This window comes from Dioscorea cayenensis, chromosome 19 (genome assembly GCF_009730915.1).
Source record: "Dioscorea cayenensis subsp. rotundata cultivar TDr96_F1 chromosome 19, TDr96_F1_v2_PseudoChromosome.rev07_lg8_w22 25.fasta, whole genome shotgun sequence".
NCBI lineage: Eukaryota > Viridiplantae > Streptophyta > Magnoliopsida > Dioscoreales > Dioscoreaceae > Dioscorea > Dioscorea cayenensis.
In genome coordinates this window covers 23,331,106-23,403,194 of record NC_052489.1, presented here as the reverse complement: position 1 = coordinate 23,403,194, position 72,089 = coordinate 23,331,106, and the positions used below count along the sequence as shown (strand labels likewise).

General features: G+C 32.6%; 2 protein-coding genes and 3 pseudogenes across 3 annotated transcripts; all 5 read right to left on the bottom strand.

Moving 5' to 3' along the window:
• Positions 1–1,650, bottom strand: part of LOC120284182 — a 2,313-nt pseudogene extending 663 nt beyond the window's left edge.
• Positions 1,651–34,597: 32,947 nt separating this feature from the next.
• LOC120249422 lies at positions 34,598–37,959 on the bottom strand (annotated as a pseudogene).
• Positions 37,960–39,294: 1,335 nt separating this feature from the next.
• Positions 39,295–43,493, bottom strand: LOC120249420 (beta-glucosidase 18-like). Of its 2 annotated transcripts, XM_039257917.1 has the most exons (12): positions 43,295–43,493; positions 42,928–42,994; positions 42,771–42,829; positions 42,550–42,625; positions 42,393–42,467; positions 42,115–42,202; positions 41,454–41,667; positions 41,235–41,350; positions 40,934–41,147; positions 40,755–40,857; positions 40,456–40,564; positions 39,295–39,692 (listed from the first exon to the last, which is right to left on the bottom strand). In XM_039257917.1, exons 1-12 carry the CDS (start codon positions 43,421–43,423, stop codon positions 39,482–39,484), a joined length of 1,461 nt encoding a protein of 486 aa, XP_039113851.1. In that variant the 5' UTR covers positions 43,424–43,493; the 3' UTR covers positions 39,295–39,481. The 2 variants fall into 2 exon arrangements, with proteins under 2 accessions (XP_039113851.1, XP_039113852.1); XM_039257918.1 differs by lacking the exon at positions 42,928–42,994 and having other exon boundaries at positions 43,295–43,429.
• A 2,000-nt stretch (positions 43,494–45,493) lies between these two features.
• On the bottom strand, positions 45,494–48,131 carry LOC120249423. The gene is made up of 5 exons (XM_039257921.1): positions 47,973–48,131; positions 47,198–47,445; positions 46,470–46,683; positions 46,148–46,302; positions 45,494–46,032 (listed from the first exon to the last, which is right to left on the bottom strand). Exons 1-4 carry the CDS (start codon positions 48,108–48,110, stop codon positions 46,180–46,182), a joined length of 723 nt encoding a protein of 240 aa, XP_039113855.1. The 5' UTR covers positions 48,111–48,131; the 3' UTR covers positions 45,494–46,032; positions 46,148–46,179.
• A 2,757-nt stretch (positions 48,132–50,888) lies between these two features.
• LOC120284181 lies at positions 50,889–62,794 on the bottom strand (annotated as a pseudogene).
• Between the last annotated feature and the right edge of the window lie 9,295 nt (positions 62,795–72,089).

Below are 72,089 nucleotides of genomic sequence, written 5' to 3'. Positions count from 1 at the left end.
AGACAAATGATAATATCAAATGACCTTCATCAATTTGAAGTATAAAACACACAAAGGGCATTGTTGTTTCCATTAATGCATTTGCAAATTTATATGGATAAGTTTTTTGCATATACATTCTTAATTCTAAGATAACTTCACCCCCAACAGTTAAGCAAGAATACAAAATTCTCAGACCTATATCCATTACTTGTCTAATAGCGGAAAAAAAAAATAGCAGGTAGAGTGGTGTTTTGTTATGTTAATTTTCTTATACAGACCATACCAATGGACAACTCCAGAGGTTTGGGATCTTGCAGTATTGTATCTAAGCCTCCCTCCCACAAAAAAGCCATCAATTTGATCTCACAAAATCCATACAAGAGCATGTATTACCTACTGAATTATGTGGGATGCATTGGGGTTGAAAGCATGTGCAACATCCCCACCACCGCCTTCATTAGCACAAAATACAAATAGCTTATATAGCTATAGTATGAAAAATTTAGATATGGTCATCACCTGTAAAATCTAATATTTGGATTCAGACCAACAGCTATCTTCCCCCTAAGTTCTATATCATCAAACATACTTTTCAAGCCTGATTCCCATATAGTTTTAGCAAGAACAGGATCACTGACAGAAATGCGATCATTATCCCTGTAGGCTTCACCTTTTGCAGGACCTTGACTTCCTTGGTGCGCAAAGCCAATGGCTTCTGCAACATCGACAAAAGCCTTGGCTTCAGCAGCAGTAAGGAAATTCGGTACCTGAGACTCTTATTTAGTAATCAAAATGACAAAGATGAATCACAAATATTTGAATAATAGTTAGTCTAAACATCATCATCTACAAGGAAAACTTAGTGATATGATATCAATTTCCCAAAATTCAATTAGATGAAACAACAATTCTCTTCAACAATTCGCTTCTAGCTAAACTTGCAAATTAAGCTCACAACCCACAAGATCCAACACCACAAAACATGAAATTGCATTGAAAAAATGAAAGGAGACAGATAATTGGGAGATCAGGGGTTAGAGCCTAGAGATCTAACCCTAGTACAGTCACAAAACATTAGAGAAAAAGAAAGGAAAACTAGAGATAACTCAGTTCGAATCTGCCTAGCTTTTCATAAAAGCCCCTACTTGTAACCCTGAGGGTAACTAATGACTTTTCCACTCACTAGTCATGGAATTACTCTTTTGCCCCATGCTCTTGTATTTCTAACTCTGCCATTCCTTACTGAACTGCAACATTTCTCCCTTGCTTCAAATAATCCTTATCCTCAAGGATTGGTGGCACAAAAACTAGAAATTTAGCTTGCACATCATCATAAAACTCCCATGTTGCTTCTTCAGACAAAGAATTAGATCACTGAATTAGTAACTTGATTGTAGCCTTATTAGCCTTTTTCACCAGTTTCCTGTCCAGAGTTGCCACTGGAGTCGATTCTACCCTGTCTATTACCTTGAGATAATCAGGCCAATCAGCAGTTACCTCCTTATCCCCAACCTTCTTCTTGAGTTGTGAAACACGAAAAACATCGTGGATTTTTGCCGAGTCAGGCAATTGAACTCGATATGCAACCTTCCCAATTTTTTCTATCACAAGATATGGACCAAAGTACTTAGCGGAAAGTTTGAAATTCTTCCTTTGAGAAACTGACATCTGCTTATAGGGTTGTAATTTGATGTAGACTGAATCTCCCACTACAAATTCTCAGTCAGATCTATGCTTATCCACCAACTGCTTCATTCTGTTTTTGGCTTTGGCAAGATTCTCCTTAGATCCTTCAAAATGGCATCCCTAGCCAAGAAACTCCAATCGAGCAACTCAAACTTGGAATTAGCTGCTTGATATGGCAAATGCATAGGTGCTCCCCGACCATACACAATTTCAAATGGACTTGCCTTAATAGAGGAATGATGACTGGTGTTGTACCACCATTCAGCTAGAGGCAACCACTTTAACCACTCCTTAGGTTTCTCCCCAGTCATGCATCGTAAGTATTGTTCCAAACACCTATTGACCACCTCCGTATGGCCATCGGACTGTGGGTGATAGGCGGTAGAAAAATTCAACTGCACTCCTTGTAGTTGAAACAATTCATGCCAGAATTTGCTTACAAAACTTGGATCGCGGTCACTTACTATAGACTTTGGCAGTCCATGTAACCGATAGATGTGATCAAGGAACAATTGAGCTACCTCTATTGTAGTATAAGGATGTGCTAGTGCTATAAAGTGGGCATACTTGCTCATGCGGTCAACCACAACTAATACCATGTCTTTTCCAGCAGATTTTGGTAATCCCCCAACAAAATCCATACTAATTTCCTCCCAGATGCCTTCTGGCAGAGGTAATGGTTGTATTAATCCAGCAAGGGCTGAATTCTCACTCTTGTTCTTCTAGCATATATCACATCGTTGAATAAAGGTTTTAACATCATTTTTCATGCCCTGCCAATAAAAATAGTCTCCAAGCCTCCGTTTAGTAATTTGAATACCGGAGTGCCCCCCCATGAAGCTTGCATGAAACTCTTTTATAAGCAACTATCTCAATTGGTGATTATTGCTCGCAACTAGCCTTTCTTTCTTCTTTAATTGATTCTGAATCCAAGTGTATCCTGATATGCTGTTTGAGTCCAGTTGTAGCTGAGATATTAATTTCTATAGTGATGGGTCTTCTTGCTAGCTTGCTTGTACCTGTTGCCATATCTCTGAAGTCACTACTGATAAAGTTGATAAAATTGTCCTGCATGACAGTGCATCGAAAGCCAAATTCTCACATCCCTTCTTATACAAGACCTTGAAGTCATAGCCAAGTAACTTAGCTAGACACTTTTGTTGACTGGGTGTTGTAATTCTCTATTCAAGCAGAAATTCCAAGCTATGGTGATCTGTTTTGATTTTGAAATGTCTTCCCAACAGATAGGGCCTCCACGTCTGTATAACCATCACAATAGCCAACATTTCCTTTTTATACACTAATAAAGCCTTGTGTTATTCTGATAATGCCTTACTTAGATAAGCAATAGGTCTCCCATTTTGCATCAATATAGCTCCCATGCCTTCATCACAAGCATCTGTCTCAACAATAAATTCTTCATTGAAGTTAGGCAGTGCTAGTAATGGTGTTGAACACATAACTTCTTTTAGTTTCTGAAAAGCATCTATACTATCTGTGGTCCAGGGGAAATTATTTTTCTTCAGTAAATTTGTTAGAGGCCTTGACAACACCCCAAACCCTTGTATAAACCTTCGGTAATATCCAGCAAGACCCAAGAATCCCCGTAACTCCTAAAGAGATTTGGGTATAGGCCAATTTGTAATGGCTTCCATTTTTTGATGATCCATCTCTACTCCCTTGCGGCTTATTATATGCCCCAGGTATTCAATGCTTCGGATAGTAATTTATTCATTTACTTCTCTTAGCATATAAGTGGTTGTTCTTCAATACTTCTAATAACAACTCCAATTGATTTAAATGGGTTTCCCATCTCTTACTGTACACCAAGATGTCATCAAAGAAAACCAACACAAATTTTCTCAAGTATGGCCAAAAAAATTTATTCATATGCCCTTGAAATGTAGAGGATGCATTTGTCAAACCAAAGGCATAACCAGGAATTCCTAGTGCCCTTCGTATGTTCGAAAGGCCGTTTTTTCCACATCTTCTATTCTCATTCTAATTTGATGGTAACCAGACCAAAGGTCTAGCTTAGAGAAATACTCATCTCCACTGAGTTCATCCAGCAGTTCTTCAATCAAAGGAATGGGGAACTTGTCTTTGACTATTCTATCATTAATTGCCCGATAGTCTACACACATTCGCCATGTATTGTCCTTCTTTATGACCAATACAACTGGTGCTGAGAATGGGCTTGAGCTTGGTCTGATGACTCCTTTGCTCAACATCTTAGCGATCAATTCTTCCATAATTGTCTTCTAAAATGCCTGGTAGCGGTAGGGTCTCACACTAATTAGATATGTACCTTCCTTCAAAGTGATTCGATGATCATGCTTCCTTTCGGGAGGTAAAACATTTATCTCCTAAAAGATAACAGTGTACTTCATCAAGAGTTGCTCCAAGTCATGCTGTTGTTGTGACTATAGCCCTTCTTCATTGCCTTCATTAATAACTTGCCAGTTATCATCTTTGGGTTCCACTACAAATGAACATAGGTGAATGGTGCACAATTCGGCAGGTAACTGCATGGCCTTTGCTAGTGATTTGCCCTGCATCATCTGCAACCTAGGAGCTGGAGATCCCTTAAGGACCACTTTTTTTACTGCTCACTGAGAACTCCATTCTTAATATTCTAAAATCCCATAAGATTGGACCTAATAATACCAACCATTGGATTTCTAGAACCATCTGGCAACCTTGTAACGGTAACACCATAAAGTATGCTTGAAATTCAAACCCTTGCATTCTCCATTTCATGCCCACACATGCTTTGTCACATTGGATCATATTTCCATCAGCCACCATAACTATGACTGGGGCGTTGTTCACCATTTCACAACTCAGGGTCCTTACAGTATAAGAGTCCAGGAAGTTATGTGTACTCTCAGAGTCAATAAGGATATTGACCTTCTATCTAGCCAAAGAGCCACTAACTCTCATCGTGTTATAATTGATCAGGGAAGGAACCCTTGCTAGAGCATGTAATGAAATAATAGGTGCAGTTCCTATGTCTTCACCTTCATCCAACTCCACTAATGCAGCACTAGTTGCTGGTGTCTCTGCTTCAATTTCTTCATCTACACACACTTCCAACCCAAAGATCTATTTCATTTTGCAACGATGCCCAGGTACAAACTTCTCATTGCACCAATAACATAGACCTTTACTCCTTTTCTCCTTCAACTCCTTCCTTGACAGCTGTTTAGATGGTTTTGCAGAATTATTTCAATTTCCAACTGCACCCTCTTTTTCCCAAGTAAGTCTATTATGTTCATGTTACAACACCGGTGTGGGTAATAATGGAGTAGAATTGACATTTCTGGCTACAAATTTCCCCTTCTTTTGTGCATTCTCCAAAGATAACTCCCTCAATCTGGCTAAACTAACAGCCTGTTGCAAGGTTAACCGGGCCCCGCAGGCCCTACCCATCGGGTCCGGTTCACTGGCCCACCGACCCGGACCCGACCCGGCTGGGTGCAGAACCCGCCGGGCCGGATTGGCCCATCGGACCCGGGAGGGTCCAGGTCGTGAGGCCGGGCCGGGCAGACCCGGCTTCTAAGTTGGCCCAGCGGGCCGGGCTAACCCGGAGGGTTGGGCCCGGGGTGGCCTGGTTGGCCCACCTCAAAAAAAAAATTAAAATAATTCAAAAAAAGACAGAAAACTCAAAAAATCAAAAAATTTGTGAAAATTCAGAAAAAAATTCAGAAAATTTTCTAGAAAAAAATAAATCAATTAAGACCCCAAAAATGAAGACCACAAGTTTCCAAATAATAAGAGATGTCCCATGTATTACACTAAATTTCACTAAAATTTTAAATTACACTAAATTTGAAAATAAATGGCTTGGACTTAATTCGATTACATGTCGAATCAAGTTGCTTACTTATCCTCCTGGGTGTGAGAGGAATCAAAGCCTACGTAGTTCTGTTACACAGTGTAATCGGTCACCCACTTACTTAATCGGTACCATCTAGGTCTTGGTCGGACTCAATGATTGTCGAGCCAGGTGTGCTCATCATGTTATCTGTGTAGAAGAAATCACTAGCATCTGGACTTCCTTGTTCTGTTTCTTGTTGCCGAACTTGAGCACGTTTCCAGTCATCCGTACAAACTTGAATTTCAATATTTTGTGGGGTCAATTGCGAACGTGTCGAATCCAACATGTTTCCACTTGCGCTAAAAGTCTGCTTGCAAGCTACTATAGACATAGGACACGCAAAAATGTCCTTTACCATTAGTGAAAGAATGGGGTACGGATTTTCATTACCTTACCACCAGTTGAGGATGTTGAAAGTCATGTCTGTGTTGATTTCTTCTGAGAACCGGAAGGTAGTGTTTAAGTACAAGTCGAGCTCTGTATATTGTGATCCCCTTGGTTTCTTCTTTGCTTGCCTCTGCCGGAATGATTCTCCTCCACCACTGCTAGATTGTCCTACTGCCTCCTGTGCAACCTGTGGAACTATATGACTATATCTAATACAATAACTATCATATAATTCAACAAGTTGACTCCTAGTATCAACAACAATTTCATTGACATCCACAATGCTGTCGGAGTCCAGTTCAGATTCTTGAGTATCCACGTCACTCATGGGCATGCTCATGGGAACCGGTTGGGAATCTTGTCCTCTATTGAATCCTAAGAATTTGTAATATGCGTCCAAATATTTATGCAAACCTTCTAGCTTCTGCCTTGGATCAAGAACAAATGCAACTAAAACAATTGTGGATCTAATCTAAACTTCCAAAATTGTTCAGCCACGTCAACAACACCATATAAAAATAAATGGGAAGTAGGAAAATAAACTTGCGAAAACAAATTAGTACATGTGTTAAAAACCGCAAGCAAATCAATAATATGAGCGGTAATTACCCAGTTATACTCATATAAACAAAAACCAACTAAGGAATCATTAACAAACTTAGTCAACAATGTCCTATAGGGAAATGTTGCACTAAGAAGCCGATAAGTTGAGTTCCATCTTGTTTTGACATCTTTAGGGAATTTTTTGACCCTCATGTTATGTGCTTTACAATAGCGAGCCCATTGTTTCATGAGGGTCATGCTTTTTCCCATATAAGCTTTGACCTCCCTAACGGGGAGTACAAATTCTTTAAGCTCTTCCAAACCACTTTGCACACATAAGTTCAAAACATGACAAACACATCTTATATGAAAATATTTGCCACCACATGAAGGCCTCAAAAAATCTTCTAGAGGTGTAATTGAGGCCGTATTAGCGGAGGCATTATAAAAAAAATCGAAAAAAATTTTGAACATTAAACCAAATTCTTCGATAACTCCACTCATAAGTCTATAAATATTATCGGCGTTATGCAACTCGTTGAACACCCTAAAAGCGAGAACGCGCTTTTGGATATTCCACTTGGCATCAACCCAATGTGCCGTAATACCCATAAAAGAATTTTCATGAAAAACATCGGTCCAAACATCAAAACATAAAGAAACAGAAGAGTTAAAAGTACGAAAATACTCACAAAGTTGTTCTCTACCATTCTTGTATTGTTTGAATATTGTTCTTTAAATTGTCCTCCTTGAAACCTTCTTGCATGCCGGTTGTAGTGTGTCATTGATGCATTCTTGAACTTGACACCGTTCAGCGAAGTTGAACGGTAAGCGCTCGACGGAAATTGTCTCAGCAATTTTATCCCTGTATTTTGCTTGCGAAAATGTAAATAGAGATGATCGAGCACCTGTACCTTCATCCACAGTGAATCAAATTTGTGACTGTGATCGAGCATGTCCAAGCTTGTCCGGGTGCTTCTTCTCCAAGTGTCTGTTGAATGTGTCATATCCTCCACCCTTACAATGTTTAAATTCGGAACCACAATAGTGACATTTACCATGTGTTACAATGCCATCATTATTATACAACTTTGTAAAATGAGTTTTAAAAATGTTAGATTTGAGGGCAAATTCTGTGGAGTTGGTTGCTTGTCCGGTTTGTGACGGTAGATCAACCGGTGTCGATTGTTCTATTGGGCTCTCAAAATCTTGAAATGGATTGCTTTCTTGAGTAGGTGGTGTGGGAGTGGAAGCCGATCCAACAACGTTTTTTCCTCGAGAGCATCCACCACGTGAAGCCATATTTTAATATCTAAGAATACAACAACTAATTTCATTCAAGTCTTCAACAAATAATTTCATACAAATATTTACAATACAACAACTTATTTCATTCAAGTGTACAACAAATAAATTTCATGCAAATATTTACACACACAAGTCTACAAATATTTGCAAATAACAAGTTCATGCAAATATTAAAAACCAAATGTCTACAACTAATAATGAAATAATTATCAACAATACAACAATTTATTTTCATTCAAGTGTACAACAAATAAATTTCATGCAAATATTTACAAAAAAAAACACAAGTCTACAAATATTTGCAAATAACAAGTTCATGCAAATATTAAAAAAAAAAAACAAATGTCTACAACTAATAATGAAATTAATATCAACAATACAACAATTTATTTCATTCAAGTGTACAACAAATAATTTTTCATGCAAATATTTACAAAAAAACACAAGTCTACAAATATTTGCAAATAACAAGTTCATGCAAATATTAAAAACCACATGTCTACAACTAATAATGAAATAATTTCATGCAAATATTTACAAAAAAAAAAACACAAGTCTACAAATATTTGCAAATAACAAGTTCATGCAAATAATAAAAAAAACCACTGTCTACAACTAATAATGAAATAATTTCATGCAAATATTCTGAAAAAAAGTCCACCAAAAAAATACACATAATAATTTCATGCAAATATTTACAAAAACAAGTATAAAAAAACTACACATAATAATTTCATGCAAATATAAAAAAATGCATACACAAGTATAAAAACTATTTAAGAATATTAAAAAAATAATTTCATGCAAATATTTAAAAAAACAAGTATACAAAAAACTACACATAATAATTTTCATGCAAATATCATAAAAATACAAACAAATAATTTCATACAAATATTAAAGATGCATTCATTCAACTCTACAAAAAAATAATTTCATGCAAATATTTAAGAAAACCAAATATACACAAACTAGAAATATTAATTTCATGTATTTTTTAAAACTCCCACAAGTTAAAAAAATAATTTCATACAAGTCCATAAAAAAATACATTCATGCATTTAAAAAAACCACAACTCTAAACTAATAATAAAAAAATAAATATCATAAATGCATCATTTAACTCTACAAAAATAATTTCATGCAAATATTAAAGAATAACAAGTTCATGCAAAAAAACTAGAAATATTAATTTCATGTACTTTTTAAAACTCCCACAAGTTAAAAATAATTTCATACAAGTCCATAAAAAATACATTCATGCATTTTTAAAAAAAAACCACAACTCTAAACTAATAATAAAAATAAATATCATAAATGCATCATTTAACTCTACAAAAAAATAATTTCATGCAAATATTAAAGAATAACAAGTTCATGCAAAAAAACTAGAAATATTAATTTCATGTATTTTTTAAAACTCCCACAAGTTAAAATAATTTCACACAAGTCCATAAAAAATACATTCATGCATTTTTTTAAAAAAACCACAACTCTAAACTAATAATAAAAATAAATATCATAAATGCAAAAAAAAAAAATCATTTAACTCTACAAAAATAATTTCATGCAAATATTAAAGAATAACAAGTTCATGCAAAAACTAGAAATATTAATTTCATGTATTTTTTAAAACTCCCACAAGTTAAAAATAATTTCATACAAGTCCATAAAAAATACATTCATGCATTTTAAAAAAAAACCACAACTCTAAACTAATAATAAAAATAAATATCATAAATGCAAAATCATTTAACTCTACAAAAAATAATTTCATGCAAATATTAAAGAATAACAAGTTCATGCAAAAAAACTAGAAATATTAATTTAATGTATTTTTTTAAAAACTCCCACAAGTTAAAATAATTTCATACAAATCCATAAAAAATACATTCATGCATTTTTTTTTAAAAAAACCACAACTCTAAACTAACAATGAAAAATAAATATCATAAATGCAAAATTCATTCAACTCTACAAAAATAATTTAATGCAAATATTAAAAAAAACCTAGTATATAAAAACTACAAATAATAATTTAATGTATTTTTTTAAAAAACCACATATCCATACTAATAATAAAAATAAATATGAAGAATATAACTAATAATTTCATGCAAATATTTAAAAATAAATTCATACAATTATTTAAAAAACAACTCTATGAAAACTACAAATAATAATTTCATGCATTTTTATATGTCCACAAGTCTAAAATAATAATTAAAATAAATATCAACAATTTCAACTAATACTTTTATTCATGTCTACAATAATAATTTCTTCTAAATATTTATAAAAAAAAGTCAACCAAAACTACAAATAATAATTTCATGCATTTCTTTTAAAAAAACCACAAGTCTAAACAAATAATTAAAATAAATATTTCAAGAATACAACTAATACTTGCATGATTAAAATAAGACAAGCCTAGAAAACTATAACTAAACATAAAAATTAAATCATCACCAACCTTATTAATTGGGGGCTTCGGAAATGTTAAAAATTAAGAGAAAATCCAAAATTTGCACCACTCCAAGTCTCCAAGAATTAAGCTTGATAATGTTGACTTCAAATAATTAAACTCAAAAAATCCAAATAATATGCCTTGAGAGAGTGAGATTAAGAGAGAATGAAATTAAGAGATTAAGAGAGTATGAGAGTAGAGAATTGGGAAAGAGTAAGAATTGGTAAAAAGTAAATAATAGGGGGGGTGGGAGTATATATAGAAATTTATAAGAATTTAAAAAAAAAAGAATTTCTAAAAATTCAAAATTTGAAAATTTAAAAAAAATATATTAAATAATGGCCAACGGCTATGATTTTTGAAAAAATCATAGCCGTTGGCTTCATGCCCGTTGAAGCCCAACTACCCGGCGGGTTGGGAACCGGGTTGCAACCCGTTTCTTATACGGGCCACGGGTTGGGAGAAGCCCAACCCGTAACCGGCCCGTCTACAGTACGGGCCGGTTATGGGTCAGTGACCCGGCGAGCCGGGCCGGGTTGCCGGACAACCCGTGCCCACCTCTAGTTACAGGCTTCTAAATCTCATTTACCTTCATAGTTTGAATTTTTTACTTCAACATCATATTTTTCAAATAAAAAAAAACATACTGTAGTTTGAATTTTTTTACTTCAACATCATATTTTTCAAATAAAAAAAAAACATACTGTATTTCAGCATTCAACCATGCTCCATACCGATCTTCAAGTTCTTGTGGAACATCGTAATGACTTAACGTCACAAATGGTTGTATTCCTGTTTGAAAATACTAATACTAATGATAATAATATAAAAAAATGATAATAATGATAATAATATAAATAAGGGTTTCTGCCTACATACATACTATTGAAAATTCACCTAATGGTGTATATTATATTTAATAAAAGCAAATATCATATATACCCCTTAAATTTTGATTTATTTATATATACATCCCTATCCCATGTGCTTTATTAAAAAATATTTTTACATGTTAATTAAGAATATTTATATATATATGTACAATATCCCTAAAATTTATAATTGTTATTAAATTAACATGTTTGTATATACATATTCCAATAATTTTATCATTACATTTAAGTCCTAAAAATTTTCAATGGTGATTAAATTAATATTTTTACATTTATAATCATAAAAAAAATTTAAGCTAATTTAATTCATTACATCTAAACAAAAATTAACATTATCAAAAGCAGTTTTAGGAGTTTAAATAAAATTCTAGTTTTATTATTATAAAATCTCAATACTTATTTTAGCTTATATTATATTAAAAAGTTGTATAATGTGCTCCAACAGATCTCTAAAGCATAGTTATCAGACCCGGCCCGGACATCGACCCGGTCTAGGCTCCGGGTCTCGGGTCAATTGGTTCAACCGCCGGGTCATTTGGGTCAATGCTGGGTTAATAAAATTATTTTTATATATTATTTTTTAAATTATAAATTAGTTTTTAATTCTATAATAATATATAATATTCATTTATTATTTGTTATCAAATAAATAATATGAAGGGAAAAAATAAATTGTAAAAATACATGACAAACATAAAATCAATACATAACAAAATTTCAAAATTCAAGCTTCACATGACTGACTATTCCACAACACAAATTTAAATTTAACACCAAATCAATCTACAATACATGTTTAAACTTAACATCAAACCATTTTAATCCAATACATAACAAAACTAAAGGATGAAAGGGTCATTTTTACCCTCCAACATATAAAAAATATACAAAAACTAAAAAATAAAAAGGTTATTTTATAAACAAGCATTAACCCGCTCGGGTCATTGAAACCCGGCCGGGTCACCGGGTTTGGCCGGGTCACACCGGGTCACATCGGGTTACACCGGGTTGATTGCATGTCCGGTCTAATTAGAGACCCGAACCGGTTTAGTCACCGGGTCACCGGGTCGACCGGTCGAACCGCCGGGCCGGTCCGGGTTTGATAACAATGCTCTAAAGTACAAATTTAAATTAAAAAAATTTTCAATCCAGTGATTTATAAGTTAGTACCTCTCATCAGGAGCTCATTAATGAGATTGTCATAGAATTCAATCCCGGAAGGGTTTATTCCTCCAAATCTGCCTCCTGTTCCATAGAAAACATTTATTATTTATTTAAAATACTATTTTTATGCATTTAGATATGAAGTATAAATTATGAAAACTCACTTGGCAAAACCCTTGACCATGAAATTGAGAATATATATGCATTCACTCCAAGGGTATGCATCAACTCAATGTCTCTCAATCACTCTTTTTTTTTTGGTAATTTAAAAAAATAGGAAGACATTGAGTTGATGCAGGTACATATATTCATTAAAATCCAAAACAAATAGCTTCTTGTACAAACCTTATACTTGTGATAATGGTCACAAGCAATATCACCATTACTTCCATCTTCAATTTTTCCTGAAAAACAACTTACACTATAAGTTTTAATACACTTCAATTCAATAAAAAAATGTAAATATATCTTAAAAAACAAAACATAAAAATTACCTTGTAAGTGAGTGAACACATCCCAATTGCTCAAACTTTTGTTATCTTCTAAATATGCATCTTCAATCTAAAATCAAAAGAAAAAAATCACAAAATTTTTTTATAAAAAATCAAATTTTAATTAAAATGTTATTATTATTATTATTTTTTTTATTTTTATCATTATACAAAAGGCACATACACATGAAATTTTGCAAAGAATAAGGATGCCCACAGATTAATATAATTACTGACCTGATAAGATGAGGTGGCTGTCCCAAAGAGGAAAGAGGAAGGGAATTGAGAAACATCAAGCTTGAGAGCAGAGAAACTAATGAAGTTGAGAAACAGAATTTACCCAACAATTTACCCAAGATTTATTTTTATAGTGATTAATTTGAAAATAATACTTCAAATGTTCTCTTACTATATTATTTTAAATTTTATTTAATTTTTATATTTATATTTAATAATGTATAATTTTATCAAAATTGAATTTTGGATATATATATTAAGAATCATAATTAAATTAAAAAATAAACATTATAAATAAATATAAAAAAAATAATATTATAATATAACTTATGAGAATTACTTATAATATTTTTTATATTCAAAATCTTACTAGACATTTATAAAATTTGAAGTTATATAAAATATAAATCGTAGATATATGAAAAATTTAAAACAAAATCAAGATAATTAAGCATAAACAAAAAAAAAGATAGAGTTACCATTGAGTTCTAAATAGACGTCATTTTTATGCAATTATATAATTTAAGATAAACAAATATATATCAACTTGTAATTTTGAATTTATCGACATGTGTTAAAAGATTGTAATGTAATGTATAATTAATTTATTATTATTATTATTATTATTTAAATTATTATTTAAATTTAATTTGATAATTTGAACAACGGGTATGCGGGTACCCTGCTAGTATACCCGTACCCTGCGGGTAAGGGTAAGGGTATGATTTTTTTCACTCTGAAGGGTCCGGGTAAGGGTACGGGTATGGAATAGGGGTTACTGGTACTGGTAAGGGTTTTGGCATACCATGCTCATACCCTACCCGTTGCCATCCCTATTTACCTATGATTTAAATTATTAGCACATTTTTTAAGTGCAACAAAAATTAAATATCAAGTAGTATTCTTATTTTAAATTGAAGTTATTATCAACTTATTTATGTATTATAATTAGGGTTAGCTCTCAAATTTCACTTTGGATTATTGCGCTCATCATGTTGTCATTGAAAAAAGTTACTAATCAAAATAATATGGTGTTAACCATTATTCAAAAATATTCCTTTTTTATTAATATATTATTTTATAAATTGATATACATAATTTAAGAACAATTTTTTTAATTTAATTTTTTATTTTATAAATTGAAACAAAATAATTTAATATATACGTGACTAATAAGAGTGCCCTTATTTAAGAGAATTTAAGAGTGTGCATGTGTAGGGACTTAGTGCTTCTGAGCGAAAAGGCGATTAACAAAATAATTATTTTTAAAAAAAATTATTTATGAAAATTTATTGTTTGGTGCTTTGATATTTTACAAATTGATTTATATAGTTTTTTTTTAAATTTATTATATGGTCTCTTAATTTTTTATAAATTAAATATATATGATAGTATAAAAAATAATTTTAAAAAAATATTTGTGAAAATGTAATCCCATAGTTTTAGTTGTCTCCCAATAAAATATTTTGATCCATATCCTACATCTATGTATATAAAGTCTTTTCTAATAGGTATTCCTTCCACCTATAGATAATTTTAGAGAAGTTTCTTTTGCAGTGGATACCTGAATGCCGAGTATGGCTCGTAATAATCTATCTTCTGGAGAATACGACGATTCGGTCGCTGTTTGAGGCGTTAATTTACCCGGTTGACCCGGCGGGTCAACCCTCTAGGTCACGGTTTCAAAACCTACTGACCCGTAACTGGGCTCACTACAGTGAGGGCCCATTACGGGTTACCGGTCAGGCGGGTTTTCCCAGGTCGGTTACGGGGCGGGCCGAGCCAAATGTTGGCAGGCATAGGAGTGAGAGAGGATTGTGTGAGGATTAAGATGAGGGGAGAACCTTGATTGGGATTCATCCAAAAAAACTTGAGGATTGCCCAATCCGGAATAGTAAATAACCATTTTACTCTTTCTATCAATTGTTTAATAGTTGTCCATTCAATTGTTATCAAATATAAGTTATGTAACAACACATATGACAAGATTTTTTTTTCCTCCCAAGTGCCAGCTTGCACTTTAAATTGAGGATTAATTTTTTATTATTTAAATTATGTTAATAATAATAAACATTATTTTATAATAATAATAGTAGTAGTAATAATAATAATAATAATAATAATAATAATAATAATAATAATAAGCATTTATTTTTTTTATTGCAAGAAAAACTGAATAATAATAATAATAACAATAATTAATTGATTGTAAAATTAATTATAAAATTTAAAAATATTTAAATTCTAAAAATATTGATAACATATTACAAATAAAATAATATTATTGGCTAATATATTTATTTATTTAATATTTATTCTATAAGGGCATAAAAGACATTTATCACATATTTCTTCTATTTACTTTTCCCATTTCCAATGAATTACTCTCCCATACCCTCCACCCAAACACAGTTTTTCTTCCATTCCTGAATCCTAATCCACTCCCCCTTATTCTCATTTATATCTCATTTATATCTCATTCCTCCTCAACTCAATTCCTTGCAAACAAACAATCCCTTATATACTCTAAATGATTCTGAAGCAAATGGTGGATTTGTTACTTTTTTTTTTAATTTTATTTTGAATATAATTTCTAAGTCGATTTAGTTTATTTTAGTTGGATCTATAAAACCTAAAGTTAAATCAAATAAATATAGACTTTAATATTAAATTAAACTGACTAATCCGAATGCCAAACTAACTAAATAATTGAATTAATTTAATTTATTGTAGAAACATTTTTTCAGATATTCCTCGGAGGTGTGATTTTTTTTTTAGGCTTAATCTAAAACATGTTTTAAAGGCAGAAGAAATATTTTGAAATATTTAATTGGAAAGATTTAACTGTATCTTCAATTGCAATTCTTTCTAACTTATTTGATTATAATAAAAATCAATCTCATTTTTTGAATATCTATGGCTCTAGACTTAGAAAGAATCGAGCTTAAAGACTCCATAATTATGATTAAATAAAGTTTTGACTTTAGATCATTCATAATTGACCCTAGTAAAATGATGACTCTTAATTTTAAAACCAATGAAAACGTATATTAATTCGTACTCTCCCACTATCATCCATGACAACTGATTCACTATTGACGATTATTTTCTAGGTGTCACTAGTATTTTTTACCTATCTTATATCTATCTTATTGAGCATTACTTTCATTATCAATAAAATTCGAGACCACATGTTTTATTTTAATTTAATTTGTATGTTATATTTTTTTTATTAGTTTGTCTATGATCTCTTTGTGGATTAAATTTTTGATAGGTTACTAAGGTTTTGACTTGTTTTTTTAAAGTTACCAAGTTTCAATTTGGATCAAAACGGTTACTAAAATTTAATTTCATTTCTCGGGCAGGTGACCCGTGAGTAACCACATTCATCCAGCTGACGTGTCTACCAGAAAAAACACAGTCAGCCTGATGATGACACGTCACCAGGCTGCCAGAGAGTCCACATCAGCATAACAAAACCCTAACCCTAACTCCTTGAATCTCCCAAACGCGAGGGCCGCCGCCACCACCATTTCTTCTCTTCTCCCACCGTTTCATTTCTGAAATACCTTTAATGTTCATCATGAAGTTCTATTCTAATGGTCATTTTCTGTGAACATCTCATGGTCATATATATATATATATATAACTTCTCTCTCATTGTAAAGAACTTTTATTTCTGAAATGTAAATTTAATGTTCATCCCGAATTCCAAAAAGGGAGATTTCTAGTCTCAAGCAGGAATATTTTTACAGATTGAGCTGTAAATATCTGCAGAAAACGCATAGACAAATCATAAATTAACTTTTTGACCTGCAACAATGAATGATTTGGCAATCTTTAAACAGCTTGGATTCCTCATATGATGTGGCAACCTGGTGATGTATCATCATCAGGCTGACTGTGTTTTTTCTGGTAGACACGTCAGCTGGATGAGTGTGGTTACTCGCGGGTCACCTGCCGAAGAAATGAAATGAAATTTTAGTAACCATTTTGATCCAAATTGAAACTTGTTAACCTTAAAGAAACAAGTCAAAACCTTAGTAACCTATCAAAAATTTAATCCATCTCTTTTTGTCTTGTTTAACAAAATTATTATTTATCTATTTTTATATAAATAATATATTCTATTGTCTAATATAATTTCTATTGTCTTATTTCAATGATAAATGTAGTTGGAGTGTCTTTCTTAAATTAAATTTATAGTGAACATCAAAATCAAAGAAGATAATCTATTTACATTTCAATATTGTTAGTTCCACAAATGTGGTTTGTATTTTAGAGAATACTCAAGCACTCATAGAAAAGCTCACACAAACAAACAAGAAGGAGACACACAAGATTGGTAACCCAGTTTGGCGTCCACTCGCCTACGTCTGGGGGGCCAAACCCGGAGATAAACAATCCACTAAAAGAGGTGAAAATAGATGAGTACAAGCACTTGTCATTCACTCTCTCAACAATAAAGATCACTACCCTCTCTAGATTGTCTAGTGCTCTCACACTCTCCTCCACAAGAGACACACCCAATCTTAGAGCAAGGTAGCTTATATAGACGCCTCAACGTTCTAAATATAGGACATACCTCTTTTAGAATATCCGTGGCTACTAATTTAAAAACCTTCCAAAATTAGCTGTTGCAACTCCTGTTGTAACATGAATTGCAACATGACCCTGACTGCTGACTTGACTGAGTTCTGGTTACATTGCGAACAACCACAAGACCCATCAATCTCCCGGTCATGCTTAGCTCGAGTCGGTGCAGCCCGATCTCCCGATCCCGACTACTGGTAATTAGCCTACCTCCTCAGTTCTTCATCACTCAGCCCCCTCACAAGGGCGAACGTCCTTGTGCGTCTTCACGAAATTTGCCAAACTTAATCTTCAATTCACCCAAGTTTGGTCTTCAAATCTTCCCAAGAAAGATCTTCAATCAATCATCTCAATCATGCCAACAATAGGCATGCCTTCAAATCTCACCCTTAATAGTCTTCCATCATACCTATTAAGGTTTTTTCAAATCATACTTTCAATAGCCTTCAATCTTACCATTAATAGGTATTTTCTCAATTAAGCTCCATCCATATTTAGTCTTCAATCAAATCACCTAAATATGGTCTTGATATGATCTTGTCTTCAAGTTGTAACATATTGCCAAAAATAGCTCCACCAAGATCTTTAAGATATTTGCCTCCAAGTCAAGATTCCTTGCCATGTCACAATGCTATGTCATGTCATCAATTATGCCACATCACATAGGTTGCCACATCATCTTAACTTGGTGTTAAATCATGCCAATAATAATGTAATTGCACTAACAATCTCCCCCTTTGGCATAATTTGACACAACTGCTAGCACACAACTGCTTCTGCTCCCAGAACGACTCTTGATTCAACTTCGAGGTACAATATTGCTTGGGACATGACTTTAAAAAGTAAAAATCATCCAGTTTCTTACAAAATATATGATTATACTACAACTAATGATGTACAAATTAAGCACAAAAGATGTAAACAAATACACCCATGTAGAGCAGACGGTGTTGAAGCTCTTAAACTTATCAACTTCTCCCCCTTTGTGTCTGAATTGATGCCAAAGTCTTCACTGGTTGTTGCAAGTCTTGTTATAACTTCTTCTACAACTCCCCCTATCTTCAGGATTTCTGGTCATCAGCTCCCCCTATTTTTAAAACTCCTCTTGCTATTGCTGCAAACGATATAGATAAAGTGTAGCAGATGTAGGTCTTTTGTAGTCTACGATATGGATTAAAGTTGGCAAAGACCAATCTCACCCCTTAACTTTTCGTATCTTGCAAAATCAAGTTGTTTGGTAAAAATATCCACCAATTGTTTTTCAGTTGCAACATAATTAATAACAACTGTTTCGTTCTCTACCAAATCTTGCATAAAGTGGTGTTGAAGATCAATATGTTTGGTACGAGAATGTTGGACTGGATTCTTGGAGATATCAATAGCACTTTTGTTGTCACAAAATATAGTCAACAACCCTTGTTGTAGGCCATAATCTTCAAGCATTTGCTTTATCCATAATAATTGCATGCAACAACTTCCTGCTGCTATGTATTCAGCCTCTTCAGTAGAGAGGGAAATAGATTTTTACTTCTTGCTATACCATGTGACCAAGTTATTAACAAGATAAAAAACATCCTCCTGAGGTGCTCTTTCTATCATCAATATTTCCTGCCTAATCTGCATCACTATAACCTGCAAGATGTGAGTTGGAGTCTTTTGAATACCAAATTCCATATTCTGCAGTATCATGAACATATCTGATGATACGCTTAACAGCTTTCAAATGAGATTCCTTTGGTGTTGCTTGATATCTTGCACAAACGCCAACACTGAAAGATATGTCTGGCCTGCTAGCTGTGAGATAGAGCAAACTTCCAATCATGCTTCCATAGAGACTTGGGTCTACATTTTTTCCATGCTCATCTTTTGTCAACTTCTGATTCACACTCATGTATGTTCTCATATATCTAGCCTTTTTCAAACCAAATCTTTTTACCAAGTTCTGTGCATACTTGGTTTGAGAAATGAAAATTCCTTCTTTACATTGTTTGATTTGGAAACCCAAAAAGTAGTTCAGTTCACCTACTATGCTCATCTCAAACTCTTCTTGCATTGGATGAACAAACTCATCCACTTGCTTTTGTGATGTTGAACCAAATATGATATCATCAACATAGATTTTTGCCACCATAAGATCTGATTTGGAGTTCTTTATGAACAAAGTTATGTCTGCTCCCACTCATTGGTAGCCCTTCTCAAGTAAAAATTTTGTAAGCCTTTTATACCAAGCCTGAGGAGCTTGCTTCAAGCCATAGAGAGCCTTTTTTAATTTGAACACATGATCTGAATATTGAGGATCTTCAAACCTTTTTGGTTGCTCCACAAAAACTTCTTCACTTAGAACTCCATTTAGAAAAGCACTCTTGACATTCATTTGATGTAGCATGAACCCCATACAATATGCTACTGCTAACAATAATCTGATGGATTCCAGGCGTGCAACTGGTGCAAATGTTTCATCAAAGTCAACTCCTTCAACTTGAGTATATCCTTGAGCCACTAGTCTTGCTTTATTTCTAGTGATGTTGCCTTTGTCATCAGTCTTGTTCTTGAAAATCCACTTGGTTTCAATAACATTCACATCCTTTGGCCTTGGGACCAATGTCCACACATCATTTCGAACAAACTGATTCAATTCTTCTTGTATTGTAGCCATCAAGTATTCATCAACTAAAGCTTCTTTTCCATTCTTTGGTTCAATAAGAGAGATGTAACATGTGTATCTAGTCAATTCTCGATAATCAATTCTTTGAGTGCTTCTGGTTCTTCTTCCTTTAGTCATATTTCCAATCACATTATGAATAAGATGATTCTTCTTTATTCTTGAGGATAGTTCATGACTGTTGTCTTCATTATCTTCTTCATCGGCAATTTCTTCTTTATCAGATCCTGAGATGATTTTTCCTGTTGTAACTTCAGTTGCAACATCAGTTATAACCTGCTGTCTGTCTGAATCCTGAGCAGTTTCTGTTGTTACAGTTGGTGTTGTAACCTATGTTACAACTTCTTGTTCTGCCTGTAACTCTTCATCTACTGATTCACAATTCTGAGTGATAAGCTTGTTTGGCTCACTTGATGCACCTTGAGTCTCCTTATCAAGAAATCATCAACAACAACATTAATGGTCTCCATCATCTGTTTGGTTCTTGAATTGAACACCCGAAATGCTGTACTAGTAGTATAATATCCTATGAATAATCCTTCATCACTTTTCTTTTCAAACTTTCCCAGCTGATCTCTATCATTCAAAATGTAACATTTGTTTCCAATGATGTGAAAGTATTTGAGATTTGGTCTTTTACCTTTCCAAATTTCATATGGTGTCATATTGGTTGAAGGCCGAATGTACACTCTATTGATGATGTAGCATGTTGTATTGATTGCTTCCGCCCAAAATCTTGTAGAGAGTTTCTTTGAATTCAACATAACTCTAGCCATCTCTTAGAGAGTGCGATTCTTTCTTTCAACCACTGCATTTTGTTGAGGAGTTTTTGGAGCTAAAAATTCATGATGAATCCCATGTTTACTGCTAAATTCTGCAAATTGAACATTTTCAAATTCTCATGGTCACTTTTGATTCTGACAATCTTTCCTATTTGACACTTTTTCTCATTTTGGAGTTGCATACATAACTTCTTGAAAGCTTCAAAGATTTCTAATTTCTCCTTCAGGAAGTCTACCCAAGTATACCTAGAATAGTCATCAACACACACAAATACATATCTTTTACCTGAAAAGCTTTTTGTTTGTGTGGTTCTAATAAGATCCATGTGCAAGAGTTTTAGCACTCTTGTTGTACCAATGTCTTGCACCACTTTGTGAGAAACACGACTTTGCTTTCCCAGTTGACAAGGTCTGCATACAACATCTTCCTTTTTTGTAATCTTGGGCATTCCCTTAACAGCTTTCATTTCTCTAATCTTCATCAGGTTCCAGAAGTTCAGATGTCCAAACTTTTGATACCAAATCTCAGTGATGTTGCAAGATGCGTTGTAACATATTTCCAATTTCTCTAGCAAACAACAATTATTTGAAGATCTTGAACCAGTTAAAACACACTGGCTAGCCTCATCATAGACCACACATCTGTCCTGAGTATATTTTACCACCAGATTTCAATCACATAATTGACTTATACTCAGAAGATTTGCCTTCAGTCCTTCTACATGCAGAATGTTTTTCAGTCTTGGATACCCACGAATCATTAATGTTCTTTTTCCAACTACTTGACATTTCTGACCATCACCAAAAGTCACTTGCCCAATTGGACATTCTTTGTAATTCATCAAAAAGCCTTTGTCACCTGTCATGTGTCTTGAACAATCACTGTCATATAGTAATTGCCTTTTGAGGATTTTTTTCATTGAGGAGTATCCCACTAAATCTTCTTTTCTAACCCATATCTTCTTGGTTTCTTTCTTCTTTTCTCTAGTATATGGTGGCTGCCTCATATTTTTGCCTTCTTTTGTGTCTTTCTTAATCTTCTAACATCTTGGACGAATGTGCCCTTTGACACCACAGTAATGACATGTCGGAATCCACTTCTTTGTTTTTCCAAATACTCTACCATTCTTCATATCTTCCTTCAGTTGATAACACTCGGGTCTTATATCGCCTCTTCTTCCACAATAAAAGCATATAGGGACTTGTCTTTTATGTCGTCTCCTTTCCTTATTATACTTTCCTTGTTTATATTCTTGAGCATTTGATAGAACATAGCCTGCTTCAACTTTGTTTTTCTTACCTTCTGATATCTCTTTTATATAATGTTGTGCCACACTTGTTTGAAAAGGTACCTCCTCAATCTAGGCTTTTCCTTTGTTCATGTTGTTTATGGGCTTTTTAGCATTGTTCAGTTTTTCTTGACATTCTTTCAACTCTTTTGCAAGTTTTTTGTTTTGTACGAACATTTTATCAAGTTTATTTAACATGAGTTCATACCCATGCAGAAGATCATTTTCAGTAACCTTTTCACAAACAGTTTCTCTAGGTGTTGCAATTGATGTTGTAACTGGACTTACAAAAGCATTGAAATTTCTGAAAACTTTAACATTTTTTAGCACAGCTGGTAAAGAAGTATGATTGTTGTTGCATCTTCTGCTTAATTTTCTTCCTGAATTTTTCTGAAATACCTGCAAAATTCCTTGGTCAAAAGGGTAATTTCTTCTTCCTCTTTTTTGTCTTTAGTTTGTTGCAACCCTTTTGGCCTTCTTGCTTCAGCTTTCAAAGTTACATCTTCTTCTCTTCTGCCTGGATTCAGATTCATCTCATAGGCTTGTAAGGAACCCATCAACTCATCAAGTCTCATAGTTGTGATATCCCTTGTCTCTTCTATCGCAGCAATGTTAGCATCAAATCTTCTTGGAAGAGATCTGAGAGTTTTTTTAATAGGTTTTTTTATCAGAATACTTCTTACTAAGTTGAGATGCTTGATTTTCTATATCCATCAGTTTGTTGTTGAACACGGTGATAGTCTCTTCTTCTTTCATCTTAAGATTCTCAAATCTGGTTGACAACATCTGGAGCTTTGAAATTTTCACCAAATTTGTACCTTCATGAATTTTTTTGTAAAATATCCCAAGCGTTCTTGGCACAATCACATGTTGCAACATACTTGAATTGGTTTTCATCTACTCCTCCAAAAATAGCATTGAGTGCTTTCCCATTGCCATTCGCTTTGAGCATATCTCCAGGACTCTAGTCACTCTTCTTCTTCATGGTCTCATTCATGTTTTCATCAACTTCAATTGGGGGAGACCATCCTTCTTCTACGGCTGTCCATGCACTCTCATTAAGAGATTTGATGAAAGTCTTCATGCATGCCTTCCAATATGGATAATTTAATCCATCAAGTAACGATGGTCTTGTAACGGAAGCTCCTTCTTTTTCGGCCATCAATGGAACTTGTTAGGACCTCGCCGACTTTGAAACCAAAGAGAACACAATGACCAAGGCTCTGATATTACTTGTTAGTTCCGCCGATGTGGTTTGTGGTTTAGAGAATACTCAAGCACTCATAGAAAAGCTCACACAAACCAAACAAGAAGGAGACACACAAGATTGGTAACTCAGTTCGGTGTCCACTCACCTACCTCTGGGGGGCCAAGCCCGGAGATAAATAATCCACTAAAAGAGCTGAAAATAGATGAGTACAAACACTTGTCACTCATTCTCTCAACAATAAAGATCACTACCCTCTCTAGATTGTCTAGTGCTCTCACACTATCCTCCACAAGGGACACACCCAATCTCAGAGCAATGTAACTTATATAGACGCCTCAACGTTCTAAATATAGCACATACCTCTTTTAGAATATCCATGGTTACTAATTTAAAAACCTTCCAAAATTAGCTGTTGCAACTCCTGTTGTAACATGAATTACAACATGGCCCTGACTACTGACTTGACTGAGTTCTGGTTATGTTGCGAACAACCTCAAGACCCATCAACCTCCCGGTCATGCTTAGTTCGAGTCGGTGCAGCCCGATCTCCCGATCCCGACTACCGGTAATTAGCCTACCTCCTCAGTTCTTCGTCACACAGTCCCTCACAAGGGGCGAACATCCTTGTGCGTCTTCACGAAACTTGCCAAACTTGATCTTCAATTCACCCAAGTTTGGTTTTCAAATCTTCCCAAGAAAGATCTTCAATCAATCATCTCAATCATGCCAACAATAGGCATGCCTTCAAATCTCACCCTTAATAGTCTTCCATCATACCTATTAAGGTTTCTTCAAATCATACTTTCAATAGCCTTCAATCTTACCATTAATAGGTATTTTCTCAATTAAGCTCCATTCATATTTAGTCTTCAATCAAATCACCTAAATATGGTCTTGATATGATCTTGTCTTCAAGTTGTAACATATTGCCAAAAATAGCTCCACCAAAATCTTTAAGATATTTGCCTCCAAGTCAAAACTCCTTGCCATGTCACCATGCTATGTCATGTCATCAATTATGCCACATCACATAGGTTACCACATCATCTTGACTTGGTGTCAAATCATACCAATAATAGTGTATTGCACTAACAAATATATTATCAGCTTCACACATTTAATTATGGATAAACTAAATAAGAGACTGTACCAAAAAAAAAAAAAAAATCTCACAATTGCACCTTCCTTGTCTCCAATACATTATTATCATCTGTAAAAATAAGATTAACTCAAAAATTAATAAAATGAAAGTCAATGAGTGTTAATTATTGATTAAAAATTCATAAATAATTAACTTGTAAAAATTACTGTTTTCATAATAAAAACTATTGATGCAATGTTGTACGTTGTTATTTTTTTTTATAAATTATAACAACTGTATTATAAATTGTCAATATTGTTCATATATTATAAAAATATGTATTAACATAAACAATTAAAACATTAAATAAAATTAAGAGATAAATGTATGGTTACAGGTATATCCCTATAAAAACTAACATTCATGCATCCTCAAAAAGCAACAGTATTTACATAATTTTTTTTTTTTTAATACGGTCCATGTATGCAGATATCCCTATTATATATATATATATATATAACCCATTATCTAGAGACGCCTCTATAACTCAAATTTAAAAATATCTATACTAGTGATTGAATTTACATTCAATGACTACAGACAATCCATTTATACACAATATTAAATAATATACAACAGTGCCAACAATGATCATACACAGCATTTTTTGTACAATGTTTATATAAATAATAATTATTAAATGATGATTTAACGGTTATCAACAAACATTTTTGGTGAACAATGTATTTACGGACGTCCGCTGATAACGTATCTTCATATATATATATTTACACAAGCACGAATTTCCATTAACAAAACTCCAGAACATTTTTGTAAGAACAATCAGAGATCTATCTATAAAAATATTTTCTAATAAAATTTTAAGCCAGATAATTGATTTAAATACAAAATTTGATAATCATCCTACATAATTGAATTAATTCATTCTATTACTATTCAAATATGTATATAGATATATGTAAAGGATTTCTTTTTTTTTTTAGGTTTTTAATTGCCTACCTGCTAGTGACCTGTTGCCTGTTAATTTCTTAGTAGTTTAAGATAAGTACAGTTATAGAAAAACCCTATTTACAATGGTGTTTATATGACTCTTATTAATTTGGTACAGTTTAAGTTATGCCTAATTTTATCTGCCAGTATGAGTTTTAATGGGTGGGATATATATTTTTTGACAAAAGCGACAAACGTTATATACATCAGGGGCGTGTGCATAGATTGAAAATTAATCATCCAATCCGCAATAAAGCAAAGTACCGCTAGACGGTAAGTCCTTTAATAATGGGTGGAATATTGATTATAGTTTGCCATCTCTAGGCAAAGGTTAGAGAGGTTAATTACATGCTAGATTAATTTTCAAATCTAATTAATTACTACAAAGTTAGTACTTTGACTTTCAAAATCTTGGTCAATGCTTATATAGAAGGATACATATTGTATTTTGATATTCAACCTTACTCCATATTTATCTTCATGCTATTGAGAAATATCATAATGATTGAGTGTGATAATTGGTTGTTTTTTAAAAATATACAAGATAGAAATTTAAAGCCTCATCCAAATAGAATTTAGTAGTCATTACTTTTTTAAGAGTTCATTAATAAAACTATTATGGAATTCAATCCCCAAAGTGTTAACTCCATCATATCTCCCATTATTTATTTAAAATATTACTTATATTAATATAAAATGTAAAACTCACTACAAAGAATTGCATCAACTCAATATTTTTCTGTCTTTAAAATTATCAAAAGGAGAATAATTTAAGTTTCTCACAAATATTTTAATAAAAGGCATAAATTGGATGGCAAAAAAAAGTATTTATTGAAACCCAAAACAGTTTGCTTGCAGCAAATACCTTAAATTAAATGACACCAAAATGACCACAAAAAAAATTGTTCTGATCTCACAAGTATGACTAGAAAAACAACAAATAATGTGTTATATATCCAGTCAACTCCAAAGAATTTAGATTTTTTTATTTTAAAATATTAATTTTAATAAAATTATGAGTTGGTTTGTTTGTTCCAATATATTTGATAGTTTATAAGAGAAGGGGCTAAGGGAAGACTAAACTCAGATTTGATTTATTCAGTTTATCCTTCTTGGTTCATAACTTGAAATTTTCTAGACTATTAATTTATTTGGTTAGTTTAGTTGATAAAAATCAGCTAAATTGACTCATTTGAATACCAAACTAATTAGATTCATATTGATTTGCATGGAATTAGGGGTGAGCAAAACCGGGTACCCGACCCGGTTTTTAAAACCGGATCGGGTATCCGGTTTTTCGGATCGGCAAAAGCTTGACCCGTATCCGACCCGGTTTAAACCGGATACTAAAAATCGGGTACCCGGTTTAAACTGAATCGAATATCGGATATCCGGATCCAAATTAAGTTTCATTTACTCCATGGATTTTTTTTTTTATATAACAACATCAACATTCATAAAAAAAACAAATATGAGAAACTTGTAACTTATAAAGAGGATTAAAACCTTACATTATTCTCCCCACAAAAAAATTCAAAAAAATAATAAAGAGTTTCACCGATCTTAGACATAAAGATTTGAAATTTTTTTCCTTTTACTTAGAGTTTAAATTTATTAATATGTATATATATATATATATATAATAATGTAACTATATAAATAACTCTTTAAGTATTTAAACAAGGGATTTTAATTTTTTTTTTCTACTTACGTCCTTGTAAAATTTTAAATTTATTAATATATATATATATAATAAATTTAAATTTTATATGGTCTAAAAAGTAAAAAAATAAAAATAAAAAAATATCTTAGAGGGTTTAAATGAGGGATTTGGAAAATTTAAACTAAAGGGTTTAAATGAGGAATTTGGATTTTTTTTATTTTTTTTTTACTTTTTAAACCATATAAAATTTAAATTTATTATATCTAATTATATATATATATAAATGAATATATTAAAAATCGGATCGGATTCGGATACCCGGTTTTTAATTTCTCCCGACCCGTATCCGATCCGGTTTTCACCTTAAAAATTCGGACCGGGTACCCGACCCTCTTTTCGGATCGGGTACCCAAAAAATTCGGGTAAAAAAACAGGATATCGGATCGGATCATCGGATCCGGATTTTTTGCTCACCCCTACATGGAATAATACATAGGCCACACAAAAAATTAATCAGAGTGTATTTTTCAAATCTCAAAATCTATGAGAAAATCACTAACTTCACTTATTATTTTTGTTAGATTTTCAATGAGAATCAATAGCTATTAATGAAAAACTAATATATTATATATGATAACATCACTAAATTCATTCAATTGAAAATCATATGTAATATATTAAGATCAAGAACAAAGACGGATGTCCAGGTTCTTTAATTTTTTTTTATTTCTCTTCAACTTCTTCCATTCATGTACAAAAAAAAATAATAATAATAAATAAATAATAATAATAAAAAAAAATGCATATATCAATCAGGTAACAAAATGCAAGTTCTTTCACTGGCTTTCAAGCCCAATGGGCTGATTTAGGCATGTTTGGAGAATGAATCTAAGGGCCCAAATACAGTTAAAAATCCATCCCAAAATGTCACATCAAAATAATTGACAAACCAATTCATCAATTTATGATGAACCAAAAACTTTGGACTAATGAGAGGATGGAGATGGTTACCATTGGGAATGAACGGAGGATATGCTACTATTTTGCCGGTGTACCCCAAAGATGGACACATACATTGTTAGCCCTTCGGATGAGCTTGTGGCTAAAGAACATAACATCCTATGCAATTCAAGACATTCAATCACAGCGACTACTCCCATTTTCTCAGTGAAACTGATCTGAGAATTAGATCAGAGTTCTAAGCTTACCGTGTTAATTTCCATATTGCTGAAAATCCATTGGATGAAGCTTCAGCTTGATTGATTTTGTCTCTTGTTATGTCATCCCATATAAGCAACAAATAACATTGTCATGTTTGTTTGGCTTCAATGGACATTATCATCAAATAAATAATAATAATAACAATACACATGAATCGACTAACTCTTCCATTGGTCTTGCCATGGCAAGTGGGGGACAACCTCCGTCATCGCAGCTTTTTTGGGCGGATATTGCTACGACGGTTCACCGGCGTCCGTCTTCTTCTCCTCTGTAAAACAGTCCAATTCTAGAGAAATTGAGAGCCAACACTTCAGAATTTATTCGTATGAATTCTGAACTAGTTGCGAGAGCTCATATGCGTTTCCAATTTGCTCTTTATAGGAAATTCTTTGGGAAACCTCCTTCATTTGAACAAACCAAATTGATTCTTCAACCAAGTGGAGCGAGATTGGAGTCATACACATCTAAGATCTTCCTAATGGATATCTTCTTCGTTGTGAGTCACATGATGTTATGCAAAAAAATTCTATTTGATAGTCCTTGGGCCGTCAATGGAATTGTTTTGCAAATAGCACCATGGCAACCATTTTTTGAACTTGCTTTCAGGAGACTATCTACAACCGCCATCTGGATTTAGATGCATAACCTTCCGGTGGATTTCTGGGATGGGGATTCTCTGGAAACCATTACCTCACATCTAGGTCGGTTGCTTAAAATCGATGAACTTACTACTTCCCTTTCTCGATCTAAATTTGCGCGTGTTTGCATTGAAATAGATTTATTTAAACCGTTAAAGCAAGGTTTCTGGTTAGGAGATGAAGCTCATAGAGTTTTCGTAGTGGTCTTTTATGAGAAACTTCCTACGTTTTGTTATTGGTGTCGACTAGTTGGGCATGGTACGAACAACTGCAACCATGGCCCCATGGAGACTCAAGAGGAACCCCAACCATCCCCTTGTGCTCAACAAGGGATGGAGGTAAGGGTTTCTCTGGATTTTCCTCTGGGCAATGGGGAGGCAGTGGTCAGATCGGGCCAATCACACCAAACAGATTTAAAAGAAAGCAGGTGGTCTCCTTAGATAACTAATCAGACATGGACTTCGGTTCATAGATGTTGGTTGCTTATAGGAGAGGCCATCGTCAAGGAAGCACCGGAAGTCTGGGGGTGCCGGGGTTTCGCTGTCACGTGAGGAGATACAGAGATCATGCTATACGAAGGGTGAATCATCCAAGGCTAAAGTAGCTGACATTCTATTTCTTCTGTGACACGTGGAGAATCATCGATTCATGGTTGTGGAGGTCACCCTAGTTCCCAAAGCCTTTTTATTGTTCTGGATACTGTTGGGATGGCTGACATTAGCAACATAGGGACTCGTTACACTGTTATTGATGGCCTTGGTCCTCGCTCCACAGAACTTGATGGTTTGAGAGATGGGCTTGATGCTTCTGTTCCTATTCCCCATGAAACTCCTTTAATTAAAGATGCTTCTTCTGCTGGCAATGTGAGTTACAAGGCCTCTTCTGAGGTGACTTTGCATGCAGGAACAAATCCGGAAGCTTTGGAAAGGCAAAGATCTCCTTCTAGATCGAGTGATCCTCCTATTCTTCATTGCTCTCAATACTGAGAGATCAAGTTATGCCAGATGATCTTTCCAATGCTCATCTAATGATGGTGGATAAGGTCTCTGAAGCCCTACTCTACACCCGGTCTTCGGATGCAGATTTTCATTAAGATATGATTGGATCTGAGAGTAAAGATACTGAGATGAGCGATAATGAAGAAACAAATGATCTTATGACTTTGACCCAGTATTAGCATGGCTTACGAAAGGAATGACTCATTTGGAGAGTTTCTCAGTTTGTGCTCACTGCCCAAAAGAAAGGGAAGGTTGAAAAAGGACTTGAAAAGGATTAAGATCCTTTTTGTCTTCTCTCTTGTCTCCTTTAGAGCTGTTTCTTTGAGTTTCTCCTTTCATTTTTACTATGGTTTTTATGGAATTAATTAAAATAATCTGTTGGAATTGCAGGGGTTTCTAGGTGCGATACTACCTGTCGTGTCCTTGCTATGCTTAAAAAAGAAAATCCTCTCATCTTATGTATTGTTGAATAGAGAGCTAACTCTGATCGTTTGGACAGGTTTTGTTCAAAATTGAGTCGGTGATGGAGTTGGGCGGCTATTGAAGCGACTAGTTATTCTGGGGGGATTATCACATCTGGATAGTTAACTTTGGATAGTAACTCCGGTGGTAACCTTTTGCCATATTAATCATGTTATTTTTTCTTTTAGTGCTAGTGTCCGGATCCTTTCGGTAGTTTATAATCCAAACAGATTAAAGGATCAAATGTATACTTGGAAAGAGCTCTCAGGTTTGTCCTCTCTTGATCTTCCTTGGATCATTATAGGCGACTTTAATGCAATTGTAGATTTAGGTGAGCATAAGGGTGGGACTGACTATTACTGTTCCCCTCAAAGCTCGGTATTTTTCCAATTTCATTGCTTGCAATAATCTTCTGGATGTCAACTATATTGGATCAGACTTTACTTGGTGTAATAATCAAGCTGGTCTAGCTTGGTTGTGGGCGAGGCTAGATCGATGTTTGGTTAATTCGGTTTGGTCCTCTAACTTTGACTCTTACTTTGTTAAGAATCTCTCTCGCACTTGTTTTGATCATGCCCCAATTTTATTGAATGCTTATCCTCAAGCTTTCTCTAAGAATTGTATTTTTCGCTTCGATAATTATTGGCTTGATTATTTGAGTTGTCACAATGTGGTGAGAACTGTTTGGAAGTTTTCTCCTAGAACTACTCCTATGCATGCTTTTCTCACCTTGTTGTTCGTACTAGAATCCAGCTTATTCATTGGAGATCTCATGGAGCAAATAAACTTAAGTCAGAATTGGCCAAAGTGGATCAGGACATAAATGATCTAGAAATAGAAGATGTAGTGAATGAAGAGGTTGTTCCCTCCAGAGCAGTTTATGTGATCTCTATGGTAAGTATGCAATGCTTCAATGACAAATTTCCATTAAATGGGCTCAGCGAGCCAGACTCATGTCGGTGCAAAATGGTGATTATCATATAGGTTTTTTTCATAACTCTGTTCATTCTCATAACCATTTCAATTCTATCTCTAATATCTCTGATTCTAATGGCTCTGCGTTCACTAAGTGGGAGGATGTTATTACTGTATTAACTAGTTCTTATAATAATCTCTGGTCTATTTCTGGTGGTTTATGCTTTCTGGACACTGTTAATGCTCTTCCAAATGATTAACCTCTTCTTTCTAGCCAGGATGGTGAAATGCTTGTCCGGGGTATCACCAAAGATGAGGTTTATGAAGCGTTGATGTCTTTTCCCTCTGGTAAGAGTCCCGGCCCCGATGGGCTTAATGCTGAATTTTATAGGTTCTTCTGGGAAGACATTGGTGAGTTTCTTAATTTTTAATGATGTTAATTAATTTTTTACTACTTGTTCTATGCCTAGTTCTTGGGGGAAAACTTACATCACTTTGATTCCTAAAAAGAGCAATCCCAAGTTGGTCTTTGATTTCACCCAATTTCCCTCTGCAATGTTAGTTATAAAGTAATCTCCAAAATTCTAGCTAATTGTCTCAAAGTTGTTTTGCCTAGGCTTATTAGTAAAGAGCAATGTGGCTTTGTTGAGGGCAGAACTCCTTTTGATAATATTGTTACCCTCCAAGAGGTAGTGCACTCTATTAATACTGATTCTCTTCACCCTCCTACGATGATGGTCAAGATTGACATAGAGAAGGCCTACGACACCTTGAGTTGGAATGCTATTCTTGCCACCCTTTATAAAATGAATTTCCCTGGCTCCTGGATTAATTGGATTCATGCTTACATCAGTTCTGCTTCTTTTTCTTTTATTATCAACAAAAAACCTATTGATTGGATCAAGTCTTCCCATGGTCTTAGACAGGGGGTCCCATTTCTTCTTATTTGTTTATCTTAGCTTCTCAAAACTTGACTGCTATTCTAAATTTCGCCATGAGAAACAACATGATTCCTGGTTTTAATTCCAGTTTACACTATAACTTCAATTATCTTATGTATGCTGCTGATTTAATCATTATTACGCAAGCTTCTCAAAAATCCGCTCACTATATTAACCTCTATTTTTCCATATATGAAAAGTTGACTGTCAACGTGCAAACAGTAATAAATTTGAGATTTATTTTCCAGTCCATTTTAATAGTAGGATCAATAAGAGCATTTGTGCTATTCTCAATTTCAAAGCTGGCTCTTATCCTTTTACTTATCTGGTTGTCTTAATTTCTCACAAAAAGCTGGTTGGCTCTCAATTCTCCTCAATGGTTGATAAAATTAAAAAAAAAGTTTTGAACTGGAATCACTCCAAAATTTCCCCTGCTGGTAAAGCCACTCTCATTAACTCTTCTATTCTTTCCATTCCTATCTATTATCTCTCTGTCTATCCTATTCTAGATACGATTTTGGCAAAGATATCCAAGGTAGCCAGGGGTTTCTAATGGTCTAAGAGGAGCGATCGAAATGGCATTTGCTCGGTTAGTTGGAAAGATATTACAATTGATCAACCTGAGGGGGGTTTGTCCATTAGGAATTTAAATCTTACTAAAACTTCTTTGATATCTAATCATGGTCTTGCTTATCTTAATTATCAAGATCGCTTGTGGGTGGAAATTCTTTATTCCAAATATGGCTATATAAATATGTGGATTAGTTCCATCCCTCCTACATGCTCTTGGTTTTTTAGGGATTTAAGCCGTACTTCTCAAATTCTTAAACCTTATCTTTGGCTTAACTCCTTCAATCCAAACCGCTATTCTTTCCTCCATGAGTCTTGGTACTTTGAAATTTCTTTAGCTTTCAAACCAACTTATCTAAATATGGACTTGGAGATTTCTGATATTCACTTAAATGATCTTGTTGTGGACTTGCATTGGAACTTACATGCTTTACATCATATCTTTGGGAATTATTTGCATCTGCATAATTTAAATCATAGTATTATTGATAATGAGGGCTCTAATCTTTGGGTCTGGTATCCCAATTCTAAAGGCAGCAAAATCTCCACCAAGGTATACTCTCATCTCAATAGCCTTACTGTCCATAGAGATCAATCTGTTATTGTTGTCTCGATTTGGCTTATTTGGAAGGCTCGGTGCAATCAGATTTTTAAAAATGAGCCTTTGAATTGCTTTAACATTGCCAAAAGAGTTGCTGCTCATGTTAAGGAATACTTTTACAATTCTGCTTCGGCAGTTGGTGGACGTATTCTTGTCTCTAATTTCTCTTCTCATGATGGTCCTTTCCTCTTCATATCTGCAATATGGTTCAGGGATTCAGCAAGAGGAGGGACTGGTTTCTTAGTTTCCCATGCTAATTCCAATATTTTGGTTGCAGGTTGTTGCAATCTTCAAGCTAGCTCTGAATTGGATGCTCATCTTAAAGCTCTCATTTTGGTTATAAAGTATCTGATTGACTCAAGGATTCATGTTCGGCATCTCTTCACTTCAAGCCAAGACCTCTACACTTCTATGAAGAATTCAGGAAGACACGATGACTGGCGAATTAAGCACTTGATTCGCATTGGAGTTGACAGCCTCCCTCTCTTTGGAAGCCCTTATATTCATGTTATTCCACGTGGTTGGGATGCTATTTCGCTTCACCTTGCCAGGCATGGTGTTGGTCTTCATGAGCTCTCTTTCTTCCATCAAGGCCGGGAGCTCCCTCGTTGGTTAATGAAATGTGTTCTAGCTAATGGTTTCAGTTTGTAATTTTAGTTTCCTTTTTGTCTAGTTTTTCCTTTCTCTTCTTTTGTTTGCTTGTTCTGTAATTTCTCTGTTAAGTCTGTAAAACCTTTATTTTCGTTTGAATAAAATAGCTCTCCAGAGCTCCTTTTAACATAAAATAAAATAAAACAATACTCATGAATCCACATAAGAAACATTGTTTCTTTGTGATGGATTGGAGAGAAACAAAGACTTGATTAACATGCAAAATCCGATGACCAGATGGCATGTATATATATATATATATATCTTTTCATCTCTGCCAAAACTGTTTACATGGGTGGCAGCCATGTCAACACAACTGGGCTCCTAACCTTATGAACTCCATCACTCCAAACCAAACCTCCAAATTCTGGTTCCATTTGAGGTTTCCTAGTTTTGAAGATAATCTTGAAGGTCATCTTCTGGTTCTGGTAACTAAAATGCAGGGTATCAGGCTGAACAACTACATCAGCACCTTTGAATGGTGACACTTTCACATGGTACGTTGAAACTGCATGTCCTACATTGGTGACAGTCCAGTGAACCGTCAGCTCCGCCGCATTTTTCTCAGGAAAGACAACAGAGATGGCTGGATAATTCAGGTCCCCAGCGGTAACCAGAGTGCGCCGGCAAGTCCTTGTTGGGGGTTTGACTTGAAATGCAATAGTGAAAAACTGCGGAATTTACTGTAGCAATATTACTGTATTACTGTTCACATGCGACCGGTATACGGGCGCACACTTGCCCGTGAAGTTCACTGGCAAAACTATGCGGTTGGTATGCGGGCGCCGCCGTTTGCCCGTGAGGTTTTCTCGCTCTATCGATCGTAGCAATTTCATCGTAGCACAAACACCGTATCACGATTCATCGTAACAAAACATCTGCTCACCTCACGGGGTTCATGCGCCCGCATACACCCCGTGAAACTCATCAGCGATCTTAGTGCGGCCCGTGATGCAGACTGCATAAGTCGCAAAAAACCTTCAATGTCTTCCTTGAGGCTTCAATGTTCCTCCCAAGGGTTCTACAAGGCTTCAAAGCTTCAAAACAACTCATAAAATGCTATCAAACCCCTCATTCATGTTAGAATGAGATGAACAAACAAACAAAGATTCAAGACAACGATTTTTTTAGCGTGAAACCCTACAAATCGCCCAGGTGAGTGAAACTCATCAGGGCGATCTTAGCGTGCCCTGTGATGCACCTGCAAAAAGCTGCAAAAAAACCTTCAATGTCTTCCTTGAGGCTTCAATGTTCCTCCCAAGGGTTCTACAAGGCTTCAAAGCTTCAAAACAACTCATAAAATGCTATCAAACCCCTCATTCATGTTAGAATGAGATGAACAAACAAACAAAGATTCAAGACAACGATTTTTTAGCGTGGAAACCCTACAAATCGAGGGAAAAACCACGGGACTCCTTAGAGCCTCTTAAACATGTATCCACTAGGTCAATAAAGAATTACAATGGATCTTCTCTAGGTAACTAGAGGTTTACAAGCACAAGGACAAAGACATTCATGAGAGAAGAGTTCTCATTGACAAGCATCATCATCATCATCAAGATGGCTAACAAACAACAAGTAGAGAGAAAAAAGAAGGATCAAACCTAATCAATAGGTAGTGCTTCTTGCAAGGAGTCTTCTCCCGGAGTTTGAGTGAGATCCGGCGAGGTTTGGCCGTCCGATCTCCTTGCCCTAGCCTTCTCTCCTTCTTCTCCCTCTTTGTCTTCCCTCTCTCACTTCTTAAGGATTATTACCCTCATCACCAGCATAACCTATTCTCATTACCAAGGAATGAGAAAAGTTTCACCTTGTAAAGTTACCTCTTTGCCCTCCATCTTCTCCACTATTGACCTAGCTTCATTTTTCATCATGGGCTTGGAGCCCAATTATTCATCCAACCCAACAAATGGGCTGGACCCCAACAGTCATGTTCATGGTTTTGGTGAAGGCCTTGAGCTGCAATGGAGTTAGTTTCTGAGAACAGAGGAAGTCATAGTAGTCATCGGGTGATATCAAACACCAAACCGAGGGTCCATGGCTTTGGTCGGATGTATATGGTCGGCCCCATGGTCGTAGGGGGATGAAGCTTCGCGGTGGCAGCGTCTTTAAGAGGACGGTAGGTGTTGTCATGCACGTAGCGATGGTCATGAGAGCCGATTTAATGGCGGCCGGGCTCCACTCCGGGTGGCTAGCTTTGATGAGCTGCCGCACGCCTCGACGTCGCGGGCAAGACATGGAGATGCCGGAGAGGATCTTGAACCCCACCCGCCGGTGATCAGATGACAAACTCGACGGGCTGGCGAGGCCACTCCATGCAGCGAGGATGTTCACACCAGGAGCCACGATGTCCGGTTTCAAGACCTCCAAGGTAAGCAAGTTGGGTCCTCTGGACGAGAACGCCGCCACCACCGTGTTTGGTTTTAAAGAAAAGAGAGAGGATAAAAAATAATAAAAAAACATAAGGATTATTTTGCAAAAGAAATTAGATTACAAAATGACTCAAAATTAATACAACTCTTCTCTTTATTTATAAATAATAATAAAAATTTATCTAATAAACAAACATATCATAAGTAATATTTAAAAATAAAAAAATTCAAAAAAGCTAAATATGATCCGGTCTTAATTTTCTTCATGTGCTTAGCTTAGTAGTTTTTCTTATTCTTCACATGAGCAACTTTTCCACATCAGTAACTGCAACTTTGATTATGTCCAACACCGGCGATGGCCGGATCCCAACCTTAGTTCTTTTGAAAGTTAAGGTTGCGGTGGCGCGTGGGGGTGGTGGAGCTGTAGTGTTTGATGATTTTCCCGGATGTCTCACCAACGGCAACGGCTGGGAGGAGGTGAGCATCAGCAACAAGCTCTTCGCCGTCGGCGGCGGTGTTGGCGAGTATCATACTGACACCGCCGGCGTCCTTCACGACTTGTCCCTTTTGAACACGAGGGCTGACACCACAGTCACAGATCACGATCTTCCCGACGACGAGTTGAGGGTCTAGAGTTCCTTCAAGACAGAGAGATCTCGGATCAAGGGTGGTGAGGTTACTACCCATGAAAACAAGACGAAACTGTTTCCCGAAGACGATGTTCCGGCGACCACGGTAGAGAGAAACACCGGTGATGTTCATCCCATTGCAGAGCTTCACCACCACCGGGAAATCCCTGTCCATAGTAAAGGTCTGCCATTATAAAGGTTTCCAAAGGGATGTTGTTTCTGTGATAATCAACTGTTTGTACCGAAGGAAACAAGTCCAAGACGAGATTAGGCGGCAGAATGGCATTCCGTTGTTGTTACAACAGTGTGTTGTTGATGAAGACAATCCATTCTCGAGAGAGTGGGGGCTAATGGCAGTGAGGAATCTACCGGAAGGTAATACAGAAAACCAGCGTGAAGTAGCTGAACTTGAGCTTCAGGGAACTGTTAACACAACCGAAATTGCTGATTTAGGGCTAAGGGTGGAAGTAGACGAAAGAAATCGATGCCCAAAGCTGGTAAATATTTCGTAATGCAAGTTGCTTTTGTGAAATATTTCCAAAATAATCACTTAGAATTTTGTTTTATTTGACTGAAAAGATCATTTCTGAAGTTCTTGAGATGATATAACTTGTAAAGTTTTGTGCTTAATTCATTGTTGGTTGTGAATAATTGAATTACTGCAACACTTCGGTTGTTGAGTTTCTTCCTACAATTTTATAAACGTATTAGTTATTAGTAGTAAACATTGGTCTTTGTTATTTACTAATACAAGCTTCAAGAGATTGTCTCCAAACATCCACAATTACAAGAACTGATATATGTTCAAATGTAATTAGATTCATTGAATCATAGGGACCTTACAAGTTACAAGGCTCAGATCATAGAAAATCAGAAGGAATTAGCAAAGCTGCAAAGTATGCCTAACAGATGCTGAACTATCAATATCGAAGAATGCTTGCAAAGACAGGGACCTCAGGTTGTATTGGACAGTGTTTTTCATCTAAGAACTCTGCGTGATCTTTTCGCGGAGTAACCCTGCAAAAATATACATGCAAAAGTTTCACATTTTTCCATCATGTATACATGCAAAAGTTCAAGAAGTAGAGAAAATACAACTACATTTGGTTATCAAAGAAAAGAACCAATACCTTAAGAGTGTGTGACAAACACTAAAATCATCATCAAGCAAAAACCACAATTGAATGCAAAGCATACTTCACATTCTTAATAAAAGCACGGGCTTCATGCAGCATACATCTGTCTCCATGAATGTGAGAAGAAGGGCCATTCCCATCACAGGAGCATTGCCTCAGCCACAATCCCACTTCTTTCATCATTAAACAATCTCTTTTCCAACTAGAGACTGTGGATGAATCCTGGTGTTTGTCCAAGCCGTTGCTTGTTTTGAAGCATAAATCACAACTGACATAGATTAGGAGTGTATTGCGTCCCAAGGCTAACACTTTCATCAATATACCGACCTAACCTCTGTCCAACTTTATAGACACAAATGACAATATCACATGACCTTCATCAATTTGTTTCCATTAATGCATTTACAGATTTTGTCTTGTTGGGTTTTTTGTGCACATATTCTAAATTCTAAGGTATCCTTCACCCACAACAAGTTAAGCCAGAATACGAAACACTCAGACCTATGAAAAGAATATACATTAGATTTCTTGTCTAATAGCGGAACGAACAATAGCAGGTAGAGTGGTGTTTGGTTAATTTTATGATACAGACCCTACCAATGGACAACTCCAGATAGTTCCCAAGGTCTTTTAGTATTGTATCTAAGCTAAAAGCCATCAATTTCATCTCACAAAATCCACACAAGAGCATGTATTACCTATTGAATTATGTAGGATGCATCAGAAATGAAAGGATATGCAATAAAATACAAACAACATACATATCCATAGTACGAAATTAAGTAAGAAAATGGGTGTCGACAAGGTGTATGGAATAAAATTCAGAAACAGTCATTCACTTGTAAAATCTAATATTTGGATTCAAACTAACAGCTATCTTCCGCCAAAGTTCAATATCACCAAATATTCTTTTCAGGCCTGATTCCCATACATATATTTTCAGCAAGAACAAGCTATCTAACATAAAAAGAAAGCCAATAAGAGAATTGAATCCTCTGTTTTATTTATTTAAAAAAAGTAATCAAATGGCTTTTGATTTCTCATCTTCTCTTCCTTGTTGTAATCTTGGAACATTGAGGAAATCCTTGAACCATTTAGCAGATGATTTTGGAGTTCTCTTCTGTGTTTTATAGTCCACATGGTAGAGCCCAAATCTGAGAGTGTATCCATATGTCCACTCAAAGTTGTCAATAAAAGACCACACAAAATAACCTCTCACATCAGCACCTTTCCTGTCACCAAAACATCATCATCATCATAATCATCATCATCTATGTACATTGAAGGTCTGATTTATGTTATCCAATTTTTTTAGAATATATTTAATACTTAACCATAGATTAACAAGGTTTCATACATTAATCATTCTTGTTGGTTTTTTTAATTACATTTTGTGTGGGCTATAATTAGTTATCATTTGTGTTTGTCAAAAAAAATCAAACTATGTACAAAAACTTACCGAAAAAAGAAAACTATTTAGATATTAAGTTATAGTATTTGATTGTGATTCCTAATTTTTATCATTCTTATTAAGCTTTATGCATTTTGATCTAGTCTATTTTTTGACAATGTGGTGTTTTAGTATATTGCATGGCGACGGTGTAGCTCTATATACTCATGTAAGCCCTTAAACAGAAGTGCTCAGGTAGTATGAGATTCAAGTTTTAAATCAAAAGTGTGCAAATCAAAACAATAATGCTATATATCATGTACCCTACATACTGTTTATATCTTTGTGTTTAGAATTATCTCACGGAGATCTTGGAAATTTCTATCTATTAGATTTTCTTTTAAAAAATTTTTAGCTAAATTAAATGATTTATAAACGAGAAAATTAAATTTTGATACTTTGCATCATTTTTTAGTAGGGTCTTTTCCTTAGTTATTTTTGTTAATAAACTCTTCAATGGTTCCTATAACATGATCTATTTTCTAATATATTTGATTTTTTTTTCTCTAATTATACAGTTCTAAAAAAAAAAAGTCAAGAGATACCTCATGGCCCGTGTTAGAAAAGTTAAGTAACTATCCAAATAATCAATTCTATCCGTATCATCAAGCAATTCTTCTTTGGAGGTAGAATCATCACTCTTTTGTGAAAGCCCTGTCATAATATAAGATTATTATCATTATTTATTACATAAAACAATCATATCAACAAAATATATATGGGTATTTCAAATTTAATTAACTTAAAATATTCTATGATATATTTACCTATTTATTGAAAATTAGAGAGGAAAAGTTTTAATTATTGATTAGAAATTTAAAAATAAATAATTCATAAAACTTACCATTCTCTGTTATAAATATCGGTGTATTGTTGTATGTTTTTGATATATAGGTGACAATCTTTTCCATACCTTCGGGAACTACAAAAGAGTCTGGCATCGGTGTCTGCAATAAAACCCATTTTAATGATGATATTTATATGAATTTGAAACTAATCAAAAAAATTAAAATGATTGCACACCCTTTTCCCAATCGGAATTCCATCTCTTTCTGCCACTTTGCAATAAGAAACACCACAACGTCCCACATAAAGACTTTTATAGTGGTTAATTCCAATAAAATCCAATCCATATTGCAATTTTTCCTTTTCTTTTTCTGAGAATGTTGGTAATTTTGGACCTAAATACTTTTTCATTTCATTTGGATAGTCACCATAAATCGAAGGATCAAGGAACCTACAAAATTAAATAAATTGAAATACATGCAAACAATATTAAGGTAATGATATTTGTAAATATAAAAGAAGAGAGGGAGATTATTACCATCCAATTTCAAAATCAAAAGTTGACTGAACTAATGAATAATCTTCAGCAGTATCTTTTAAAGGCTCATACCATACCATAGACAAAACTATCCCAATGGACCCTCCTTGTTTTCCCTATAAAAATATAAATAAATAATTTATTAATATCTATATATTTATTTCCACAATATATATATATATATATATGTATGTATGTATGTATGTATCATTTTGTTACCTGATATTTTGTTTTATAAATGTGAAGAGCAGTAGCGTGTGATAAAATCATATTATGAGCAGCAACATATGGTTGAGAATGAAGGCCAGGAGGGTATTCTCCTGTTTCATATCCTTTCTTTGCCACTTCATTTGGTTCATTCAAAGTAACCCAATATTTCACTCTATCACCAAAGGCTTCAAAACACACCTCAGCAAAATATCCAAAATCTTCTCTGAAATTTATAACAATGAATGTTAAATGTCAACCAAATAAATATTATTTAAAATTTTATTAAATATAAAAATAGTGTTTGTAGAATTTATCATGCAAGACCACTAGTTACTCCGAATACAATTTTTTCATGTGGGATAGTTCAGTATATATAAGATACATTGCAAACAAAATATTAATGGCATAAGAGACTTACAGCACTAAATATGTTCATATCTATGTCAATTAACTTACCCAATTGTGTACGAATAGAATATTTTACAAAGGATATATATGTCATAATAATTCTTCATAAAGATAATATATCATGGAATAAATAATGTTGTTAGTCAGAGAGATTTACATGTCACGTGTTTTTGGATCTCATGCCTTCATAGTTGGAATTTTTTATTTTAATATTCTATTTTTCAAAAAAAAAAAAATTATAATGATTCATAGAAGAACATACTGAATTTCAGCATTCAACCATGCTCCATATTGATCGTCAAGTTCTTTGGGAACATCGTAATGATTTAATGTCACAAATGGTTGTATTCCTGTTGGGGAAAAAATAATAATAATAAAAATAAGGATTTTTGTCAATGTAAAACTCTAATTGTGTATATACCCTGTAATACATAAAAATTAGATGAATTTTCAAGATATACATACAAATATATATATATATATATATATACATAAAAAAATTTAATACTTGTGATTAATTTTAAATTTAGTAGGTAATACCTTTCACCAAGAGTTGATTAATGAGATTGTTATAGAATTCAATTCCCGAAGGGTTAATTCCTCCAAACTTGCCTCCTGTTCCATACAAAAACATTTATTACTTATTTGAAATACCATTTTTATGCATTTATATGGTGTATAAATTATCAAAACTCACTTGGTAGAACCCTTGACCATGAAATCGAGAATCTATATGCATTCACTCCTAGGGAATGCATCAACTCAATGTCTTCCTATTTTTTTTAATTACCAAAAAAAAGAGTGATTTTCTCATACATATTAAAATATATCAATAAACTAAATCAGTACATATTTGATAAGTATATAAATATTTCATTAAAAATCAAAACAAATAGCTTGTGGTACTGTAGCACATACCTCATACTTGTGATAATGGTCACAAGCAATATCTCCATTACTCCCATCTTCAATTTTTCCTGAAAAAAAAATGATCACAATTATAAACTTTAATAAATTTGAACTCATTTGATAAAAATAAGAAAACAGACAATAAAAATATATATTAAAGAAAAACCTTGTAAGTGAGTGAACACATCCCAATTGCTTAAACTTTTGTTGTCTTCTAAGTATGCACCTTCAATCTAAAACCAAAAGAAAAAGTTTGACCAATTCGAAAAATAAATGAATTTAAATTTTAATTAAAAAATCATTTTTTCATGATACAAAAGCCTCATACACAAGAAATTTTGCAAGGAACAGGAGGATGCCTAGAGATCAATATACTTTTTGCTTAATTCGCATTCATCTTTTTCTTTTTCTGGGAGTGAGTTTGGAAATGTATACTTCCTCATCCCAAGTTCCCAACCAGATATTGAATCTTGATTACACTCTAGATTTAAAATTATAATGAATTTTATATAAAAATATATAATATTACTAACCTGATAAGATGAGGTAGCTGTCCCAAAGAGGAAAGATGGAGGGAATTGGGTAACACCAAGCTTGGAAGCAGAGAAAGTAATGAAGTTGAGAAATAGCGTTATCAACAAGATCCCCTTTCGCTCTCCCATCCCTTTGCTACAAGCCTGCTACACCACCACAATAATAATTTGGAAATCTATTATTTACATATATTTATAGAATTCATAAACTCAAGCGTTGCAACTTGCAACAACAATATATATATATATATATAATATATGTTCAAGTGGTTGTTGAGATGTCCACTTCAACGCTTTATCAAGGGAAGTGCCAAATGACAAATATTAATTTTATTATCCACTTTAGTTTTGATTTAATTACCATACTAGTCCCTATAATTATATAATTTTTAATATTTTAATTTTTACAATATTTTTAAATATAATTAAATTTTTATATTTAGTTGAATTAGATTATCCCAGTATTCGGTATAGATGACCAAGTATTCTGCCAAAAAAATATTATAAAAATTTAATTTTATCTAAAAATATTGTTGTGGACTAGAACGACTCAACTTACCTAAATATAAAATATTAATTATACCCAAAAATACCTCAATGACTAAAAGGGCAAAAAATACATAATTACATGGACCTATATAACAATTATACCTTTAGTTTTCATATTTTTAAACTTTGATTGATCTAAATGTCTGAATAATTCCAAAATAAATGGTAGATTAGTTTTTTTTAATATTAGTTTTAATAAAATTCTAAGTTGATTCAGCCATTTTAGTTTATTTGATTTAATTTAAAACAGGAAAGTGTCAGAAACAGTAAACTGAAAGTTTGATATATTGGATTGGATTTATAAAACTCAAAGTTAAATTAAATAAATTTTAATTTTAATATGCTAAATTAAACCCACTAATTTGAATACGAAACCAACCAAACAAATTCAATTGATTCAACCCTCATTAGCTTATTTGATCCATAATTAGGTGGGGTTTGACGTTGGGTTTTTTTTTTTATTTTAATAAATTGAAAGTTTATCCATTTTTTTTAAAAGGTTGAGTGTTTTTGTTAAACAGATTTAGAGGGAGTTAGGACATCAATATCTAAGCAAGATTATTCAAAATCTTTTGAATTTTTAACACTTTGAAAATTACATATTTACTTTTTCATAGGCTAACATATAAATTTAAGTTTTTACATGAGCACACTTCTTGCCACCAATATATCATCATCAACATCATCAGTGTAACTTAATAATCCCTAAACATGTTATTAAGGTTTGGTTCAAAGTTTTTTATTTAATGTGTCCCAAAATTTCACTACTCTACCATATAATCTCCCCAGAAGCTCCAGCAGCCAAGAGACAGAAGTTGGAGGAGACGTCTTCTACTATCAAATGGTGCATTCAATTCTCAGGTCTTCCCCTGCGCAACCCTGATAATGGTTCAAAAGACCTCGTCGGCTAGACTGTGTTCTCCATTTTGTCTGCAACCTGCTAATTGGCTATCATCGACTGGGGTTCTTTTTCAATGTATGCTTTTCTCGTTTTGTACCACTCCTTACAATTCTTGTTCTCATTTTTGCCGTTTCTTTTTAATTGTTATTTGTTTGTACAGCTCTTCTTCTTGTACGTTCTTTTTTTTAATGTAATTTATGATTTATTCACTTTATAAGATAAATATAAAAATAAAATAAAAATAATTATGAAGCTTTATATATATATATATATTTGATTAATATAGATGCTACATCTAAAACTAAGCTTTGGAAACTGATTTACATCTGAAACATGTGACAATGTAAAATCATAGAAATGAACTCTAAAATTAATAAAATTAAAGTAAAAGAGCATTAATTATTGATTAAAAATTCATAAATAATCTCTTTGTAAATGAAAAAAAAATGTTTTGTTTTTTTTAACATTATTGGTGTGTCATAGGTTTTTGATAGACACACGACAATTTTTTTAAAAAAAAAGCTTATGGTACTACATAACAGTCTGGCATTGTTGCCTACCATAAAGAACCATTTCATGATAGAGACATGATAGTTTATAGTCAAATTATAAAAATTAAAATTGATTTAACCAATGTATAATCTTTAAAGATATTTCGAATGGCTCAAACAAAAACATAATTAGGAAACACATATTTCGTATTATTACATTTCAACAATACATTGAAAGAACCAACTGCGAAGGAGAAAGACAGAAACCAGCAGCCAAAGCTGGTTAATATTTCATAATGCAAGTTACTTTCATGAAATATTTCCATACTAATCACTCTAGAAAAATCATTTTGAAATCCGGAGATGACAAACATCTAGTAAAGTTGGTTGCTGATGAACATTTTCATACTTAATTTTACATTGGTTGCCACTAATGGAATTACCACAACACTTTGGTTGTTGAGTTTCTTTCTACAATGTTATACACTTCTTAATTATTCATAGTAAACATTGGTCTTTGGTTTTTACTGATACAAGCTTCAAGAGATCATCTCCAAACATCCACAATTACAAGAACTGACATTATGTTTGGATGTAAGATTCTTTGAATTATAGGGATCTTACAAGTTACAAGGCTCAGATCATAGAAAATCATAAGGAATTAGCAAAGCTGCAAAGTATATCAACAAATGCTTGAATTGCAATATCAAAGAATGCTTGCAAAGACGAGGACCTGGCGTTTTATAGGACACTATTTTTCATCTATGAACTCTACATGATCCTTACACAGAGTAGCCCTGCAAAAATATACATGCAAAAGTTTCACATTTTTCCATCAAACATACATGCAAAAGTTCAGGAAGTAAAGAAAATACAATTACATTCGGTTATATAGAAGTAAAGAACCAATACCTTAGAGTGTGTGTCAAACACTAAAATCATCATCAAGCAAAAACCATATCTGAACGCAAAACATACTTCACATTCTTAATAACAGCACGGGCTTCATGCAGCATACATCTGTCTCCATGAATGTGAAGAAGGGCCATTCCCATCACAGGAGCAACCTATAATTTGATTGAAAAATGAAAAAAAGATAAATCCTAACAGAATGCCTAAAAGAGGAATCCAAAACTCAAGGCACTATCATTTAACTTAACAGGGGCTAAATAAACTCCAAAATCATCTAAGAAATTAGAATGCTGAAAAATTCCTATTGGGATGAGCTCAATACCTCCGCCACAATCCCTCTTCTTTCATCATAAAACACAGTCTCTCCTCCAACTAGAGAGTGTGTAGACGAATCCTGTTTTTTGTCCAAGCCATGTCTCGTTTTGGAGCATAAATCACCACTGAGATAAATTAGTAGAGTGTATTGCGTCCTATGCCCTTCTCCAAGGTTAACACTTTCATCAATATGTTGACCAAACCTTTGTCCTACTTTATATCTGGCAGCAACAATAGAGACAAATGATAATATCAAATGACCTTCATCAATTTGAAGGGTAAAATACACAAAGGGCATTGTTGTTTCCATTAATGCATTTGCAAATTTATCTCGATAAGTTCTTTGCATATACATTCTTAATTCTAAGATAACTTCACCCCCAACAGTTAAGCAAGAATACAAAATTCTCAGACCTATATCCATTACTTGTCTAATAGCGGGAACAAAATATAGCAGGTAGAGTGGTGTTTTGTTAATTTTCTTATACAGACCCTACCAATGGACAAATCCAGAAGGTTCGGGATCTTGCAGTATTGTATCTAAGCCTCCCTCCCACAAAAAAAACCATCAATTTGATCTCACAAAATCCATACAAGAGCATGTATTACCTTCTGAATTATGTGGGATGCATTGGGGTTGAAAGCATGTGCAACATCCCCACCACCACCTTCATTAGCACAAAATGCAAACAGCTTATATAGCTATAGTATGAAAAATTTAGATATGGTCATCACCTGTAAAATCTAATATTTGGATTCAGACCAACAGCTATCTTCCCCCTAAGTTCTATATCATCAAACATACTTTTCAAGCCTGATTCCCATATAGTTTTAGCAAGAACAGGATCACTGACAGAAATGCGATCATTATCCCTGTAGGCTTCACCTTTTGCAGGACCTTGACTCCCTTGGTGCGCAAAGCCGATGGCTTCTGCAGCATCGACAAAAGCCTTGGCTTCAGCAGCAGTAAGGAAATTCGGTACCTGAGGCTCTTATTTAGTAATCAAAATGACAAAGATGAATCACAAATATTTGAATAATAGTTAGTCTAAACATCATCATCTACAAGGAAAACTTAGTAATATGATATCAATTTCCCAAAATTCAATTAGATGAAACAACAATTCTCTTCAAAAACCACATCCTCTGCCACACACTCATAGATAATGCATTGCATACACTAGTCAACAAAACTTCAAATCAATACAGCATAAATCCACACCACCCGGATGTGAATCTCTTTGACAGCATACAACCCAACAGTCATATATACGCAAAATATCCTCATCTTCACCGATTGATTAGCTTGAAAGCTTCATAATTTTTTTGCATAAAATTATCACATATAATCACGCAGATGACCACATAATCAATAAAATACAGTAATATCCTACCAGAGAAGCTCGAAAAACATCAAATTATAAAGAAAACGAAATAGTGATGATGTTCATCCTTCCCTTCATACACACGGATCGAACAAAGAAGAGGAGTTTAGTCTAGGGTAAATTACCGTGAAGAGCTGGTTGCCCTTGAGGTGATTGATCTGGAGATCCTTCTTGGCCTTGATGCGAGGCCACATTCCGTCCATCTCCTTCCCCATCGTCTTCTTCCTCTTCGCCTTCCCCCTTTCCTCTTCTCTCACAGCCATTAATCCTCCTTCCAAGCTTTCGAAGCCTCTAAAGCTTTTTAGCCTTTATTACATTAAACTCCCATCAATTTGTATATTTCCGTTTAACTCCCCTAACTTTTTTTTTTTCCATTATATTTTCGTTGATTGTGGAATTACTTCTTGAGTAAATATCTTTAGTGGTTGCCGTACTATGAACATTTTTAATTATGAGTATCGAATTCAATTTATATCATTTTGGTCATTCAATTTTGATTTATATTCATTAGAAGAGTACCAAGAAGATTCTGGGAAAAATTTGATGACATGTATGTCTGATTTGTCATGTTAACATCAATTCGTCCCACCATCTACATTCGCAGACATAACACATTATTAAAGAGGACCATGTAGCCACTCTTATTGACACAACATATGCCATGTTGACTAAACGAACTAGTCAGTAAGAAATGGTCACATGGCTCTTTTTGATGATGTGACATATCCACATATGCAGATGAAACATTAATTGGTGTTAAAATGACAAATCCGGCATATATGTTATCAAAATTTTCCCGAATCCCCTTGGTGCTCTCCCGGTGAACACAAATTAAAGTTGAGTGACCAAAAAAATATAAATTGAAGTTTGATACTTAAAATGAAAAATGACTATATGAATTGTTTGAATTACAGTAACGGGGATGAGGGGTAATGAGATAATAAAGAGGGGAGAAAGAAATGGGTAGAGGATGGTAATGAAAAATGTGTTTGATATTTATATATTATAAATATAATATAATAACGGTGATGTGGGGTAATGGGAAAAGTAAAGAATAAACTTGTGCTAAAATTATCCTTTTACCCCTCCTGAAAGATATGATATTTATATATTATCATTTTTTATTTATAAAATAATTGAAATATAATTATTTATTTTATTGCTATTGATTCATGTTAAATTGGAAATTAATTTCAAATAACTAATTTAATGCCGTACTTAACTTTTTAATTAATTGTATTAAAGTTTATATTACAAATATTAGTTAAATTAATTAAAATATTGTGGTCCCATATATATATATTATTTTATTTAATATTTTAATTCTTATAATTACTTATTAATTTCTGTGTTATGATTACTATTTATATATTATAATTTTTTATTTATAAAATAATGGAAATATAATTATTTATTTTATTACTATTGATTAATGTTAAATTGAAAATTAATTTCAAATAACTAATTTAATGCCGTCCTTTAACTTTTTAATTAATTGTATTAAAGTTTATATTACGAATATTATTTGAATTAATTAAAATATTGTGGTCCTATATATATATATATATCATTTTATTTAATATTTTAATTTTTATAATTACTTATTAATTTCTGTGTTATGATTACTATTTATATATTATAATATTTTATTTATAAAATAATTGAAATAATTGAAAGAGAATAAATTGCAATCTATAAATCCAAGACATAAACCAGAAATACATTAAAAAACAATTAAATTATACCAAAAATTCAACCCAACAAAAAAACCAATAAAGGAAAAACCTAAAATTTGCATACAATCTATCAAAGAAACCATAAAACATTATCATTCAAACTAATTAACAAGTGTCCATTCATGAGAAATTATCACAAGAAAAAAAAAACTCACCGGCTCATTCAAAAATCCAAAGAGAACCAAGATTTGGAGAGAGAAAGAGAGAGCGTTGTGTGTCTGTAAGAGAGTGGTGAAGAGGCTCTTCTCTTCTCCGGCAGCAGCAAAATACATCTTTTTTTCTTCGGCCACAACAAAGATGAGAGAAGCGTGCATTTATAAACAGGGAGAGAGGTGAAGGTATTAGGGCAAAGGTTTCTTTTTAAAAATTTTACAAGGGCAAAAAGATAATTTCAATGGGGGTAATGGCCATCTAGGGTTATGGTGACTTATAGGGGGAACCATTACTGCTCTAAAATACCATCCAAACAAAGGCATAAAGTTGTGTAAGTAATGGTTGCCCTTTGTAGGAGAACCATTAGTGCCATCCAAACATGCACTTATCCACCCAAAATATTTACCCGAAGTTATAGATTATCAACCTTGTTTTATATATTATATATTTTAAATTTTTTCAAAGTTTAAATCTTGGCCATCAAAAATATAAATTACACATTTCAAACATCTAAATATTTATTGAAAAATAATGGATGGAGGGTATATTTGACGGGAGCCAAAGTGACATCTATTTCAAATGAGGTGCTTGGGAGAGAAAATTATTTGGCTAGGAAAAAATAACTGTTTTTCTTTTAATTAAAACCTCTTTAAAAAAATTAAAATTTTACTTAATAATCATTTGTTCTTTTTGAAAATTTAATAATCATTTTTATAAAATAAAATTAAATACAATAAAGAATTGATATCATTAAATCAATAAATTAATATAATTTTGGTGGAAAATATCTTTTAATTGAATATAATATAATAAAAATGAGGATAGAAAATTCTAATTGGGGAGCTTACAACAATTTATTCCAACTTTAATTATCAAATACTTACACACAATAAAATGTTACAAAAAAAAAGCATGAATATAATCAAAGGGTTTGTAGCCTAAACATATCTATAAAAGATGTTAGTACAAGACAGGACATTCAACAGATTCTAATTCAACTCATGTTCGAAGTAGTGATGGTAATGAGCCCTGATTGTAAATTTGAGTTTGTAATCTTAATTGCACGTAAACTGAGCAATGCGTATAAAGGACCAACGAAAAAACACCTAATTATTTTTTAACCCTTTGTTCTATCTATTTTTAAAAACAAAGTCAAATGACTTTTGATTTGTCATCTTCTCTTCCATGTAATCTTGGACCATTGAGGAAATCCTTGAACCATTTGGCAGACAATTTGGGAGTTCTCTTCTTTGTTCTGTAGTCCACATGGCAGAGCCCAAATCTCATTGTGTATCCATGAATCCACTCAAAGTTGTCAATAAGAGACCACACAAAATAACCTCTCACATCAGCACCTTTTCTGTCACCAAAACATCACATCATCTATGTAAATTGATTGTCTCATTTGTTATAAACATATTATTAGATTTTTTTTTTTAAATGCGTTTAATACTTAACCATAGATTTAAAAAGTTTAACCCATTAGTTGTTGTTGTTGGATTTTTTAAAAATAAATTAGTATTTGAGAGGTCGTTTGGCATTGTTTTTATTTTTTTTGTTTTTTGTTTTTGTTTTGTTTTTGTTTCGTTTTTGTTTTGTTTTTATTTGTTGCCAATTTTTCGAAAATAAAAACATGTTCGGATATACAAGTTGTATGTTTTGGAAAACAAAAAACACAAAAGCAAAAAAAAAAACTATATATATTGTAAAAAAATTTATTATTTTCTTAATTTATATTTTTATAATTTTTAAATTTTTTTATATTAGCACACAAAATTATGTTATATTAGTAAACAAAATTTTTTTTATATATTTTTATAAAAAAATAAAATAACTAGATGTCAAATTTTATAAATTTATATTATTGACAAAAAAACACATTATATATATATATAGATGTTTTGTGATAATTAGAAAAGGTTTAAAAAGAAAAAAAAATTGAAGGAGATTTCCGAAGAAAAATTTTAAATCTCTAACCATCTTTATCTCAAATTTACTAACTATCTTTAAATAAATTAGAGATAAATATCAAAAAAGAAATAGAAAAAAAATGATTTTTGAGATAAAAAAATCAAGGAAAAAATTATGGAAGATTAATTGGCACGTTTGCCTAAATCATTAATGACTATGAGAAAGTAATTGTAATTAATGTGTTTAATGGGTTAGATTAATGTTTTGGAAATGTTTTCAAAATAGTTGCAAACATAAAAATTGTGTTTCCACGTTTTTTTAAAATATGGATGTTGTTTTCAAAATTTTTGGAAACAAAAATAATTTGTCAAACTTGTTATTTCTGATTTGTTTTCAATTTTTGGAATTGGCAACAAAAATAAAAATTTGCCAACAATGCAAAACGATCCCTGAGTAGCTTGTTGTTAATTATTATTTTTATTTATTAAAAATCAAGCTATGTATAAAGAATATTTGAGATGTTAAACTATAATATTTGTTTGTGATCCATCTCACTATTATTATTATTATTATTATTATTTACGTATTTCTATCTAGTCTCTCTTGGTTGTATTTTATTCAAATATCGATTGGAGGTACTAATGCAAGCACATCATGAAAAGTGCCAATATAGGATGCTTATATATATACTGGGATATGAACTAAACATTTTATAGGAATCCAATAAAATAAATCCATTAAGTCGTATAGACACACATGAATCGCTACAATAACTGTGTATATATTACTATTTTTAATTTAAAAGATCTAATAAATTTTGACTTATGCTCTAATTATCTAAATTTAATGTGTGGGTTTATATAATAATATGTGTGGCTAAGTCTTAAGGATTTTGAGATGTTCTCCCTTACAACCCAAAGGGGCCTTATATAGGCTCCAAGTCCTAACTATTTGTGACAAGACACATACCAAACTTAACTATAGCTTACAAGACACATACCTAATTGTCATGTAGCTAACATGACACTTACTAAACCCATTAATTATAAGCATGCTCTTCAACAGTAAAACTACTGTTGCTACAGTTACAAACCTATGTCTTGTAAGCTATAGTTAAGTTTGGTATGTGTCTTGTCACAAATAGTTAGGACTTGGAGCCTATATAAGGCCCCCTTGGGTTGTAAGGGAGAACATCTCAAAATCCTTAAGACTTAGCCACACATCCTTAGAGATCTCATCCCTTCCCTTGTATCCACCATCCAAGCATTCCCATGAAATAAAGAAGTCCTTGTTTGTGCATAGATCTCTCTCTCTCTCTCTCTCTCTTTAATGTTTATGCTTATGCATCCTTCTCTCTAACTCTCTCAAGCTTCCGCCCTAACCGTTACTTCACCCCGGATGAACCCCGGAGTAAGTTGAACGGCATCCCCAACGTTCACACCTCAAGAGCCGAAGCCCGTGCGCGTGTGATCTAGTGGTATCAGAGATACAGTAACCTTCCTCGAAAACCTCAAGGTAATGTTTACCATGCAAGGGTAAAACCCTTAACAGGGTCCCCAACATGTAGATAGTAAGTTTTATCTTGGTAGTATTGCTTTTATTTGATCCATGAACCAATATCTAAAAATCTAAAAAATGAGTTTTGTACAGATCTTTGAAAAATATTTTGAGCTTGAAAAATGAATCTTTTATGTGAAAAGAGTTAATCTAACTAATATAAAGAGTAAGACAAACTGGAGAACACCAAGAAGTACCCGTCTGAAGGACAGGAGGTCCGTTTAGGGGAAAAGAGTGTAGAGGTAAGTCTGAACTCTGAAAGTTGGACAAGATGAACTCTCACATATTAAAAGATGATCATTTGATTTGCTAAAAATTACTCTTCTAAGTAATTATGCAAAATGGAACACTCAGGCTTCGGAAACTGGAAACTCTACAAGAGTGGCCTAGTACCGCAGACAGGGAAAGGTTAGTACACTCTAAGATGGTAAGGTTGAACGAGCCGACATGAGAATGTCCATGGTGAAAAGAAGTTTAATTTTCAAAAAACCCATAAAAACTAAAAAACCAACAAAAACCAAAAATAAGTTTTTACTTTCAGTAATTATGGATCAAATAGAGTTATTTACCAAGTTTAACTTCTATCGTATTACATGTTGTGGATCTTGTTATTGCATAAGAATTCTCTCTTACTTATTTCAAGTTATTACAAAGTAGAAGTAAATTTTATTTTACTACAAAGTAGAAGTAAATTTTATTTTACTGCAAAGTAGAAGTAGATTATATTTTCTGCAAATCTTATTTCAGTTTTAAAATCAAATTAAATCAAAATTCATCTTATTATAACATTAAATCAACAAGAGAAAAAACCAAATCAATATCAACAACAATATTAAAAAGAAAGAAATCATAAATCATCAAATCAAATTAAGACATCAATGAACCAAATTCTTAAAGAAATAATAGAGAAAATAATTATAATACAAGTAATATGTATTACAATAATAATATTCATCCTGATAAATATCATGATAATATTAAGAAATCTTAATATTTTAAAATGAAACTTAAAACAAAGAATATTCACCAAGAGATAAACATAATAACTAAAATATTAACGGTATTAAAAGTGACAATACAAATCATTAAAGAAATAATAGAAAGTCTAATATTAACAAAATCATAAACATAAAAATGGATATCAAAATGGAAGAAATAATAGAAAAGATATATCCAGGATATGACTGGACAATTGATTTTGAAGAATTACCAGAAGATATTGATGATATAAAATTTTTAATAGAATGCAGATATGATCAATATAACTATCCAACAAAAGTACAAATAGAAAAAAACTACATAATGGAAGAAATTAATAATAATGAAGAAGATGAAGAATACCAAGAAATGATAAGACAATTATAAGAAATCAATATAGAAGAAATAATGATCAATGTCGAATCAAGAGCAAGTAATATTTCAGATAATCAAAGAGCAGAAAGTTCAAATACTAGAACAATAGTAACTCCAACAACAATTGAAAGAACTAGTAGAACAACCCAACCTTTACAATTTCCATCCCAACATAATTTCAATTCAACCAATTATTATGAACAAAATTTTAAAACATATACTAGATCACACGCGCACGGGCCTTGGCTCTTGAGGTGTGAACGTTGGGGATGCCGTTCAACTTACTCCGGGGTTCATCCGGGGTGAAGTAACGGTTAGGGCGGAAGCTTGAGAGAGTTAGAGAGAAGGATGCATAAGCATAAACATTAAAGAGAGAGAGAGAGAGAGAGATCTATGCACAAACAAGGACTTCTTTATTTCATGGGAATGCTTGGATGGTGGATACAAGGGAAGGGATGAGATCTCTAAGGATGTGTGGCTAAGTCTTAAGGATTTTGAGATGTTCTTCCTTACAACCCAAGGGGGCCTTATATAGGCTCCAAGTCCTAACTATTTGTGACAAGACACATACCAAACTTAACTATAGCTTACAAGACACATACCTAATTGTCATGTAGCTAACATGACACTTACCAAACCCATTAATTACAAGCATGTTCTTCAACAGTAAAACTACTGTTGCTACAGTTACAAACCTATTTTACACACTAAAAAAAAAAACAAACACCGACTCCTTTACATAATAAAAATAAACAACTTTGCTTCAGTCCACCAAAAGATGTTGGAGACCGACTTAGTGGAGATTTCCTAGCCTTCCATCATGTTGGCTAAGTTTTCTTCAGCAATGTCTTCTAATCCTTCGGGAGAGTCAGCTGGACTTGGTATCATTAATATATCTGCGAGGAATGCTTAGTCTTGAATAATCCCCATAACGATATTCTCTTGCCCATGAACAGGACTTGCTTCATGTGAGATTGATGGTGGCATCCGTGAGATAAGACTTGGAAAAAGGAGCGATGACATAGGGGAACATGTCTTGGTCGACATATACCTTCATGATCTTTGTTTCCGAGCACCATTTGACATCTTTGATTGTCAGCAATTGTGGGGCAAATTCTCTTCCAATCAGTGGAGATTGCACATGCTCGCCATAGCTTCATCTATCTTTTGATATTTACTGGAATGATCATATCTTCTAGTCGAACAGGATTTATCCTTTCTTGCTCAGGTTTATGATGGCGAAGGAGAGTAATCTTGATATGATGTCGTGCTTCATCAGGATATCCTTCATCATAGCAAGGAGGGAATGAGTTTAGTTCTAAATTGACATACCCGTCAATATGTGATCCAAGAGCTTTGAAGAATTTGTGTAGAAGATGTATCAGCTGCCAGTATTCATTTAGGAAACTTGCTTGCTCTGGACTTGTAAGCATTATTCTGCACAGGTATCCATGTTTAAAGAGGTTGATAGCTTTCATCTGAACACCGTTGATTTCTTGATCATGCCATTGGGACATGTCTAAGGAGCATTTGACTGCAGTGAATCCTTCTTCACATTGTCATCCAGAGTCCTTGTGAGCTATTTCTCTGAGAACATTTCCTGCTATTGCAAATCCTACCGGGAGAATTTCTTCTTTTGCAAGTTGCCTCAGTGTTTCTTGTTCAGAGATAAACTGGTTATACTGAGTTGCCATTAATTTTTTGAAAATAAGCTGTTTTACTTCTGCTATGGGTTCTGGGAACAATTCAAAATTTTCATTTCTTTGTTTTCTTTCTTCAATAAGAACTGTCTTCATTTCTTCAGCTTCTTTTGTAATTTGTTGGAGTTGGGCTTTGATCAGAATAATTTCTTCATTTTTGTTGGATATTTCTGCTTATAATACTTTAATTTTCTTTTATTGTTCTACCATGTAGTCAAGTGTTTGAGGTTTCAAAGAAAACTTTATATTTGATGATTATGGTAAAGGCAGATGAGGTGGAGTTTGGGCTTTCTCATTTGTCTGATGAAAATATTTTGCTAGAGAATGGAATAAAGAGATAAGAGTTTTTGGGTCATGTTTATTGGCCCAAAGATTGTCAAGAATAATTTGTTGAGGAAGATTGAGGTTTGCTTAGGTTCTAAATTTTAGAGTAGAGTTCAAATGAAAGATTGGGAGATTCAATTGAGGTTCAAGGGAAGAAGGTTGATTGTAAAAATTTTTTCCTGCCATATCTGCAAAAAATAAGCTTGTCAGTTAAATGAATTTTCATTCTTTTGCATGTGTTGGAGATATGATCTTTCATGCTTTTAGCATGTATTGGGGTATAAAGATAGCCAGGTTTTCACCATAAAAAGAGATGCGTATGGACCTACTGTTTTTGTAGCCACAGCTCTTTTTATTCGGATGAACAAACCTTTGTCTGTTTATTTCTTTTTGGGGCTTGGTTACATAGTTCCCACAATTGTCAAATTTATGATGGGCAAATTTGTAATTAGCCCTATAAGCTTTCTTATAAATTGGGTGCCATCCTGATGCATGTTAAGGATTAGACTCAAAATTAGGGCCATTTCTTTTGCATGCTATAAGTTCGAAGAGTCACATGTATACTTTCACTATTTTGTTATTTCCCAAATGATTTCAATAAGAGATCAAGACTCTATTGCCATCATTGTATTGAGAGGGAGAAAAAACTTGCATTTATTTTTCTTAATAGATTTATAAATCAAGATTCAAGTTTTAAACCAAAGATATGCAAATCAAATCAGAAGCATAATCATGTATAATACCCAATTTTGTCATCTTTGAATTTAGAATCATCTTGTGAAAGATCTTGGAAATTTCTGTCTTATGATACCTTTTCTAAAATCTTCAGCTATATGGTTTGTGTATCTCAAGAAGATTGAATTTTTATACATTTCATTATTTTTCTATATTATTATTAGTATTAATTTTGACATATTCAACACATAATATACCTAATTCAATATTTCAATAAAATTGAAGTGTATCTAAATTAAATTTAAAAAAAGGAGGTCAACATATACCTCATGGCTCTTGTCAGAAAAGTTAAATAACTATCCAAGTATTCAATCCTATTTGTGTCATTAAGCAATTCTTCCACAGAGCTAAAATCATCACTCTTTTGAGAAAGCCCCGTAATAATATAGAATTTAGTATTAATACATAGAATATTGATTTCAACACAATATATATGGATATTTCAAAAACTTGATTAAATTAAAATATTTAGTGATATATTTACCGATTTTTTTTAAAAGGAAAGACAGAAAAGTTTCAAAATTAAAAATTAAAAATAATTTATTCATAAAAATTACCATTCTCTGTTATGAAGATCGGTGTATACGTTTTTGATATATAAGTAACTATCTTTTCCATGCCTTCTGGGACTATATAATTGTATGGCATAGGTGTCTGCAATAAAAAAACATTTTAATTATCATAATTATACAAATTTTAAACCAGTCAAAATTCAAATTCATTTGATAAACTTACAAAATTAAGACTATCACAACATCTCTATCGCATAGGTGCTAATTAAATGTCAAAACTAACATTACATATTTTAATTTTTAATTTCTTACCTTTTTTCCGATTGGAATTCCATCTTTTTCTACTGCTATGCAATGAGAAATACCGCAACTTCTCACATAGAGACTTGTATAGTGGTTTATTCCAATAAAATCTAATCCATGTTGCAATTTTTCTGTCTTTTGCTGAGAATTTTGGTAATTTTGGACCTAAACGTCTTCTCATTTCATTTGGATAATCACCATAGATCAAAGGGTCAAGAAACCTACAAAAATAAATAAAATCTATATATATATATATAAACAATATTAAGATAACTATGTTTGTAAATAAAAAAGAAGAGAAGGAATTTACCATCCAATTTCAAAATCTATAATTGATTGTGTTGATGAATAATCTTCAGGAGTTTCATTTAATGGTTCATACCAAGCCATAGCCAGAACTATATCCCAATAAGCCCTCTTTGTTTATCCTGTAAAAAATATAAATAAATAATTTATTAATGTTTATCTATTTATTTGCATGCAAGCCTAGAAAACCACCATAACTTCTGATACGTTAAAGTTGTGCATAATTTATTTAAAATCAAAATCCTTAAAACATTTTGTTTTCTTTTTTGTCTTTGAAAATAAATTCAACAGACAAAAAATGCACAGCTCCACCAGACATATATATATATCACTTGATATATAATTAGTTCTATTAATCTGTATATATATTGTTACCTGATATTTTGTTCTATAAATGTGAAGGGCAACAGCATGAGATATTATCATGTTGTGAGCAGCAACATATGGTTGAGAATGAAGAGCAGGAGGGTACAGTCCCCATTCATAGCCAAATTTGGCCACCTCATTTGGTTCATTGAAGGTAACCCAATATTTCACTCTATCACCAAATGCTTCAAAACACACCTCGGCAAAATATCCAAAATCCTCTCTGAAAAATTTTATTATAATAAAATGTCAAGTATAAACCAACTAAATATTATTTAAATTTAATTAAACCTAAAAAATTGAGTTTCTAGAATGCAAAACAGAAATTTGTATTTTTCAATCTATATTAACTAATTTTTTTTTTTATTAAAGTGGATAAACCATAACTTTATTGAAAAATTATTTTTACTAACTTATTCATGTGAGCTTGGTAAATACACAAATTTACTTTTCTTTGATGTGTGTTGGATGCTATTTCACTTTAAATTAGATACATTATATATATCAATAGCTTGTGAGAAGCATGGTTTAAATTTTGCCAAAAAGTTTAAGCTATTGGAATGAGAAATTTAGATTTAAAATATTCATATCTATGTTTGTTAACTTACACAATAAGGAACTATTGATTATGAATGCAAATAGAATACTTTACAATGGATGTATATGTTATATATTTTTCATAGGATAATGTATACATGGAATAAACTGTTAGTACAATCGCACTATAATTGGCATGATTTGACACATAGTCAAGATGGTGTGGCAACCTGTGTGACATGGCATAATTGATGATATGGCAAGGCATGATGACATGACAAGAAGTCTTGACTTGGAGGCAAATATGTTGAAGATTTTAGTGGAGTTATGTTTGGCAATGTATTATAACTTGAAGAAAAGATCATATCAAGACCATATTTAAGGTGATTTGATTGAAGACTTAATATGGATGGAGCTTAATTAAAGAAATACCTATCAATGGTATGATTTAAGACTATTGATGGTATGATTTGAAGAAATCTTAATGAGGATGATTGAAGACTATTAAGGGCAAGATTTGAAGACATGCCTATTGTTGGCATGATTGAGTTGATTGATTGAAGATCTTTCTTGGGAAGATTTGAAGACCAAACTTGGGTGAATTGAAGATCAAGTTTGGCAAGTTTCGTGAAGACGCACAAGGATGTGCACCCCTTGTGAGAGGACTACGTACGTGATGAGGAACTGAGGAGGTAGGCTAGTTGCCGGCAGTCGGGATCGAGAGATTTGGCTGCATCGATCGGACTAAGCATGACCAGGAGGTTAATGGGTCTTGAGGTCATTTGCAACGTAACCAGAACTCAGTCAAGTCAGCAGTCAGGGCCATGTTACATTTCATGTTACAATAGGAATTGCAACAGCTAATTTCGGAAGGTTTTTAAATTAGTAGTCGTGGAGATTCTAAAAGAGGTATGTGCTATATTTGGGATGTTGAGGCGTCTATATAAGCTACCTTACTCTGAGATTGGGTGTGTCACTTGTTGAGGAGAGTGCGTGAGCACTAGACAATCTAGAGAGGGCAGTGATATTTATTGTTGAGAGAGTGAGTGACAAGTGTTTGTACTCATCTATTTTCACCTCTTTTAGTGGATTGTTTATCTTCGAGCTTGGCCCCCCAGACATAGGCGAGTGGACGTCGAACTGGGTTACCAATCTTATGTGTCTCTTTCTTGTTTGATTTGTGTGAGTTTTCATAAGTGTTTGAGTGTTTCTCTAACTACAAACCACATCGGCGGAACTAACATAAACAATAATAATGTATTTAGTCAAAAAAAATTTAGATTATAGGCTTTCAGATCTTATATACCTTCATAGTTTGAATTTTTATTTTCCAAATAAAAAAAACATACTGTATTTCTGCATTCAACCATGCTCCATATTGATCTTCAAGTTCTTGTGGAACGTCGTAATGACTTAACGTCACAAATGGTTGTATTCCTGTTTGAAAATACTAATAATAATGGCAATAATATAAAGAAAGTTGATAATAAAGATAATAATATAAATAAGGGTTTACAACTACATATTATTGAAAATTCACCAAATGGTATATATATATATATACTATTTTATGAAAGCAAATGTCATATATATATATATCCCTTTAAATTTGATTTATTTATATACATACATCTCTATCCCATGTACATCATTAAAATATATTATTACATGTTATTAAGAAAAAAAACATATGTGCAATATCCTTGAAATTTATAGCATATAGTTATTAAATTAAATGTTTGTACATGTATTCCAATAATTTTATCTATTATGTTTAAGTCCTAAAAGTTTTCAATGTGATTAAATTAATATTTTTACATTTATACTCCTAAAAACTTTTAAACTAATTTAATTCAAAAATTAACATTATTTGCTCCCACAGATTAACATTGTCATCAAAGATACTTTAGGAGTTTAAATAAAACTCTAATTTTATTATAAAAAAAATCAATACTTATTTAATCTTATATAATATTAAATAGTTGTATAATTTGCTCCCACAAATCTCCAAAGTACAAATTTGAATTGAATTTTTATTAAAATAATGTAAAAAATAATATTATATTTAAATTTTGGTTCACATTAAATAAAGTATTATAAATGGAGAAAGATTAATTGCATTTACTTATTTTTCATCAAATGTTCCATCGTGCTTTTCCAAACCAATTGTAATTATTGAAAAAATAATTTTTATTTGTACAAAAAAGTATGGCAATAGTTTTGATTGGTAAGGAGTTATATTAGGTATCAAGTATGGATCCAAATCATATCCAAAATAAATTAGATAGGGATTAATACAAAGGACGCCTTAAACAAAAATGCAGACAATTGTCCAAGGGAAAGATTGATATTTCTCAAATGAAAAATTATAAGGACTCTCAAAGGACAAATTATAATAGCATAATTGTGTATGTATGATAGAGAAATATATTAACAAATAAATACAATTTCAAAGGGAGCTTATGGTATTTAGTTTTATTGGAAAATATACACCCAATTAGTACATGAATTTACAGAAATACATGTCCTATACATAAAAATTTAAAATTTAGTGATTTATAAATTAGTACCTCTAATCATCAGTTCATTAATAAGTTTGTTATAGAATTCAATCCCGGAAGGGTTAATTCCTCCAAATCTGCCTCATGTTTCATAGAAAACATTTATTATCTATTTGAAATGCTATTTTTATGCATTTACAAATAAAATATTAATTATCAAAACTCACATGGCAAAACCCTTGACCATGAAATTGAGAATCTATATGCATTCACTCCAAGGGAATGCATCAACTCAATATCTTCCTATTTTTAAAATAACCAAAAATTAAAAAAAGAGTGACTCTCTAATAAATATTTCAATAAATCAAGGAAATTATTTATTATTAATTTGATAGGTAGATATATTTCATTAAAATCCAAAACAAATAGCTTCTTGTACAAACCTTATACTTGTGATAATGGTCACAAGCAATATCACCATTACTTCCATCTTCAATTTTTCCTGAAAAACAACTTACACTATAAGTTTTAATAAAATTCAATTCAATAAAAAAATGTAAATATATCTTAAAAAACAAAGCATAAAAATTACCTTGTAAGTGAGTGAACACATCCCAATTGCTCAAACTTTTGTTATCTTCTAAATATGCACCTTCAATCTAAAATCAAAAGAAAAAAATCACAAATTTTTTTTTATAAAAAATCAAATTTTAATTAAAATGTTATTATTTTTATTATTTTTATTTTTATTATTATACAAAAGGCACATACACATGAAATTTTGCAAAGAATAAGGATGCCCACAGATTAATATAATTACTGACCTGATAAGATGAGGTGGCTGTCCCAAAGAGGAAAGAGGAAGGGAATTGAGAAACATCAAGCTTGAGAGCAGAGAAACTAATGAAGTTGAGAAACAGAGTTACCAACAAGATCCCTGTTCTATTTCCCATCTTCTTGCTACATTATAATAATTTAGACATGTATTATTTATAGAACTGGCAAACCTAGGCAGTAGTCCTTCTCATCCAATTCTATTGCAACAAGAAAAAAAAATATTAATAATCGAGACGTGTACGACAACCTAACCATATATATTAATTCAATTGTCAACTTTGCTCTTAGTGTTTCAGAAACTCACTCATCTTTTTAAGAAAATGGTGGATTTCTTATTTTTTTAAAATTTTATTTTGAATATAATTTCTAAGTTGATTTAGTTTATTTTAGTTGGATCTCTAAAACCTAAAGTTAAATCAAATAAATATAAACTTTAATATATTAAATTAAACTGACTAATCTGAATGCGAAACTAACTAAATAATTGAATTGATTTAATTTATTGTCGAAACATTTTTTTTCAGATATTCCTCAAATGAGTGATTTTTTTTAGGCTTAATCTAAAACATGTTTTAAAGGCAGAAGAAATATTTTGAAATACTTAGTTGGAAAGATTTAACTGTATCTTCAATGGCAATTCTTTCTGACTTATGTTGATTATATTAAAAATCAATCTCATTTTTTGAATATCTATGGCTCTAGACTTAGAAAGAATCTAGCTTAAAGACTCCATAATTACGACTAAATAAAGTTTTGACTTTAGTTCATTCACCATTGACCCTAGTAAAATGATGACACTTGATTTTGAAACTAGTGAAAACGAATATTAATTCGTACTCTCCCACTATCACCCATGACCAGGCACGAAGCCAGAAACGATATATGCAAGGGGGGCGAACTACAAGTTTTAAAATAATTAATTAACAAAAATTTAAAATTAAATTTTTTAAATAATAAAATGTATTTAAAATTTTTTTATGACAATAAGTAAAATTTAAGAGAAAAAAATTAAAATTAATTAATATATCAAAATAAAACTTTTTATCAAAATTTATATTTCTTTATGATTTGGGCAGCTTAAGATAACTAGAGATCGTAATTTTATAATAAGCCCTTTAATTTATTTAATAAAAATTAAATTATTTAGATTTTATTTTAATAAATATGCCTATTTGAGATGCATATATTTAAAATTTATTAATAAAACTCAACAAAATAAAAATATAACAAAAAAAATTGTAACAATATAAAAGTACAAAAGCTCTTATTTATAATTAAAAGAAATATATATTATATTAATTTTAGAGAAACAAATGAATTAAAAAGCCATTATAGCGGATCATAATAGAATTTTGAAAATTTAGTTAAAGAAAAAATTTTCAGGAAGTCATTTAACTTTACTGTGGTATCAATTTGATCATCAAAGTTTAATTTGAATCAATGTAGTCACTATTTTTTAATTTGTTTTCACCGGCTGGTGACTGGCCATATTCCGATCGCCCTTTGCTTATGTGGCTCCCGAGAAATCCATGCATTCTGAGAATCGCCAACTCAATATGCTTACTGGGCCAGTCCTCGTCAGCAGGTAAATTAAAAAAAAAAACTAATGCCACATGTATTTGAAGTCTCCACGTCATCTTCATCTTCTCCATTTTGCTTAAAACCATGAGGTTAGACAATGGCGTTCTGTGGGAGATGCTGAAATCGTGAGGTCTTCTGAAGCACCGAAATGCTCTCACAATGGAGGAGGACTGAAACACCGAAATGCTCTCGCAATGGAGGAGGATTATGGCCTAGGACCCCCTACCTAATGAAGGCACACTCAAAGATGATAACTTTCTCTTCTTCAAAGGACTAGCACTTGCTCTAGAGGACAAGCATTGATTTGAGAAGGCAATGGAGACTTTGATTTCATTAGCCAAACTCAATCTGAGCAGAGAATGGTAGAGATTTCTCATGCAAGGCAGGACTAAGTTCCATTGGTGTTCATCTTCTTTGTTGTAAAGAAGACCTTTTGCTACAACAATGGTGGTGATTTTGGTTGACAAGGAGTGGTTCAAAACATGGTTTTTAACCCAAGTTTGGGATGCTAGCACAGTGGAAGAGAGTTTTGGAAGGTCTACTTGACTGACAAAGAGTTCATGCTCTTCTTAAGCTGAAACTAAGGAAAAACAAGAAAGGAAGAAGTTGATAAACTTATAAACCAAGTGAAAAAATGTTTGGAAAAAACAATGTAAATGAATAGGAGTAGAAGGAGAGTAGATTACTAGTAAGAACAAGGAGATAGAGCAAGGAGCTAAGTGCTAGTGTTCTCATCATCATCATCATCATCATCATCTTCATCAACAACTTCTTCTTCTTATTCTTCTTCTTCTTCTTTTTCTTCTTGCTGTGAGAGAGTGAGAAGATGAAGATGACGTGGAGACTTCAAACATTTGTGGCATTAGGTTTTTTATTTTAATTTATCTGCTGACAAGGACTGGCCAAGTAAGCATCCTGGTTAATTTCTTGGATGCCACATAAGCAAAGGGTGGCAGGAATATGGCCAATCACCAGCCAGTGAAAACAAATTAAAGAATAGTGACTATATTGATTTAAATTAAACTTCGATGATCAAATTGATACCACAATAAAGTTAAGTGACTTCTTGAAAATTTTTGCCAAGATATGACTGATTAAGTATTAAAATAAAATATTTAATATCTTATTGTATTATTTTAAAATTTAAAAATTAACTAGATTAAATTACATTAATTAAATATTATATTAAAATATTTTTGTATTATAATAATTATTGATGGTCTTTCAAAATTTGAGTTTTTAAAATTATTATTTAAAAAAATCTAAAGATGAGGATTTTAAAAAATAAAGGGCTTAAAGTAATTGCTTCATTGACCTTACCTTTTAATTGATGTTGTTTTGATTTATAATTGTAAAAATATAGATAATACTTTAATTAAAAAAATTCTCATTTAGAGGATATATGTAATTTAATAATTTATTTGAATTCATTTAAATAAATTTTTTAAAAATTAATTTTATAAATTATTTACCTTTAAAATCTTATTAATTACAAAATAAACTAATATTTAAATATTTTTAAAAAATAATAACTTTCATTTAAACGTCTATTTAAATTAATCATAATTTTTAAAAAATATTTATTACTAAATCAAAGCTTTAATATTTCTCAATTCCCTAAATCAATGCACATTAATTAATTATACATATTTGTAAAAAATTTCACAACATTTTAAAAAATAGCAAATTCAACAAAAACATCTAATAAATGATAAATAAATAAAATCATTCCAACTGATAAAATAAAATAATAAAAAATAAAAAATAATGAAAATATAAAAATGTATAAAGATAAAAAATTAAAAATTAAAAAAAAAACTTAGAAAGGGGCTTGGAGGAAGAGGGACGGTCGGAGGGGGACGGGGAGAGGGAGAGGGAGAGGGACAGAGAGTGGGAAGGGGATGGCTAGATGGGCTTGGGTGGAAGGGGGCGGGGAGGGTGTTGGAAGAGAGGGAGAGAAGGGGAACTAGGGAAGGTATCGTGTGACACCTCGAACCCGGCTTGGCAGACCCGGTGCATCGACAAAAGGCCACACACCTACAAGGCCAAGACCCAATAGGAGTGCAAGACCTCAAAACCCGATTCTTAAAGCGGTGAGCTATTAAATTCCTGATCTGAAAAAAAAAATTAAGCAACAGATTATAAGCTTAACTGCCTAGTAAGTACCCACTAAATATATCAGAATCATAAAAGTTTCAAAATTTCAAAAGTCAAACAAAATATAATAAAATACAAGTATATCATAATCAAATTCAAAAGTCAAGTTTTTTTTTCCAATAAAACATAACTGATCAAAAAGTCAAGCATATATGCCCCAAAAATAACAATTGCCAAAACAAAATGTCAGAGGTCATATGTTTACCCTCAGTGACCCGAGCCAGAATTATCAGAAGTTGTTATTCTTCATCGACGGAACAGTGGGAAATTATAGTTTTTATTTCATAGATACATGTCGACATGGTCAATGTTTAACCTCCAATGACAGGGTTATTGCAAAGTTAGTTGGGGACTACAAGTTGCTATTTCAAAATACATAATGTCCAGACATTTATCAGAACAGAATACATAAATTTGATGATCCCGTTTTCAGATAAAAATAATTTCAATTCATTTCCCAAACTAAATATTTACTACGAATTTCAAATAATAAATAAATAAGTAATTCAAAATATAATTCGAAATAATAAGCATTTTTCTCAAAAATTTTAGAAATTCAAAAAGACTAGAATTTTGAAATATATACATATAATAAGATTTATATGTGGGATACTCACCTGATTAACGACCAGATTTCGAATTCTTTCACCAATCGAGTTTTCTTAGGAAGTTCTATATTTGGGAATAACCCATCAAAATTACAAGTAAATCAAATTCTAAAATTCACACGAATGCAAAAACATATTCAAGACACTAACAAAACTACTAAGGTCGAGACTAATTACCAATTCCCCTACAAACCTTAAGATTGAAATCAACATAGCTTTGCAAATTCTAACCCAAATCAGAAATTTCAATCTTCTAAGAAAACTAGACATCTACATCTATAACATATCCAAATCTCACAATGATTTGAGATCTATAGAATTTAAGCCATCACTTTTAAAAATCATAAATATGTAAACCAACAATTTCAAACTTGCCTTTTTTAATAAAATATAACTCACAACATGTAATTTCAAATAAGATTAAACTTTAGGAGCATATAATTAACTTGAAATTGAACAACTATCTTATTAAACATGAGCCTTGATTCAACATCTAAGATCTTCAAATTCTCTAATCAAAATTCATGCTTCCTGCAGAAATGCCATTGACCACCATTATAGAAATCTGATCGTATCTCACAAATTACATGGCTAAAAATTCTAAAATTTGGCAGAGTCAAATATAAAACCACCCTCTATAACTTTCTTATAAAAATATAGATCTAAATCAGAACTTATAATCATGAAACTAATCAAAAACTGTTCAAGGGCTACACAAAAATCCTGTCAACATCACCTGCGTCTAAAACTTATAATGTGCAGGATACTTATGCAAAAATTTTGAAATTTTGCAGGTATTTATCCAACGTTGAACTCTACAAGTTTCTTATTTGACTTTCCTCCAAATTTGGCCTCTAAGGCCTCTAAAATCAAAGATGAATTTATGCTATGCTAACAGGAATTTTTGAATCTTATCCTCAAATTAAATCAAATCAACATCCTCACCAAACTCTTTTCCTAACTAGTATCATGCCACAACAATCATAAGAAAGAGTGTCAAAAAATAAATCAGAACCTTACCTCAATAATAACAATGAAATAAATCCTTGATGACGAGACCCTTCTCCCGTCCTCGCCGCCAACACCACCCGCAAATAGGGAGAGAAAGAGATGAGGCAAGGTCTCTCTCATTTTTTTCTAAACGGTGATCTAAAACCGAAGGAGGTGAAGAAACGGCTAGGGTTTCAAAACTAAAAACAAAATCAACAGCTAGGATTAAAAGTAAAAGCAACAACTAAGATTTAATTAAGGGATAGGGCTCACATGTTGGGAGGGAATAAGCAGGTGACCCCGCCGGCGACAGGAGGGGTGGCTGCCCCTACCCCCTGTCGCTCCACCCCTGCCCATGACAATTGATGCACTATTGACGATTATTTTCTAGGTGTCACTAGTATTTTTTACCTATCTTATATCTATCTTATTGGGCTATCACTTTGATTATCAATAGAATTTGAGACCACATGTTTTATTTTAGGTTAATTTGTATGTTATATTTTTTTATTTGTTTGTCTATTACTCTTTTGTCTTGTTTAACAAAATCATTATTTATCTATTTTTATATAAATAATAATATATTCGATTGTCTTATTTCAACGGCAAATGTAGCTGGAGTGTCTTTCTTAAATTAAATTTAATAGTGGACATCAAAATCAAAGAGGATAATCGATTTACGTTTTAATATATCATCAGCTTCACACATTTAATTATAGATAAACTAAATAAGAGACCATACAAAAAAAATCTCACAATTGCACCTTCCTTGTCGCCAATACATCATTATCATCTGTAAATATAAGATTAACTCAAAAATTAATAAAATGAAAGTCAATGAGTGTTAATTATTGATTAAAAATTCATAAATAATTAACTTGTAAAAATTACTGTTTTCATAATAAAAATTATTGATGCAATGTTGTACGTTTTTATTTTTTATTTTTTTATAAATTATAACAATTGTATTATAATCTGTCAATATTATTCATTTTTTTTTTTTTGAGAAAGGCGACAAGCACCAGAACCCAGGGACGTGCACGTGTGGGGAGCAAGGTTCAATGCCGACCCACATGCCCTCACCACAAGACATGAGCTTCGATCCCGGGTCCTCCCCAAAACGAACACCCTATGCAAGGGACCCAATACCAATTGACCCAAAAGTCGTTAGTCAATATTGTTCATATATTATAAAAATATGTATTGACATAAACAATTAAAACATTAAATAAAATTAAGAGAGAAATGTATGGTTACAGGTATACCCCTATAAAAACTAACATTTATGCATCCTCAAAAAGCAACAATATTTATTATTTACATAAAAACTATTTTTTTTTAATACGGTCCGTGTGTGTAGATATCCCTATTATTTATATATATATATATATATAAATAACCCATTATCTAAAGACGTTTCTATATCTCAAATTTAGAAATGTCTATACTAGTGATTGAATTTGCATTCAACGGCTACATACAATCCATTTATACATAGTATTAAATAATATACAATAGTGCCAACAATAATCATACACAGTAATTTTTGTACAATGTTTATATAAATAATAATTATTAAATGATGATCCAACAGTTATCAACAAACATTTTTGGTGAACAATGCATCTATAGACGTCCACTAATAACATATCTTCATATATATATATATATATATACATATACATATATTTACACAAGCACAAATTTCCATTAACAAAACTCCAAAACAATGTAAGAACAAACAGAGATCTATCTATAAAAACATTTTCTAATAAAATTTTACGCAAGTTAATAGATTTAAATACAAAATTTGATAATCATCCTACATAATTGAATTAATTCATTCTGTTTGTGCAACCGTATTATAATTGGCATGATTTGACACCAAGACAAGATAACGTGGCAACCTTTGTGATGTGGCATAATTGATGACATGACAAAGCATGGTGACATGGCAAAGAGTTTTGGTTTGGAGGCAAATATCTCGAAGATCTAAGTGAATCTATTTTTGATAATGTGTTATAACTTGAAGACAATTTCATATCAAAACCATATTTAGGTGATTTGATTGAAGACTAAATATGATTGAAGCTCAATTGAAGAAATACCTATCAATGGTATGATCGAAGGCTATTGAAGGTATGATCTGAAGAAACCTTAATGAGTATGATGGAAGACTATTAAGGGTATGATTAAAGACATGCCTATTGTTGGCATGATTGGCATGATTGATTGAAGATCTATTCTTGGGAAGATTTGAAGACTAAACTTGGGTGAATTAAAGATCAAGTTTGGAAAATTTTAGAAGGCCAAACTTGGATGAATTGAAGATCAAGTTTCGAAAGTTTCGTGAAAACGCACAAAGGCGTGCTCCCCTTGCGAGGGGACTGCGTGGTGAGGAATTGAGGAGGTAGGCTAATTGCCGGTAGTCGGGATCGGGAGATCGGGCTGCACTGACTCGGACTAAGCATGACTGGGAGATTGATGGGTCTTGAGGTCATTTGCAATGTAACCAGAACTCAGTCAAGTCAGCAGTTAGGGCCATGTTGTAATTCATGTTATAACAGGAGTTGCAATAGCTAATTTTGGAAGGTTTTTAAATTAGTAGCCGCGGAGATTCTAAAAGAGGTATTGGCTATATTTGGAACGCTGAGGCGTCTATATAAGCTACCTTGCTCTGAGATTGGGGTGACACCGAAGGAGAGTGTGTGAGCACTAGACAATCTAGAAAGGATAGTGATCTTTATTGTTGGGAGAGTGAGTGACAAATGTTTGTACTTATTTATTTTCACATCTTTTAGTGGATTATTTATCTCCGGGCTTGGCCCCCCAGACGTAGACGAGTGGATGCCGAACTTGGTTACCAATCTTGTGTGTTTCTTTCTTATTTGGTTTGTGTGAACTTTTTATGAGTGTGTGAGTGTTCTCTAAACCACAAACCACATCGGCGGAACTAACACATTCTATTACTATTCAAACATGTATATGGATATACGTAAAGGATTTCTTTCATTAGGTTTTTAATTGCTAACCTGCTAGTGATCTGTTGCCTGCTTATTTCTTAGTAGTTTAAGATAAGTACAGTTATAGAAAAACCCTATTTACAATGGTTTTTAGATGACTCTTATTAATTTGGTACAGTTTAAGTTTTGCCTAATTTTATCTGCCTGTATGAGTTTTAATGGGTGTGATATATATTTTTTGACAAAAGCGACAAACTCTATATACATCAGGGGCATGTGCATAGATTGAAAATTAATCATCCAATCAGCACACTCTCGACCGGAGACGAAGGGTTTGGGTTGCGAACCCACACCCACAACCAACTTACACTACCATTATTACTTTGAACGAGTCTTGAACATGAGATCTTTTGAATATCTCACCCTTATTTTTCGCAATAAAGCAAAGTACTGCTAGCCTATAAGTCCTTTAATAATGGGTGGAATATTGATCACAGTTTGCCATCTCTAGGCAGAGGTTAGAGAGGTTAATTACATGCTAGATTAATTTTCAAATCTAATTAATTACTCCAAAGTTAGTACTTTGACTTTCAAAATCTTGATCAATGCTTATATAAAAGAATACATATTGTATTTTGATATTCAAATTTACTCCATATTGATCTTCAACCTCTTGAGAAATATCATAATGATTGAGTGTGATAAATGGTTGTTTTTTAAAAATATTCAAGTATGATAGAAATTTAAAGCCTCATCCAATAGAATTTAGTAGTCAATACTTTTTTAAGAGTTCATTAATAAAACTATTTTAGAATTCAATCCCCAAAGCGTTAACTCCATCATATCTCCCACTATTTATTTAAAATATTACTTATATTAATATAAAGTGTAAACTCACTACAAAGAATTGCATCAACTCAATATTTTTCTGTCTTTAAAATTATCAAAAGGAGAAAAGTTTGAGTTTCTCACAAATATTTTAATAAAAGGCATAAATTGGATGGCAAAAAGTATTTATTGAAACCCAAAACAGTTTGCTTGTAGCAAATACCTTAAATTAAATGATATTCACCAAAATGACCACAAAAAGTTCTGATCTCACAAGTATGACT

Coding starts and splice junctions, on each gene's coding strand:
- LOC120249420 (XM_039257917.1), bottom strand. CDS start 43,423: ATGGGAGAGCGAAAGGGGATCTTGTTGATAACGCTATTTCTCAACTTC. Junction 42,995..43,294: donor CAGCTACCTCATCTTATCAG/GTTAGTAATATT, acceptor TTTTGGTTTTAG/ATTGAAGGTGCATACTTAGA. Junction 42,830..42,927: donor TGTGTTCACTCACTTACAAG/GTTTTTCTTTAA, acceptor TTTTTTTTTCAG/GAAAAATTGAAGATGGGAGT.
- LOC120249423 (XM_039257921.1), bottom strand. CDS start 48,110: ATGGCTGTGAGAGAAGAGGAAAGGGGGAAGGCGAAGAGGAAGAAGACG. Junction 46,684..47,197: donor CCAAATATTAGATTTTACAG/GTGATGACCATA, acceptor TGTTGCTGCCAG/ATATAAAGTAGGACAAAGGT. Junction 46,303..46,469: donor GAAGAGGGATTGTGGCGGAG/GTATTGAGCTCA, acceptor ATCAAATTATAG/GTTGCTCCTGTGATGGGAAT.